Source organism: Eurosta solidaginis, chromosome 2, assembly GCF_040869045.1.
Source record: "Eurosta solidaginis isolate ZX-2024a chromosome 2, ASM4086904v1, whole genome shotgun sequence".
Taxonomy (NCBI): Eukaryota; Metazoa; Arthropoda; class Insecta; order Diptera; family Tephritidae; genus Eurosta; species Eurosta solidaginis.
The window spans coordinates 85,951,814-86,023,902 of record NC_090320.1 but is presented as its reverse complement, the minus strand read 5'-3'; the positions used below and the strand labels follow the sequence as shown (position 1 = coordinate 86,023,902).

The window sequence follows — 72,089 nt, the reverse complement described above, 5'->3', positions numbered from 1 at the left end:
GATCATTTACAACGAGATACTCGTAATTAGCCAAAGGCTCTGAGTCCGGCAATTTCATTGCACTTATGAGATCCTTTCTGTAAGTGAAAGAGAAAGCAAATTCAAATTTTAAACTTATATGTATCGCTAAACCATATTAAACTTAATTAAACCATATTAAACTTAATTTAATTAAACACCTTTGTAAAAGAAAAACATTTATTCAGTTACAATCTATTTATTTAGCCGACCTCCGCAGATACGAATTAATGATTTTCATATGGTATGACCTTTCTAACGATGTTTCTCAGCTACATCCTTGTTAACAAGGCATCTTAGTTCCGATCTTTCTATTAGGATATGTCGATATGTAAGTTTTTGTGCAAAGCATCGGATCTACTCGGCCGAATGTCAAAGATATGTCGTCCGCTTATATTAACACGCTCTATTAGCACAAACCCAGTTTTTCAGGAGGGCAAGAAAACGATTTGACAGCTATATTTTAAATTCCTTATGTGAAGTACCCCATTGGGTAATTAGGAGCCCCGTTGGTTATTCAGAACAGTTTTTTGTTCTAAGCTCAGTTTAATTAAGTTAATAAGTCAGATAGAGCTTTTTGCTATTCAAATGAAAATTATTTTTATTAAAAATATTGCTGATAGATGTTTTTGTAGAGCAAAGCAAATATTCGTTTTTATGATTTAGGGTTCATGTTGAGTAATATTTTGATCATGACGCCTTAAGCTACTTAAGCTTTCTTACGGCGGTACGCGAAGGACTTTAAACAACTATCCACTGGGAAAAATGTGTATGTTTCTTGAGTGCAAACTAAGTTAGAGTATGCATATCTATCATTTGGAATCCAATTTATTCCACACGATCGGCAAGAATTGAAAGGGTCTCCCTATACCGCTAGGTGCATGATCATGATCCACAAAAAAGATCGCGACAGCGGAAATAGAGGCGGCCTCGCGTTTATCATACACCACTCTCTGCAATGCCATCTGTTTGATCCCGACATCGGCCGCAGGGACAGTGTCTTAGGACGTCATGGCCTATCTGTCCGGTCAGGCGATGCAAACTTAGAAATCATCAACATCTACGTCCCCCATTTTGAACATCCACGTCGACTGCACTGCGCTACCGACTGTCCTACACCACAAAATCCTGGGTGTGACGTTTGATCAGGATCTACATTTTACTGAGCATGCAGCCGCAATTGTACCGAAAATCCAGAAAAAAAAATAAATGTAAGGCGCGATAACCTCCGAAGAGATCTAAGGCCGAGCTTCTCTTCCAGTTAGCGTCGTGCTCCTCTTGATTTTCCCTACAAATTGGCCGGCTTTGTGTGGCTTTCCACCAAACAAGAACTCCATAGTAAAGAATAGGGCTTACAATCGCTGTAAAAACCCAAACAGAAAGAGAGGGCAATAAGCCCCACGTACACCCCAGCATTCTTTTACTTGCATGAAGTGCCGTTGAGGCCTTCTTCACCCTCTCCTCCACGTTGAGCTTCCATGACAGCTTACTGTCTAGGATTATTCCTAGATACTGTGTGCAAGGTTTCTCCTGTAAGGTCGCCCCTCCTAACTTAGGCCTGGTCCAATTTGGGACCTTGTACCTCTTTGTAAACAAGACCATATCCTTCTTCTCCGCATTGACTTTCAACCCGACGTTAGATGCCCATCTATGAATATCCCGAAGCGCCCGATCCATCAAGGAACTAATCGTTGGAAGGCACTTTCCACTTATGACGATTGCAACGTCATCTGCGTAAGCCGTAAGTTTTCCTGAGCAGTTGGTTGATGACCAGCGTCCGCAGCAGAGGTGATAGCACCCCTCCCTGCGGCGTGCCCCTGTCCACAGATTTCGTGGCCTCATACAATCCCCATTGTGATGTAATCTTTCTGCAATTTAACATGCAGCCGATCCATCTGATTAAGGCTGGATTTTCTTTAATGTAATTGAGACCATCCATAATCGCCCATTTTGCAACATTATTGAAAGCCCCGGCAATGTCCAAGAAGACTCCTAGAGCATACTCTTTATATTCCAGGGATTTCTCTATGCTTATTACCACCCTATGCAATGCGGTGTCTACCGACTTGCCTTTGGTGTACGCATGCTGTGTTGCGGAGAGCAGCTTTTCATCCACGTTGGACTTTATGTACACATCTATCAGCCTCTAAAGGTTTTGAGCAGAAAAGATGTTAAGCTAATGGGTCTATAGTCTTTGGAATACATGTGACCGATCTTCCCCGCCTTTGGTAGAAAAGCTACACGAGCAGTTCTCCAAGAGTGCGGTACATGATTCAGTCGTATGCACCCATCGAATAGTATTTGAAGCCATTCCACGACCGCCCTACTTGTAGCATGGCCGGGAATATACCATCTGGGCCCGGCGATTTAAACTTAGAAAACGTCTTCACTGCCCACTCGATCTTGGTATCGGTTACCAAGCCCGGCACCACTAGCTCCGTGATCGAAGTGTGAGTGATGTATGCTGGCTCCTCTACACCGTCTCCCGATGGGAAATGTGTATCGAGAAGCACCTCAAAGGATTCCTCGCTATTACGTGACCATTCCCCGTTCTTTTTCTTTATTAGTCCCTGGACTATGTTTCCCTTTGCTAAGACTTTTTTCTACCGTGCTGTTTCGCTGGAGCACTCTATGTCCGTACAGAAACTTTTCCATGAGTTTCTCTTCGCCCTGGTAATTTCACGCTTGTAGATCCTCAGTAGATCCCTGTACTCGTCCCGACACGCTTCGCTTTCCGCGGTCTTTGCGAGCTTAAACATTTCTTTAACCTGTCTTCTTAGAAGACTCAGCTCATTGCTCCACCATGGCGGCTTTGCTTTTCCTCTGAATCTTCTTAGAGGGCAAGCTTTGTTATACGCAGTCATAAGCGTTCTTGTTAGGAATTCCTTCGACTCCTCCAGTTCCTCTACATTAGCAACCTCTTTGGGTTTTCCCAGTTTTGTTTCTACATGTTTCTGGAATTTAGTCCAGTTCGTTGACCTAGGGTTTCTAAAGGTTCCTCCCTTCTCTACCCTCTTTAGGCGGATGTTGAAGCTGATATACGCATGGTCGGAGAAGGATGGTCTATCAAGAACCAGTTGAGCACGATTGAAAGCTTTTCCATTTGTTTGCTCGATCAGAAATTTCTATAAGCGATATGCTGTTTCATTAGGAATGGATGAATGTTTCGCAGGAAAACTGCCAAATGATCGTAACTATCCCTAAACGGAACCACTGTTGCAACATGATGCTTCGGAACACAATCATTTGGCTCAAATGATCCACTTGTCTTTAAAAACGGAGCCAATACAGCTTCTACAATATCCAAGGACTCTAAAGTTGTATTTGGACTTATAGGACCTTCATCTAAAAAAATGAAAGTAGAATATCAGGAATATATTTTAACGAATATAGATATTTTCGTAAATTCGAAATAAAGTAGCTAATGCACTAATACGTTAAAGTTAATGTTGTTGTTATAACATCGGTGTGACAATTCTTGGCCGGAAATATCAGACCGATCCGTTGTGATACTTAGACCTGACTGTCATGTGTACTACATATATAACGTTTGCTCCTGAATAAAATAGTTAGCTTACTCTCATCGATCTTCGGTGCTTTACACTTCCTATTTATAGAAGCAGCATAATGTGTCTTGTGTCTTTATAGGCCACCAAGTATTAGGTATTGAATCCATATTTTGTTGGCATTTTTTCTACATTGCTCCCAGATTTTGTATTATTCTCCGTCTCAGTGGTTGCGCTGTTGTTGTTATTGGGTTTGTTTGCACTCGAACGGTATAATCCTCTTCTGGTCCATCGGTCTCCATATTTATTGTATTGCCGTTGTTTGAAGAACTAGGACCTGATTCTATTTTAGATGACGAAGTGCTTGATATGGCTTTACGCCACGAACTCGGTCCAGGTCCATAATCGGCATCTAATATACGTGCTGTTGATGTAGAAGAGCCCTGCGGCTTGGGATCTGGATCAGATCTAAAACACCTTCATTAATGGCATCAGCTATTACTGCTGCATTGCGTCTGTCAAGTTAATATGGGGATTGTGGTTTTGAGAAATTGTGATAATTTACCCGCGAAATACGTTGTCACTTCGGCTCCCCCATGACCTTCATACACAGCGAAAGATGAGGTATTTACATCATTTAAAAACGATTTGTGGGCGTCCTACAATTGTTTGCAAGACTCCATTTTTTTCTTTTCGTTTTTATTCTGACATTCCGAGCAAAATAAAGGAATGGGTTCCACTTTCATTCCCTTTTATTAAGATATTTACTCTTACTCCCGTATGCACATGCAAATAATGATGTTCGTTAATGGTACGATAGATATGCTTCTATTCTACACAATACCTGGCATGTACGATTACCGATGATATTTTTCCAGCTTTAGGTATGTACTAGAAGTTTATTTAATAACCAAAATGAATAGCCTTATAAGACCCAGAACCTATGTATCACTCCTAATAGCTGAATCCTGGTAAGCGCAGGGCAGGAGTACGATCGTTTCCTCCTCCAACCCGTACTTCCAACATCTGCTATCACTGACCAAGCCTAAGTTAAAAGAATGTGATGCCAGATGACAGTGTCCAGTCAAAATACCCGTCATGAGTCTACATCCCTCTCTTTTTAATGATAGAAGCAACTTTGTTAGCCTAAGGTTGTAAGACCTACACATTATCTTCGACACTTTAGAGCCAACAACCTATGTGACAGTTCTCAAATCAACTTAAGTTTGTCAAGTATTCTACGAAATAAGTGTGATTACGGGGCGCTGAGCCCTGGGGGGCAACCCAGGTAAAAGTTCGAGAGAGGTGTCAAAAGACGGATATTTACCTCGACAATAATAATCCGAAGGTGGAAAAGAAAAATCTTAACTCGTTCAAAAGATATTAACGAAAAGCCGAAAAACGACCCGCGGGTCACTCCGAAACCGGGGAGGGTCCACAGTATTTTTGCGCAGAACACCTTTCTGCGTTGGCGGCCACGATTTTAAAAAAATACGGTGGGCGGTCCACCAATGGGGTGGAATCAAAATTAAATACGTGCAATATCCCTTTGTACACAATTTTCTTCAGTGCACAACAACATTATAATAACCACATCAAAATTGCCAAGTTCAACTGCAAATATCTGCGGACCCAGATAAAAAATTGTCTTTTTCGCCTTCGGATTGTTGTTATCGAGGTCAATACGCGTCTTTTGGCACCTCTCTCAATATTTGGACGCGTTTTAGCAGTCCACCCCTCAAATAGAGTTTTACCGTTTGATATTTCATTATTACCTAGGTTAAACCCCAGGGTCAAGTGCCCCGTAGTCATACTTAACTCGTAGCATTTAAATGCGTATAGAATATTTATGATGATATTATTAGAAAGTTTTTGTTTTTAATTGCATACTTGTTTCATTAGATTTTAATACCAAGATACAAACAAGTTTTAAGTGTAGACTCTATGTCAGGAAAACCAAGGTACTAAAAAACGCCGGTCCGGTGGCAACGCTGGCAATTTCACATAAAAATTTTTTCGGTCACAAGAAAAGTCCCTACAAGAAACGCTGATAGTTTTACTAATCCACTCACACTTGTAATTGACAATGCTGATCCTGCGATGACGTAAACATTGATACTCAAATTTATGTATGTTCCTTTGTTCGCTCACGCATGTCCGCATGTACCCAACGACAGCCTATAATCATGAAAAAGGACTCAAACTGGGAAAGCTTCGGACACCTGGTACAGAACAAAAGAACATACAGCAGATACCATTATGCATGTGAGACAGATACATAATTCTCAACGGAATTTTATGTATGCGTGAACATTTTATCCGATTTAATCATGTTGTCACTACTGACTGTCATATGACAATCAAATGATTATCACGGTTGTTTTGTTATTTTTTAAATTCCGCCATTTTCAGCCGACGAAAACCATATAAAAAATAAGTTTAAAAAATGAAAAAGAGCATTTCAAAGCTCCATGCTAAAAGAAAAAAAATCGAAAATTATATTAAAAAATACAAAAAGCTGTCGGAATGTGTGGGGCGCACTCAAAAAATTGATACGCGAAAAATAATAGTGGTTAGTGGTGATTCATTTTGAAATGTGTTTCCGCATGAGGAAAGCGCTCTTCTGTTGTTTTGTTATTTTCTTAATTTAAATTGAACGTTCTGAACTCGAATTCTTATAAAACTATTTATTTAAAGAAATAAGAAACACGCATGTATGTTTTTATCACGTACAAAATTAAAAACGTAATGAAATAAAGTAAATAAAAAGCAAAAAGCATTGTTTAATTTTTGGCGGAATATAACAATGGTCATTTATGATAGTATAACAGTCAAACCTGATATCTACAGTAAACTATCATTTATGACACTTTTTGATAGTTTGAGTGTCAGCACTGATCCAGGAAAATGAATGAGAGTGAGCAGTACGGCTATATACTTAATCAGTAGGTGTATAAGAAGGAGACAAAAACTCACACGTACACAGTTGTTTACATCACATTTGCGCAAGTCCCCTTAAGTTTGTGATAGAAAGTTGGTATGAGGCGCTGATCGTTAGGTTGACATTGCTGACAATCACCCTACAAGACACCTGACTATCATATGACTATCATCTGATTGGCGAGAAGTATCAGAGATAGAGGATTTCCGCCACCGGATTCGAGAACCTGGGGCCGAAACGCGTCTCTGGGTACCGTTCTCGAATTTTTGCGTCGCGTATTAGCAGTCGACCCCTCAACTAGACTTTACCCTACTTCCCTCCCATAACCGGTTTCAGCTTTTTCGAACATTGTTCAGAATAGGAATAGGAGAAGTGGAAAAAACGGGAAAATTTTAGAATAGCACCCCCCGAGTTCGCAAAGCGACGCGAAGAGTCACTTTCACCCAAGTGAAACCAAATTCGTGTCATATACCCAGCAAAAATTTAGTGACCAAAAATGGCGACCAACAACAAAATACCCACATTGTTCCACAAATGCTAGTATGGCAGAATGAGATGGCCTAATTGAAATGCCCGATACATATATGCTTGCCTTTTCTTACATGCTATGTTCCCTCAAATACGTAACAAAAATTAGTCATTTTACTGGTCAATTTACGGGTACATTTTTGCTGGGCACATTCCGTGTGACATTAGCCGTGTTTTTTAACACGCGTATATCCGTTTACGCTTAAACTTTATATTGACTGCTAAGAGACAAACTATAAATACACCTCTGAAATTGCTGCGCATAAATTTTGTCCTACTAAATTTCAATACGCATTATACTCAGATGTAACTGAAATATGTGTCTTTGTTTCACCCTGTACACTAATTCTATGTATTATATGTGTGTCCACAATTCATCGCAACTGATTCAGCTATATGTTATACCCTATGGCCATCAGAGCGTTGCGTCTCCGCTTTTCGCTACACCCTGTTGCTGTAGCTAGTTGTTTTACCACAGCCGCTAGATGGGTCTCCTAAGCATTATATAAGCGAAGATAGGCGTTTTTTAACACGCGCAAACGAAACGTATACGCGCGTGTTAAAAAACACGGCTATTATAAAAATAATATGCGAATCTTCTTTACGATTTACCAATTAACTCATCGATTCTGAATATTTCGAATATTCTCCGATTTCACAAAAAAAAAAAAAAATTTTTTAAATTGCATACCACAATTACTGAGTGAATGAATAGTTTCAAATTCATTTTTGTATAAACAGTGCCTACAGCGTTAATCTTAAAATTTTTCCGATTTTTTTTTTTCATAACACAACTTTTACTGCTACGGAGATAAACATTTTCAATAAATGTAATAAAGTTTTCAGATGTCAGTTGTCAAATGTCAGATTTTGATTCCAATCTCAAAAATTTACGCTCTAATTTCACTAAAGTTACTAAACGAGTTTTGAATAACCGATCAATCTCAGCAAAAAAGTCAATAGAATATGAAGATACTTTAATTAAAAGCTATAACGAAATTATAAAACAAGTAAACTCATATTTTGAAAATCGAGATAAGCCTAGTTCAATAATCGAAAGTTTGTCAAAGTGCAGAGAACAACTAACTAAATGTTTTTTCTAAAATTAACTGCAATATAAAAATACCCAAAGATTTTTCTGAATTAATACAAGAAAGCGAATCAAGTTCTGATTTTGATACTGAGGAAGAAATCTCTGACGCATCGACAACTTCAGCATACAAAGCTAGTATTATTAAAAAAAAAAAGTACCGTATCTTTTCTCGAGGATTTCGCTGGATTTTCCAATTCACTTCACAATAGTAATTTAGATACAATTAGCGAAGAACAACCAACAATGGCGACTCCAGAGCAAAAGGAAACTTTTATTACTATGTGTGCATCCATAATTAGAGAAACCTACAGCGCCGATCCGCTTTCACTTGCATCCTTTATAGATAAAATAGTTTTGATAGAAGATTTGATGGAAGAAAATTTGACAAATACTTTCATTTCGTTTATAAAATCTAAGTTAGAAGGGAAAGCGCGTGAGGTGATTCCAAATGAAGTAACGTCAATTCAACAAATAAAAGATGCGTTAAAAGGTAGAATAAAATCATACGAAAGTTGTTGCAGGAAAAATTGCATCATTAAAAGTTTTCAATAATAATCACTCGGAATTCGCCAACGTGTAGAGGAACTTTCCGATGCTTTAGAACGATCTTTAGTTATAGAAGGAATAACTCAGGAAAAAGCGCATGAGATGGCAGTCGAACAAACTATTAACGTTTGTCGGCTTAATACTCGCTCAGACCTAGTAAAATCAATTTTAGCGTCAACTACGTTTACTGATTCTAAGGATGTAGTTGCGGAAATGATCGTAGAACAAAATAACCAAGCGAGTGAAAGGCAGGTATTAGCGTTTAGATCGCGTTATAACAGGCAAAATAGTAGTTTTCGAGGTAACTTCAGGTCAAATCAATATAATAGGAACAACTTTTCGAGGTACAACAACAATTTCAGCAGAAACAACAATAACAATTATAGGCATAATAACAACAATAATTATGGCTCGCGAAGTAATGGTAATTTTCGTAATAACAATAGCAGGCCCGTAAACAGAAACAATAGCAATGACGACAGTAACAACAACAATCGACGTTCAAATAAAACAAATAACGCTAGTGTTCGCACTTTAAATGCCAACGGCCCTCAGGAGCGAACACTGGGGGACCAGAATATGAATTAAATAACGTTTTTCAAAATAAATCAATTTATTGTCTAAACCTGAACTACTCAGATTTTATCGAATTGAATTGCAATGACTCTTTTAAAACATGCACTTTCTTAGTAGATACACAGGCTGATATATCAATTATAAAACTTTCAAGTTTAAAACAAAATATTTCTATGAATAACAACAATATTATAAATATAACGGGTGTTACGACAGATACAGTTTCAACATTGGGTACCATTAAAACAGAACTTTTTTATTCACATTTTTCAATTCCACATACTCTAAATGTAGTAGATGACAAATTCAACATACCGTCAGATGGTATTTTGGGCAAGGAATTTTCGAAAAAATACAATTGCATAATAGACTATGCAAACGAGAGCATAACAATTAGCATTGGCAAAAATATTCATAAAATTTCAATTTTACATAATACAACCGATAATACATTGGTAATTCCTCCTAGATGCGAAGTTTATCGCTTATTTAAGCTGAAAAAATCTAAACATCCAGTTTTTATAGACGCACAGGAAATTTGTAGTGGTGTGTTCACCACAAAGTGTATTGTTGACACTAACAATCCGATAATAAAAGTTTTAAACGTCACCGACGAGGTAAAATACGTAAGAAATTGTAACATAGTTACGGATGAAATCACCAACTATAACGTGTATAAAATCAATAATATTTCAAAAGATTCGAAAAGGTCAGAGGAATTAAAATCAATTTTAGAAAAACAAATGCCAAATTATGCCAAACCAAAACTTCTCGATTTAAGTCTAAAATATGATGATATTTTTGCACTAAAGACCGATCGTATGACGCTTAACAACTTTTATGAACAGAAATTACGATTGACAGATACAAATCCTGTTTACATAAAAAATTACCGCTTACCATATTGTCAGAGAGAGGAAATTAATAGACAAGTTGATAACTTATTACAAAACGATCTTATAGAACACAGTTATTCCAATTATAATAGCCCATTGATACTTGTGCCAAAGAAAAATCCAAATGGACAGAAATCCTACAGGATGTGTGTCGACCTTAGAGCCGTAAACAAAAAATTGATAGCAGACAAATTCCCACTTGCACGAATAGACGATATTCTTGATAATCTAGGCAGAGCCAAATATTTTTCTACATTGGATTTGTATTCAGGTTTCCACCAAATCCCATTAAATAAAGATTCTAGATACATCACTTCATTCAGCACTGATCGTGGTGCTTTTCGATGGACAGTTTTACCATTCGGTTTAAACGTAGCTCCGAATACATTCTCAAGAATGATGTCAATTGCCTTTTTAGGAATTTCTCCAAACCAAGCCTTTTTATATGTCGATGATCTTATAGTCATTGGGTGTAGCGAAGCTCACCATCTTAAAAATTTAGAACAAGTCTTTCAAACATGCAAACAATTTAATTTGCGTCTAAATCCCGAAAAATGCAACTTCATGCGTTCAGAAGTCACTTTCCTAGGACACAAATGTTCGTCAAAAGGTCTACTTCCAGACGATTCCAAAATAATTGCAATAAAGAAATATCCGAAACCTTGCGATAAAGATGCAGTAAGACGATTCGTGGCATTCGCCAATTACTACCGAAGGTTTATACCAAATTTTGCTTCAATAGCAGCACCTTTAAATAAACTTAGCAGGAAAAGAGTAGAATTTAAATGGAATGAGTCATGTGATAGAGCATTTGAAAAACTTCGAAAATCTTTAATTTCTCCTCAAATTCTCCAATACCCAGACTTCAAAAAGGAATTTATAATTACTGTCGAAGCTTCAAAAATTGGTTGTGGTGCCATTTTAAGTCAAAATAAAGATGGCATTGACTTACCAATTTGTTTCGTGTCCAAATCATTTAATAATTCAGAACAAAGGAAATCAATAATTGAGTTAGAGCTTTTAGCTATATTTTTTGCAATAAAACAGTTCAGACCATACGTATATGGCACACACTTTACCGTCAAGTCCGATCATCGTCCATTAGTTTATTTGTTTAATATGAAAGACCCCTCTTCAAAACTTTCACGTATCAGACTTGAACTGGCAGAATACAACTTCACTATCGAATACATAAAAGGTACAACGAACGTAGGAGCAGATGCACTCTCTCGCATCACAACAGAAGAAATAAAAAATTCAGGCAAATCAATTTTAGCAATACAGACAAGATCACAGACAAAACAAAAACAATTAACGCAACAACAAATAGTCAAAGAAGAAAAAGTTAAACGAAACACAAAATTACAAGTTTGTGATAATTTTTCAAACAAATTTTCAAAGAAAATACCCAGAGTAAAATCCCAAATGAATTATGATAAAAGTGGTAAAATTACGAATTTTGAGAAAAATTAATTAAGGTTGCGTGTGCTAACAAAATAATACATTTAGATGAATTACTTTTGAAGCTCCAAAAAGAAGCTGGCAAGCGCAATATTAATATAATTGAATTGCTGTAGATAGGCGTGTCTTGACCGGTGATGAGAATCTTGAATATGTTTGCTGTAGTGATGGCTCTGTAGTTTTTACGGTGTATAAGTTCGCTTCATACATTATGTTACTGATTCGAGTGGTTCGGAAGGCTCCTAAGGCTAAGCGGGCTGCAGAGTTGAGGATTAATTGGATTTTTTTCATATTCTTTTCCTATGTATATCCGTAAAGGAATATGCCATAATTAATTTTAGATACGATAAGTGCTTTTACGGCTGAAACAAGGGAACTGATAGACACTTTATGATTTTTAAACTATTTCCTAATGATAGAGCTAGAGTATCTATATGTGAGTTCCACCTATATTTGGAGTTTAATGTAACTCCCAGGATTTTGAGCTCATTTACTTCAGTAAGAGATATGTTGCTGGTTTGTATAACGCAATTACAGTTACGTTTCCTACATATGTGTAAATGCTTGCATTTCCCTAGGGATAATTCTGCGTCAGAATAGTTACACCATTGTGAAATTTAATTTATGATTGAGTTTATGTTGATAATTTGGTTCTTTGCTTTGTCGAGTTGAGCTATGATGTGGAAGTCGTCTGCATATGCACAGAACGATAGTTCCCTATATGTCGATATGATATTAGCTAGCTTGTCATAGGCAGAGTGGAGATCCCTTGGGGATTCCATTGTAAAGGTTTGCAGTATTGGAATAACTATTACCCACTCTGACTTTAATTTTCCTGTTTTTCATAAAATTTGCTACATAGTTCATTACTTTTTTCCCAACCTTCCATTCTTGCAACTGCTCTATAACGGAGTGTGAACCAACTCTGTCGAATGTCTTCGCAAAGTCTGGTGATACGATTGAAATATGTTTTTTAGACGATAGAGAGTTTGTTATCATGTAGTCTAAGTAAATTAGACTGTCAGTAACTGATCTCCCCCTTCTAAACCCCATTTGATGGCTATTGAACAGTTTCTTTTTAGTAAGAAACCACCATAGCCTGTTTGCTATGATTTTGTCTAAGGTTTTTGCGAGTACTGGGTTAAGTGATATTGGTCTATATGAGCAAACGGATGTTTGGTTACCCTCGGGTTTTAAAATGGGGATTATTGTGCTTGTTTTGTACATTTGCGGTATGTGATTGTGAAGAATTTTGTTATATAACGAGGTTAAACGTATCTTTGCTGTGGGGGATAGTTGCTTTACCATGTCGTATGTGATTCTATCGAAACCTGGGGTCTTTCCTTTAAGTTTGTTTAGCGCCATACATAGTTCCGTGTGGGAAATATCTTTTTCGATTTCTTCAGCATCAACGTCGCTTGTGTAGTTTTGTGGGTTTGTAAAGAAAGATTCCTTCGTAGGTCTAATTATTTCGGGAAAGTTAGAGTCGTCTGACTCTTCTGACCAATGGGTACAAAAGGTATTGGCTATTTCATATCTATTTAGTTTAGTTGAGTTGTCGTGTGTTAGGCAGTGAATTCCTGTTCGAGGTTTAAGTCCACAAAATCGTCTAATATTCGACCACACCTTTCCCGAGGGAGTAGTGGGTTTAATGTCAGAGGTGAATGTGGATAACGAATCTTTTTTTGGCTATTTTAATTTCTCGTTTTAGTTTGGAGGCGGATTTTTTATAGTTTATTATGTTCTCGTTTGTGATAGAACGTTTAAGTTGTCGCCATAGATGATTCTTGTGTTGCTTAAGGTCTTCTAGCTTTTTATTCCGCCACGGAACACTTTTTTTGGGGTAGTTGTTGGATGACTGCGGTATGGAGAAGTGGGCACTTGATAATACAATTTTTGTATGTTTGCGGTTTCCTTATTAATATTTTCACTTGTTGGTATCTCCTTGGCGAGTTTTTCTGTGAGGTTATAGTACTTGTCCCAGTCCGCGTGTGCTGTAAGGGTTTTGTGATAACTTGTGGTTCGTGAGGAGAATGGAAAAGAGTTGTTACTATAGGGTAGTGGTCACTTCCCAGTAAGTATTCTTCAGTCTTCCACTTTGCATCGATAGCTAGTTGTGGGGAACAGAAAGTGGGGTCCAGTTGGCAGAAATTATTGTGTGTATTGAGGTGGATGGCGGAGCCATCGTTAAGAATGATATAATCGGAGCCATCTAAAAAGTTTGCGATTATATTTCCCCTAGAGTTATTACGTGTAGAGCCCCATTTTTGATGCCAACTATTGAAGTCACCGGTAATTATGCTGGGTATCTGGTTTGAGTTAAAAGTGTTTGTAAGGTCTGAATGTGATATGTACACTGAAAATATCTGGAATTAAATTTTAGAATTAATTATTGCCGATATGGATTCAAGGTGCGAGTTTCCGTTAACTTCTTCGTGTTGGATTTTATTGTGGATAAGAAGTGCAACTCCTCCGTACGTAGTGATAGACTGATTTTTGTGTAAAAAGGAGAAATTGATGGGGATTGGAATATTATTTGTGGAGTGTAGGTGGGTTTCTTGCATGGATATTATGTGTGGATTGTATTTTTTAATTAGTATAAGGAGTTCAATATAGTGGTTAACATAACCGTTTATGTTCCATTGCATTACTTTAAGAGACATTGGTACTATGTTTGTATGTATGTCACCCTGCCGCCACGCTGTTATTTTGTTATTTTTGTTTATCTGCACACTCTTATGTTCATTTCATTCGCTCGTTCACAATAGTGCCCTATTTTTGAATATGAAACACTATACAACACTATCAATCAGGTCGACAATTACCCAGCAAAAATCTAGTGACTGAAAATAGCGACCAACAACAAAATCTCCCACATTGTTTCACAATTGTTAGTATGACAGAATGAGATGGCCTAATTGAAATGCCCGATACATATATGCTTGCCTTTTCTTACATGCTATGTACCCTCAAATACGTCACAAAAATTTACTGCGAATCCGCCATTCCGTTTACCATTTCATTCGTGTAAATTTTTTTGCTGAATATTTTGGGCTGGTCGTCGTTGTTGCTAGTTCTTAAAACGTTCAGAAAGTGTTAAATTTGTATGGAAAAGATTAAATAATAAGGAAAAACAAAATGTTGCCCAAGTGCGTTTACATATAACATATTTAAATAATCGAAACCATTAATGGTTTGTGTAGAGATTAACCAAAAATATTTAATATTACGAAGGTTAAGGTGGTGATTGCAATATTTCTAAGAATTCGAGTGTATACACATAATCAACGCATGATTAGCATTTATATGCCAAAATAGGAATTAAGTTTAAAGGAGCTTTACCACCAAAAAGTCCCATCGTGATTTCGTCGACCACATTTCACATGTTGATCCTATCGACGGAGTAGTTTTCATCGATCCCGAAAAAAGATCGCAAGGTGTTTGGACAAGTACTTGCCGCTTTCAGATATGGACGTGAGGATTTGGACGTGCTTGGTCTGACATTTCGTAAAGACTTGTATTTAACGCATGAGCAAATATATCCGCCACAACCAACTGAACGTTTGAAGTTCCTCCTTATTGTCCAGTTTCTGTGTCACTACAACCCGCGCCTGGCGATACGGGTAAATCTTGTGGCGTTGACTATGAGTTAAAAGTCTTTGTTGGTAAGTATAATTAACAGTAACCAATAGCTACATTGTAAAAAAAATAATGCACAAGTATATTAAAAAAAATACTATTTGGAGCCTGAGAATCAGATTCACTTGGGCAAATCATAAGAGTGGTATTCGTGTAAAATTTTCAGTTGTTTCCATTGTTTCAAATATATAATTTGATTAAATCATAGGGTAATTCTTTACTTTAGCTCACAAATGCTAAAACTCGTGCAAAATTATTGGGGGGGGGTTGTCAAAAGACGTGCTTTGGGCCCAGGATCACAAATTAGAAAATTGCATGTGGTTGTTGTAATTTTGATGATTTTGTTGAACCCACAAGAAAAGCTGGGTAAAAGTGTTTTGCGCAGATATAGTTTTGGTCTCCAAACCGGTGTTGGACCCACCCAGGAAAGGTGTTCTGCGCAAAATTACTTTGGATCCCACCCCCGGTTTCGGAACTCCCCAGGACCATTTTTCGGTTTTGGAAATATCTTTTGACAGAAACTAATTATTTAATTTCCGATTTCGGATTCGTGGTCCTGGGTTCATAACGCGTCTTTGACACCTCGCAATATTTTTGGACGAGTTTTAGCAGTTGTGAGCTAAAGTAAAGAATTAACATAGCTTCTCCACACCCAAGTGTCAACCTCACCTATCCGTGGCGAGTCCTGTTTCATTAATAGCCGAGGCTCTGCGACCCCGAACTCCTCATGGATCTAGGGGGTGGGATGGCCTAGAAGGTCGCATGTGGCCATAACAAATCGTTCCCGAGATGGCCAGAATTGGTAAAGGACCATCAACATCGATAACACTCCTCAAGGCCTTCCAGGAGTGTACTTATCGCTACAACAACATTAGTTCTGCGCGGAAACGATTTGATCCCAAAATTATGTTGAACCTAATGGTTATTATTTCAAAACGCCACCGAAGCCCACTAAACAGCAAATGGTGTTATGTGCAAAGATCTGTTATTTTGAATTCAAAATTTTTAGTTAACGCTTTTGTACTACGGAGGTCAAAACGCATCGTTTGATACCCCTCGATAAGTTTTGATAAAAATTAGGTAATGCACGGTCTTGTATAACTTAAGAAGTAGATTTGCATATCCATATCAACCAAATACTAGCCCCTTGTCAAAAACATGGGTTGTCAGGTCGTGGGTCGTCCCCGCGTTGGGCGTCACTCACACCTTGGCCCGCTTTGATGTAGGGAGCCTCACATGTTGAGGTCGAGTACGCTGTTAAAACAGCGATATTGAAATAAATATTTTGCTCGTTCAAAATATGTGAACAAAACAAAAAAACCGAAAAGTTACCAGCGGGTTCCTCCTAAACCGGGGGTGGTATCCACAAGATATTTGCGCAGAACGCTTTTCTACGTTAGCAGCCTTCGACCCCGCTTATAAAACAACACCCTGGGTGGGTCCAACACCGGTTTGGAGACCAAAACTATATCCACGCAAAGCACTTATGTTCACAGTTTTTTTGTTGGGTATTGCACAACAGAACAACAATCACCTGAAAATCACCAACTTCCACTGCAAGTATCTCCGGACAGAGATACAATTTTTATTTTCCGCCTTCGGAATATTGTTCTCGAGATTAATACGCGTCGTGGGACACCTCTTTCGACCTTTTTGTAGGTAACAATCGACCTCGCACCTAAACTTGACACCATAATAAAAATTTATAAAATTGTGTTTACCAAAAAGGTAAACACGAGAAACGTCAAATGAAAATGTCCCAAAAAAAACACCATGGTGAACTCACATAAGTTCACAATGATGAAAAAAGCATTAGGTTGAAGATTGCCAGATGGACGGGCATGATATGGTGAGAATAAGGACAGGGATAGATATAGGGTGGTCATGATTGCAATAGACAAAAGAAAGACCGTGGGAAACGGCATAAGGAAACGGTTCTTTTCAGCGGGTTGGATAGTATAAAAGGGGTAACTGGAGGAGAACAGAAATAAAGTAAAATATAGCAGCATATCAGGCTAAAGTGTGCGCGCCGCTTTCCAAATAAAAGAAAATATATTTTAAATTTCGTTTGTTTTAAGTTTTCTTAAAGAAAAATTCCCTGTGCGCGAAGATCCAGAAAGGATCAGTTTAGTGCCGATAGCAATAATTCTTAAGTTTTGATATAAGGCAAATTGCCTTCAATTAAAAAAAGCGGTTTCGGTCGATAATTTTAAAGAAAAAGGACGACGCTGCATCCAACCATCAGGACAGGATTTCCTTGCTGCATAAGGATGTGGAATATTTGTTTACCTGGTGAGTGTTTAAATTATGAAGATTTTTTTTTTATCATATAGACTTTCGCGCCGTTTGGGGTTCACGCGACCTCAATTTCGACTTCGGTCACCAGCCTCTTCAATAAATCCGCAGGCACGGATTTTCTTGGGTGAAGATTCCCACTTAATCATTGGTTTTTTTGCGTAATCCCAAATTCTAAAATTTACTATCTTTTTGATTTTTTTTTTGATTAAAATACTAAATTTTTGTGGATACACTCATTTTATATTGCATGTAGGTATGTGGGCAAATAATATCAAAGTATGTGTGACATAAGGCGCGTGAACGCCAAATCGGCTTGGGGAGCCTTAATTAAAAAAAAATGTAATTGGCGCTAATTGAGATTTTCTTCTCGTAGTGAGAACCACGGCCTGCCAAATGTACTGAGCTAGCTAGGGCCACCATCGGGAACCAAAGCAACGTGTACGTGACATATATTTATAAATGGCGCCCAAACTAAAAGCACATGAAGGGATCGCTATATTTCTTATAGCACCCGAGAAATAATTTTTTTTTTATAATTCAACAGAGCGCAGGAAAAGAAGCTTGAATTGGCGCCCTCGCAAGAAATTAAATATTCTTCTGTAACATCTAGTAGAAATACAAAGATATAATTGTCTTTTTTTTTTACTCGATTGATCTTGCACTTACAAATGTATTCCAGCTTTCAAAAAAAAAAAAAAAAAACGTTCATTTGAAAAAAAAGGTATGGTGTAAGCGGGTATCTAAGCTAGTTAGGTGACTTGCTTGTCTATTTGTTACAAAGTTTAATTGCACCAGTAGTTAGGAGCAAGCCCACCATATCTGATACAATAACCAAACGGTGGCATAGACACAAAACATGAGGGTGATCCATTAGCATCGACATTTTTACAACACAAAAGTTTATTTTAGATTTCAATTTTTTTTGGTTTGTTTCTTTTATAGAGAGTTTTAGTTTCAGAAATATGGATACCAATGTGGAAGCCAAAACAGAGATTTGTGAGTTTTGTGTTCCATGAGTAGTAGATTTTGTGACCACAACTACATCGCGAATGGTAGGTGTTGTGAAGCATAATATGGTTTTTTTTAGAAATTGTTTCGTTTATTTAGCTTATCAGTGAGGATTAACATACCAACCCACACAGGAACGAACAACTATGCTCCAGAACCCTAAGCCTCCTCAAGTAGTCAGGCCATCCGAACACCCGCCAACTCATAATAGTCTAACTTATTTAATTTATACATTTTTTATGTTGGAGAGCTTTTTATCTTAAATTTGGTATTGTTTTTTTTGGAGGCAGTTTTTACAAAGATTTGATTTTTTTGGTGTATTCGTTGAGCATAGGGGTTTAACCTACAGATATACGATATTCATATCTCTTCATCAATACACATATTTTTTTTATCTATATAGATATATCTTTTTTATTACATATTAGATTCAGTACCTATAGGATTGAACATATACATGTACAGATATCCTATTTTATAGTTCCTTTTTACATATAAATACTTTTTCTTAATGACACATGTTTTATTTTTTTTTTTTTTTTAATACATGTTCAATTTTTTTTATATTACACGGTTTGCTAACATACGCGAGCGAAGTTGCGAATAGTCAATCCAGAGGATTTAACGTCCATATACTATCCTTAATTCGTATATTTTTCCTTTATTTTTGATTACATCAAGATTTTTTGTTTACTTTAGTACCGATATAAAGGAATTTTTTTTTTTACGAGCGGTGCTGATACAGTGGTGTGTGCTAGCCGAGATAAAATTTTTATAGGATCTAATATACATACATACATACGCAGCCATTTCGACTTATATACATGGTTTTTAAATTGGTTCATTACCAAAAATTTTTGTTGGTTTAATACGTGATATATATAATTTCGCATAGGGTTTAACCCGCATATACATATATCTTATATTGATTTAAATTTTCTTTTATATAAATTGTCTTTTGATCTTTTTAAAGCGCTAGTACGTGAAGGCGTGTCTCTAGACATTTAAGGCTCATAGGAGTTAGCATATATTTTGTGTTCCCATATTATAGTTTTCCCTTTTAGGGTTACATAAAAAGTTCATATATATACATATATACATTTACAGTGTGTCTTTTTTGGTGCCTCGTTACATAAAGTTTTTTTTTGTCCTAAAAAATTGTTTTTTTTTTGCATTACTCGTATGAATCACTCTCCACCAGCCCATAATACACGAGCAAGAACAAAGTCAGCCAACATGGCAGCAGAAGACGCAAATAAGCAAATGAATGAGGGTGATCCCGCATTCATCGATCTTTCAGATAGATTCGTAGGTACGAAAAACAAAGGGATGAAAATGTAGGCGGTAGTGGGCAAGGCGCACCACAAGGTGGTGTGCAAGCATTAACAACTAGCACGGGGACAATATGGTCAAGCCCAAGTTACCCAATCGGTACTCATACGGCCACCGTCGTTACCCTTTCCGCGCTCCCCTCCGGTTCACAATTTCGCAACTAATGTTACGGCCAGTAGGCCTATAACACCAAACATACGTGAGAAAGTGACGCCCATAATAAAAAGTATGATGGTGGAAACTCAACAAACCCTTTTAAGTGAAATGCGCGCAGGCATGCAGGCGATGTTTGAAACCGTACGCAGTTCCAGTGTCGAAGTGGGAGCTGGCCGTCAGACAAATAGGCCACGAATACAGTATAAAAAAAGGAGGCATAACATTAGCAGCGAGTCAGCAGAGTCGAGGCGTTCGATACCTGAAAACGAAATAGTTAATGAAAACGCCAACAACAACCTTAATGCACATAATAATATTCCTGTTAGGTCGGCGGTAGGTCCGTTACCGGCGTTCAATAATCAAGCGAATCAGCGTCCAATCCTAGGCCCTGCAGCACCAGACCATCGTTCTTCCTCACAAAGATCACTACCGGAGCCTCAATACAGAGCTGGTACCTACCGAACTGAAATGAATATAGAAAAGTGGGGGATCAGTTATCAGGGTTACCGCGATTCCATGACCATAGAAGACTTTTTATTCAGGGTGGAGTATTTGAAAGAGCAGTATGGGTGTTCGTGGACTGAGATCATTAGAGACTGCTGAGTGGAGAGGCGCGCGAATGGTACAGGTTGTACATCCGAACGAATCGCAACCTAGACTGGCCAAGTTTACAATTCGCGTTACAACGGCAGTTCGGATCTTAGCTAACGGACTTCGATCTAATGAGAGAGATCACTGAACGCAACCAAAACCCGGAGAGACGATTGATGACTTTTTTCACACTGTCGGCATACTGCGTTCGCGTCTAAGGAACCCCATACCCGAATACGAAATGGTTCGGCTCGTCAAAGGGAACTTGCGGGAATCGTTGGCCAAATTAGTATACCCCATTGCAGTCTACTCTATAGAGCAACTCCGTATGGAGTGTAAGGAAATCGAAAGGTGTTTTCCTCGTAGGGATCGAGTTCCTCAAGGTGGATTCGTGCCTCGTTCATACCAAGTGAACGAAATAATTGATACGTCGCCGGAAGAGCAGGAGTACCCCGTAGATGAGGGTCAAGTCTCCGTGGAGGAGCTCCGTTATCAGCGCGTTACCAAACACCCGTCATCTCGTGACCAAGCAAGTCGTAAAAACCTGGTGTGTTGGAATTGCGGTGCCGAAGGACATGCATTCACCGACTGCATGTCGCTTCAGAGGCGTATATTTTGTTTTAAGTGTGGGAATGCGGACGTCATCACGCCGAAGTGTCCAATATGTAACCTATCGGGAAACGCGAAACGGAACGCGATGACAGCGGGGGTATCGCGCTCCACACAATTCCCGCTAGAGTAGACGCGTCGACTAACACAGTAGATGAAGACCTCGTGAGAGGGGGCGATCAGCAGATATCACGGATAAAACCAAAACTAACAAATTATACTATGAATAACAAAACAAATAACCCGGCTAGACTGTCCCTTGAAGAACGTATGAGGAGGTACAAAGAAGCCCGCGAAAGAATCTTTGCAGACGGCGTGGTACTAGGTCGTCGCAGGGTGTCACGCATGATACTGAAGGCAAGGGATCGATTTCGAAACCGGAAGATGCTACGTTGAGCAGTTGTTGCCACTGTTAAAAGGGCAGACCGAGATGACCCACGGGTGTACGCGGACATCGAAATAAACGGTGTCCAAAAACGAGGGCTATTGGACACAGGTGCATCTGTTAGTCTATTAGGTAGAGGATGCCGTGAGTTAGTCGAGGAGGTAGGGGTACCTATCGAACGTTTCATTTGGCAGGTTACAACTGCAGGTGGTGGCGCACATACGGTATTAGGAAAGATGACTATACCTGTCAAATACAAAGATTTAGAGAATAAAATAACGTTTTACTTATGTCCATACCTTGAACAAAACATTTATCTCGGGATAGATTTCTGTCGCGTTTTCCAATTGGCCCCGAATGTCATAAATGTAAATGAAATCGATGTGTCCAAGTTAGAGCAGTGACGGCGGAAGACAGGAATGAACGGCGTGTGCTTCATGACCTCACGGCTGAACAACAACAGCGCATAAATCAGGTCGTCGAAAGTTTCAAAACGTTTGAAAAGGATAGTTTAGGTCGTACACCGCTGGAAAAACACTCCATTAAACTCGTGGAAGATGCAGTCCCTGTGAAAGATCGCCATTACCCACTATCACCTGCAATGCAATCTATAGTTTACACAGAAATAGACAAAATGTTAGAATTGGGGGCAATTGAAGAAAGTGAGAGCCCATGGAGTAATCGGACCACTATAGTACGTAAACCCGGTAAAAATAGGTTTTGTTTAGATGCCCGAAAATTAAATGATTTGACCATTAAAGACGCTTATCCGCTGCAGAATATAGAAGGCATAATTAGTCGCATAGATGATACCCATTTTATTAGTAGCGTGGATCTTAATTTCGCTTTTTGGCAGATAGAACTGGAAGACAAGTGTAAACCATACACCGCTTTCACAGTCCCGGGGCGTCCCTTATATCAGTTCGTGGTCATGCCTTTCGGACTATGCAATGCGGCGCAACGGTTATGCCGATTGATGGACAGAGTCATACCACAGAGATTGAAGGAAAATGTCTTTATATACTTGGACGATTTACTTATAATCGCTCCCGATTTCGACTCGCATCTGCAGACGTTGCAAGAAGTTTCCATGTGTCTTAGAGAAGCAGGATTAACAATAGGATTAAAAAAGTCAAAGTTTTGTTTCAAGGAGTTGCCGTATCTAGGATATATTGTGGGCGGAGGCATGTTAAAGACCGATCCCGAAAAGGTAAAAGCGATCGTGAACATCCCGGTACCGAAAACCATGAAGCAAGTTCGGAGCTTCCTAGGAACAGCCGGTTCGTACATACGGTTCATTAAAGATTTTGCGGCGATAGCGGCCCCGTTGACCGATGCCCTTAAGAAGACGAACAAATTCGAGATGACACCTCAAGCAGTCGAGGCGTTCAATAAATTGAAGAGGGCGCTTACCTGTGCGCCTGTCCTAAGACACCCGGATTTTACTAAACGTTTTTGGGTTCAATGTGACGCTTCTGATTATGGTATAGGAGCGGTGTTATTTCAAAAAAATCACGATGATTCCGAAAACCCTATTGCTTATTTCTCTCAGAAACTAAACGATTGCCAGCGCAAATATATCACTACCGAGAAGGAATGCCTCGCGGCTGTGATGGCGGTGCAAAAGTTTCGCCCATATATTGAGCTGATGCCGTTCACGGTGGTGACAGATCACGCCAGTCTTAAGTGGCTCATGTCGCTAAAAGATCTGAGTGGTAGGTTAGCGAGATGGTCTTTGCACCTTCAAGCATTTAATTTTGAAATAGAGCACCGGAAGGGCTCTGAAAATGTGGTTGCAGATACACTGTCACGGTGAATCGAGGAGCTAGCTCAATCACCGATAGCGGGGATGGATACGGTAGAGTTTGAGTCGGAGGAATATTTAGATTTGATAGGCACGATACAAAAAAAATCTGAGCGGCTGCCGGACCTGAAAGTCGAAGACGGGTTTGTTTTCAAAAAAATGATTGCAAAAGATGTAGAACTGGAGGAAAACGAATGGAAGTTGTGGGTGCCGGCAGCATTGACATCGACCTTAATAGAGAATGCGCACTGTTGCGAAACTGCTGCGCACGGGGGTATGGCAAAAACTGTGCATCGCTTGCGACGTTTATATTACTGGCCAAACATGGTAGTACAAGTCCGAAACTACGTCCGAGACTGTCAGGTTTGTAAGGAAAGCAAGCCCAGTAACGCTATTTTGAAACCTGGTATAGGATCGGAGGTAGTTACCGAACGCCCCTTTCAGAAAATTTATATAGACTTTTTAGGCAAATACCCTAGGTCCAAACGAGGCAACGCCTATATCTTTGTAGTCGTAGATCATTTTTCCAAGTTTACATTTTTAAAGTCAGGCTACGGCCACCAATGTCGTGAAGTTCCTCACCGAGGAAATCTTTCCTAAGTTTGGTGTGCCGGAAATAATACACTCAGATAATGGGCAACAGTTTACCTCTAAACATTTTGCCAAAATGATAGAAACGTACTGCGTTAAACACTTGAGAACCGCGTTTTACTCGCCACAATCAAATGCCGCTGAGCGGGTCAACCAATCGGTCTTGGCTGCTATCCGCTCATATTTAAAAAGAGACCAGAGGGATTGGGATCTATATTTTCCAGAGATTGAGTGTGCGTTGCGCAGCGCCATAAACTCCGCAACGGGGGTGTCGCCATATTTCACCTTATTCGGCATTAACATGTTCACCAGCGGTGCAGACTATAAGCTGGCTCGGAAACTAAGTTCCCTTAACGACAACGAATTACTGTTGCTGAACGACAGCGACAGAATAAGATTAATGAGAGAGAAAATTAAAGAAAATTTACACGAAACCTATGAAACAAACGCGGCTCGGTACAACAAAAGAACCCGTGAAGTGCGCTTTGTACCCGGACAAGAAATATATAAGCGCAACTTCGTATTAAGCGATTTTAATAAAAATATAAACGCGAAGTTTTGCAAAAAGTTTATCAAGTGCAGAGTAACGCGAGCGTTAGGTAAAAACATGTACCTGTTGGAAACGTTGTCGGGAAGAAGCTTAGGTGCGTGGCATGCCAAGGACCTCAAGCAATAGTCCGTCACGACGAGGGTCAAGTCGTCCAGAGAGCAACAACCGATCGATGATGTCTGCCAACCTGAAAGAAAGATAAACAAAAAAATCCACAAAGTAACTCGCTTATATGTGAATTTTAGACATAATAATACTTCCCGTAAATCTATCTCCGGCGATGAGGGTCAAGTCGTCCGGAGAGGTCCAATATGCAGTACATACATAAATGCCCGGCATAGCTCGCGAAGCAGGAGACAGTGTCAGGTCGTGGGTCGTCCCCGCGTTGGGCGTCACTCACACCTTGGCCCGCTTTGATGTAGGGAGCCTCACATGTTGAGGTGGAGTACGCTGTTAAAACAGCGATATTGAAATAAATATTTTGCTCGTTCAAAATATGTGAACAAAAAAAAAAAAACCGAAAAGTTACCAGCGGGTTCCTCCTAAACCGGGGGTGGTATCCACAAGATATTTGCGCAGAACGCTTTTCTACGTTAGCAGCCTTCGACCGCGCTTATAAAACAACACCCTGGGTGGGTCCAACACCGGTTTGGAGACCAAAACTATATCCACGCAAAGCACTTGTGTTCACAGTTTTTTTGTTGGGTATTGCACAACAGAACAACAATCACCTGAACATCACCAACTTCCAATGCAAGTATCTCCGGACAGAGATACAATTTTTATTTTCCGCCTTCGGAATATTGTTCTCGAGATTAATACGCGTCGTGGGACACCTCTTTCGACCTTTTTGTAGGTAACAATCGACCTCGCACCTAAACTTGACACCATAATAAAAATTTATAAAATTGTGTTTACCAAAAAGGTAAACACGAGAAACGTCAAATGAAAATGTCCCAAAAAAACACCATGGTGAACTCACATAAGTTCACAATGATGAAAAAAGCTTTAGGTTGAAGATTGCCAGATGGACGGGCATGATATGGTGAGAATAAGGACAGGGATAGATATAGGGTGGTCATGATTGCAATAGACAAAAGAAAGACCGTGGGAAACGGCATAAGGAAACGGTTCTTTTCAGCGGGTTGGATAGTATAAAAGGGGTAACTGGAGGAGAACAGAAATAAAGTAAAATATAGCAGCATATCAGGCTAAAGTGCGCGCGCCGCTTTCCAAATAAAAGAAAATATATTTTAAATTTCGTTTGTGTTTAAGTTTTCTTAAAGAAAAATTCCCTGTGCGCGAAGATCCAGAAAGGATCAGTTTAGTGCCGATAGCAATAATTCTTAAGTTTTGATATAAGGCAAATTGCCTTCAGTTAAAAAAAGCGGTTTCGGTCGATAATTTTAAAGAAAAAGGACGACGCTGCATCCAACCATCAGGACAGGATTTCCTTGCTGCATAAGGATGTGGAATATTTGTTTACCTGGTGAGTGTTTAAATTATGAAGATTTTTTTTTTTTATCATATAGACTTTCGCGCCGTTTGGGGTTCACGCGACCTCAATTTCGACTTCGGTCACCAGCCTCTTCAATAAATCCGCAGGCACGGATTTTCTTGGGTGAAGATTCCCACTTAATCATTGGTTTTTTTGCGTAATCCCAAATTCTAAAAATTACTATCTTTTTGATTTTTTTTTTTGATTAAAATACTAAATTTTTGTGGATACACTCATTTTATATTGCATGTAGGTATGTGGGCAAATAATATCAACGTATGTGTGACATAAGGCGCGTGAACGCCAAATCGGCTTGGGGAGCCTTAATTTAAAAAAAATGTAATTGGCGCTAATTTAGAGTTTCTTCTCGTAGTGAGAACCACGGCCTGCCAAATGTACTGAGCTAGCTAGGGCCACCATCGGGATCCAAAGCATCGTGTACGTGACAGGGTATGACAAATTTTAGTGATGTGGTGTGTCACGCGTTTACAGCTTACTGTTTCCGAAAAAAACGTCGTTTTGATTCAGACATCGACATAGTGACAAGTTAAATCTTTGGCTAGCTAAATTGACACTGAAATGAAAAACTTCGTTTGTCAACATTCCTGTTTCTGGCAAGAGACCGTGTAGAATTTTCTTAATTATTACTTATTTTAGGCGAACCTACCAAGATATCCTGGAACTGTCAGAAGTGTGTCTAGACTTTACATTGTACAAAAATAATGTACGTTACACATTTTCAGACACTCCCGTACTAAATGTTTCCATAACTGAACAAGATCGACATGTAACAATTTTGGTAACAACAGTTTGTAGTCTACATCACATACACTTTCCGCATCCAGATACATTGGCCGATAGTGGGGCAAATAATACTAACTTGCAGAATGGAGAAAGCAATGTGCAAGCAACACATTGAGGGATTTCTATAGATTTTAATGAGTCTCAAACATTTTCTATTTTTCACGATGCCAATAACTCATTTGTACGCGATCCAAGCAGTTTTTATGTTATTGATACACAAAATGCTGCTACGTGCGCTGTACCACACGCTGCAATTAGCATTCTATCGCCCAGTGGTGTCGAAGCTTATTTCGCTTTAGCCTGTCAATCTGAATTAGTTTTATATATAATGAATTGTGAAACTGGTCATGCAACATCTCAACCATTGAAGGAGAATAATATCATGCCCCGTTTATTTTCAAACCTTAAGAACGCATTTACGTAAGTTATTTAAACCAAAGAACAATAAGTCTTAATTTAATTTTGGCTACTTATTATTCAACAGTGGCAAAAGTGACTTCTCTGATGCAAATCATGCCAATAAATAAATGATACATCTGTTTGCGCATTCTTGTCGTACGCTACCAAATCTGAATTTGTATGCATAGACATACACACAGACGCTGGAATTTCGCCTGGATTGAGTTTAATTTATCGTAAGAATATACCTGCACCACTATTAGATTTAGCAGATTTTGCTGTTGCGGAAAGTAGAATTTGGGCATTATGGACAAATGCCGAAGGAGAATTTAGTATATCCAATTACCCATTAATGCGTGGTTTGTGCATTGGTTGGACAACAGTTGCACTGGAAGCACCACCCGATCGATATTGTATTAGCAATGAGCATAGCATGGATCCACGAGAAGCATATTGCAATTACATTTTTCAACGTGGCAAATTTGGGCGTGAAGTTATTGCAAAAGCATTATTTGTAAGTATTTATTATTAAAACAAAAAATAGTTATGTTATATTTCTTCCATATTAGATGGTACGTCGAACAAATTTGCGTTTAGAATCGAAACACTGTACACTGCCTTTATTGAAAGACCAAGTCTGTCAAGCAGTTGAAGATGAAATTCAAAATGGAGTCAAAGAGTTTGATGTTACTGATGACGATTATTTGGAAGTCGCCACACGGCAATGGGAACGTTTCTATTCGTGTTGTGAGCAATACCATTTGAAGTCTTGTCAGCCAAGTGGCCTATTTATACTCGAGCCAATTGATGGTTTATGTTTGGTTAAAAAAAAAACACATTTTCTTTACTACGTCCATGTGAAACTTTAGAGCATATCATGCTTGTTGGTGAGGAGGTCGATATGAACACTGTAGTTTTAACATATTTTGCAGGAAATGAAAAAGTCGGGGAAGATCTTGTTATTTTAGTTTCTATTGTGGCACAGTTCGAACGTTGCTGCCAGATGAACTAAAGCTAGACATTGATAAACGTCTTTATAGACTGGAAATGCCCAATGTCTTCATTGCTAAATTAGCTGATGACATATTAGCGGGCGATCCGGATCGTGAATTACTACCGAGCACCTTTCTTGTATGGATTAGACAAAAATTACAGGCAATCAATGATATGCGTATGGCAATGACACTTCTGCTTGATTGTTTGCGCATGGATAATGGTAATCCAGCTGGAATGCAAACCAATTTAGGTAACCATTTTCTGGCAATTTTATAAAACACAAAAAAATATAGGGGACAGGCAATTTTTACAATTTTATGTCTCTCATCTAGTAATATATGTTATGGTAGTTTTTGAATATGAGAGGAAATTTTATTTCATTTATTTATTGAGAAGATACTAGCGCAATAACATCTAAATCACCATAAAACAAAAGCTTTTTTATGGGGACTTAGCGCATTGCAAAGCTTTATAGCTTCAAATCTTTCGCCACCCCTTTGTCAACCTCGCCTATTACAAAGGCAAGGCTCTGGCGACCCCCAGTTCCTCATGGAACTAGAGGGTGGGTGGCAGGATGGCAAGCACACTACCCAAATCTCTTATTTATTTATGATTTCGTCTTCTTTAGGGCAATTCATACTGGCGGTATCTTTACTGGATTGCGGTGAATCATATAAAGCATATGAGCTCTTTCTGCAATCAGCGAAAGGTGTTTTACGTGAACTATTTCTAACCGATAAAATTCTGAAGGGTGCACCACTAGCCAAACGCACCGAACATTTATCCATGCTTGGTGCAGATGGTGGTGGTTGTGGTGGTGATGCCTTAGATAGTAATATAAATAAGCAAGTCATAACGCATTATTACCTAAAAGTCATACAATTATTTGAACAACATAATGCATTGGATCATATTATTTCAATGGCTTACCACTCGCTAATCTATAATGCAGAATTATCGCGACGTAAAGATTGTCCACGTCAATTGGTTATAACATTATTCAACCGCAAAAAACTTGATTTGTTAATGTATTTTCCCTATGTTGGATTGCATGAGGAATTCGAAAATATTATAGAATCACGTGCACGCTCTTTAGTGATCGATCAAAATGAAGTCTTTGATTTTGTATATGCCTTTCATGTTAAAAATGGTAATATGAGAAAAGGTATGCATAAAAATTTTTATAAACTAATTTTAATATAAGGCTTTTTGATTTAAAGGTCTTATCGATGATATAGGATGATTCGATCTAATTTCAGTTCTACACCTTTTCCAGTTTAAGTTCAGAAAAATACAATTCAAGTTCAGAATTTCCAATTTAAATTTAGAAATTTACAATTCAAGTTCAGAAATTTACAATTCAAGTTCAGAGTTTCTAATTTAAATTCAGAAATTTACAACTCAAGTTCAGAAATTTACAATTCATGTTCAGAATTTTCCATTCAAGTTCAGAAATTCCAATTTAAATTCAGAAATTTACAATTCAAATTCAGAAAATTACAATTCAAGTTCAGAAATTCCAATTTAAATTCAGAAATTTCCAATTCAATTTCAGAAAATTACAATTTAAATTCAGAAAATTGCAATTCAAGTTCAGAAAATTACAATTCAAGTTCAAGAAAATTTGTCGGATATTTTTTTTTTTCATCCGATGGAAATAAATGTATCTAAGATGGTATCTATAAGTTAAGGAAGCTTTGGACATCTTAACTCGTTTAAATCAATTTTGCGAGATAGCGAAGAAAAAAACTCTCGCTCATAAGGAGCAATTGCAATGCCATCCAGCTATATTCTTAGCGTCACAACCATTGATCTGCACTGAGTGTGACAGCAGTGATGACGAAGATATGACCACTTAAACAGTCAACGGAGCGTCCACACTCCCGGAAGTAACGTATAGGTACAGTCTGCATAGATCTTGGCGCCATATGTCAAAATATCTCAACTTATACGCCATCATCATCATTCATCATGAATTGGCACTTAATCGCGATTTTGGCAGTTCCGTAACAAATCATGCCAGCTTTCCGTTTCGCGGTGATTGAGATCACCATGAGAGGTCAAGTCTTCCTCCACCTTCGCTACTCTACTGCTATTTCGACTGAAATACTTTCTTGGCCGTAGCGTCATCTTGCACTTGTTGGAAAGAATCATCCTCCATTTGATTTCAAGGTTCAGAATGTACACAACTTTAAGAAAACTTGGGGTACACTAGCCACACTTGGGGTACCGAAGCCACCATTTTGGTAACATAGTCAACGAAGCATCAACACTTCCGCAAGTAACATATAAGTATAAAATTAATTAATTAAAATAACTTTTGAAAATTAACACCCTACTTATAAATTTCTGAATTCGAACTGTAATTTTCTGAACTTGAAATGAAAATTCTGAGCTTGAGTTGTAATTTTCTGACCTGAATTGTAGTTTTCTGAATTTAAATTGGAATTTCTGAACTGGAATTTTAATTTTCTGAACTTGAATTGCAAATTTCTGAACTTGAATTGTAAATTTCTGAATTTAAATTGGAAATTCTGAAATGTAATTGTAATTTTCTGAACTTGAATTGCAATTTTCTGAACTTGAGTTGTAAATTTCTGAACTTAAACTGGAAAAGGTGTAGTGGACAGTTGAAAACAGTGATTTTTAATCGTTTTTCTTGCAGCTTCTGCTATTATGTATGAACAAGCGATGCGTTTCCAGCTTGAAATCGATACCGTTGTTTCTATGGAAAAGCGTTGTGCATCTCTTTTGGTTTGTATCAATTCATTACACCTTATTGATCGTCGTTATCGTTGGATTGCTAAACCTGTTAATGGTTTAGATGATGCACCACCTCAACCAACGCCAACATCAACGCATGCTGTCAAAGATTCGTCTACATTAAATTGTGGACCAGATATTGATGTTTTGCGTGAACAAGTTGTTGTTTTAGAAATAAAAGATATCAAACGAGAGCTGTTGCAAACTGAAGCGCTAGTACGTTTAGCTGATCATCGAAAAGATGTGCAAACCTTTATAAATGCCGGACCCCAAGAATTGGCTGCATTGAAGTTGGCTAATGGTTGCGAGACATCATCACTGCCAATATTTAATAGTTTAACTGGTGCTTGTGTGCGCATTACAGAGGAGGGTCCTAATGAGGCGTGGGCATGGTTCCAGGAAAACGATTCGGCTGGTAATCGGATTTCTTATTTCTAACCTGATAATAAATATAAAACATTGTTTTTTTTTTTGTAAAACATCTAAGATTTACCGCATCGAAATAAAGCTGCTGATATGGCTTGGTCTCTGCTGCAGAAACTCATTTATGACAATGAATTGGAAAACTCAAGACGCATTCGTAAATCTGTGGTGAATAAGATGCTTGTTCTCAATGCTTTTGTGCCGCAGTGGCTTTATAATGATTATAAGGTATGTGGGCTCGTATGCCTCTCTGCATACAAATCTTTATTTTATGGCAAATATAAATTAGGAAAAGTTAAGATATACGTGATGTGATCAATTCAAAAAGACGTTCAAAAATATTTCCATTGCTAATAGGAGAATTTAAAATGTTTCTTTGCAGAAAGCAAACTGCATGGAGCTTTTGCATTTGTTTGTCAAACATAGCCGCTTACTTGAAGCCGCCGAATTGACACGGGGAATGATTAGCGCTATGTTGGGTGCTGGAAGTGAATATTTCAGTTTTAAACATGCCATTGCCGTCACAAATCAGGACATGTGGCTGCCAGTAAATAACTCGGACCTTTTGTTGTATGGTCTAAGATTAATTGCCGATGCAGATATTGAATATAAGCAGGTATTTAAATAAATTAATACACATAGAAAACATACATGTCTGATTTGCAATTCTCAGGTGCTTGCCGAGTTACAAAATATTATTCAAACTTATATTGAAACAGCGCACAGCGGGTGACAAAATTCAAATGGCATACCAAAAAGAACAATCAAGTCAAAGACAACAACTATCCTTGGCTTAAGTAATTACTAATTTATGTAAATTATATTTTAGCTTTTGTAAGTTAAACTATCTGAAAACACACTGAGAAAATCTTGATTATAAATTATATAAGAACCTAATAATTCTAAGTTTTTTCCTACGTTCCTATTCTCAGCTTTTTATGCCTAATTAAAATTATGCTCTAATTAAAATAATATTCAACAATAAAGTTTGCAAAGATTTTTAAAGCAATATAATTGCAATGTATAACAAAAAAGTATTTTGAATATAAATATTTGTGATGAACTTAACTAAAATAATTCTAAGTTTTTTCCTACGTTACTAATCTAAGCTTTTTATGCTCTAATTAAAATAATATTCAACAATCTCGTAAAGTTTGCAAAGATTTTTAAAGCAATTTAATTGCAACGAATTTGTCAATAATTTTTATCCAAAATTTATAAAATAGATGTATAACAAAAAATATTTCGAATATAAATAATTGCTGATGAATTTAACTGATAGTACCAATACCATCAAATAAATGGTCCTTATAAATATTGTAATCACATAATTCAAAACAAAAAATGACTATGAGTACCGATGTACGTTTATTATTGCAAAATCTCGAAGGAAGAAAATTGCATGAAGTACCCTCAATGTAAAATTATTCCAGTGAATGTATATATCGCATTTTAAACTAAAAAATGTGAAAACTTAAAAAAAAATTCAATCGGTATTTAAGTGTAAATCGATCCATGAAAGCATCGTAAAATAACTTATGTTTTTTTGGTAGTTAACGTTATCGTTTAGCCTGGTTTTGTTAAGAATTTTGTTATTTTTGTGGTATAAATCAACATTTAACACAAAGTTACTCTGATTATGAGTTGAAATACTTTATAGTTTAGGTTGCGATATGTAAAATTACATATTTTTGTACACAGTTCTAAAATGTAAAGGAAAAAAATTTATATTTGTATTAATTAAATTATTAAAAAGATATTGTTATATTAATGATATAGAGAAGCGCCAACACGAATGCAAGTAGTTTCAAACTTCTGGTATGCAATTCACCACTTTAACTGTCAGAAAAAATGTTAAATTGTTCATTTTATGTAAAAAAAAATTTTGAGAGTTGCAATGAAGTTCTGAAAGCTCAGGAATTTCAATTTAAGTTCAAAAAATTACAATTGAAGTTCACAATTTTCAATAGAAGTTCAGTGAATTATAACTGAAGCTCAGGAATTTCAACTGCAGTTCAGCAAATTACAACTGAAGTACGGAAAATTACAATTTAAGTTCAAATATAATTTTCTGAACTACAAACAGAAATTCTGAACTTCAATTTTCATTTTCTGAACTACAAATAGAAATTCTGAGCTTGAATTGAAATTTTTGAACTTAAATTGTAACTTTCGAACCCCAATTGCAGCTTTCTGAACTAAAATAAAAAAGGTACAGCATTAAAATTGGCGAATTACAAGTCAACTTACTCAAATTGTGAATTGCATACTCGCGATTTGATGGTTTACTGCAACCAATAGTTCTGTTAGTTCTTCTCTTTCGTTTTCTATATCATTAATTAATTTATTTAAGTTTCCCTTAACTTTGTATGCATACAATCGCATACAATAAAATTTGTATTTATGAGTCACCAACAAGACTGAAAAACTATTCCTTCCTTAAGACTTATAGTTAATAATTTACAACTATTATAAATAATGTAATATATTATAAAAATGTTGAATAAAAGAAATGTTAATAGATTTGAATTAAAGAAATATTTTATTTATATAGCAGTATAATCCAAGTAAAAAAACAGCCATAATACTAGTGAAAAGGTGGTCATATTAACGTAAAAATACTGTAAAAATACTCGTAAAGTTACAGGTATATAACTTAAAAAATGCTTGCCATAACGTGAATGTAAGAACAGCACAGAACTATAGTTTGTTTACATTTCGATAACCTAAAACCGTATATGTGTGAGCAGTATGGACAATCACATAAATAGGTACGACGGAATGGACTGGTCACAAAAGTTACCGCTGCCCTGTACAAATGCTACTTAACGATTTACGTGTTTCATCGACACAGCTTTTATTCATTTTCCTAATCAATTTACGGGCACATTTTTGCTGGGTAAGAGCATTCGTTCACTTCGGTGACTCTCAGTGACTGTAGGTGATTGTCTTACGTTTTTTCGTATTATATAGCGACGCAAAGTGTCACGAACACTCATTTTTGCTGTCAAAATATTCACTTGCTTCTGGGTCGCGTTTGCTTCATTCACTTCGTTTTTCATTGTCGTTTTTTTTTATAATTTTTGAGTAAAAAAAAGATTGAAATTTTCCATAGACAAAAATGTTGGTATGGCCTAGAAGGTTCAATGTGGTCATATTAAATCGTTCCCGACATGGTCGAGCTTGTACCTTAATGGTGCTTGTTATTTAGAGCTTCGTTCAATGCACACATATTTCGTCAAAAAATTTTACAAGAATAAAAAAGCATAAGCGAAGCCTATACAACTTATAGCCAGGGACCAGAACAGTCATTCCTTTTGTAATAAAAGTCCTTCAGAAAAAATGTTGGTATAGCCTAGAAGGTTCAATGTGGTCATATTAAATCGTTCCCAACTGGTCGAGCTTGTATCTTAATGGTGCTTGTTACCGCAACATACCGGATATTTATCCTGCAAAGGACCATCAACATCGAAAACACTCCCTGAAACCTTCGGGGAGTTTCTTTATCGCTACAGCAACAACAACAGTTGGTTATGGTTTTTCGATAACAAGTTTCTAGGGCTAGAAGCAAAAATTTTTAAGTGTCCCTACAGATTTCAAATCCAGATATTTACGAGAATGGATTGGTAAACAATTCTTTTAATTTCGATGAACCAAATCTTAGTTATAGGGTGGTACTTTTATTCTATTAATAAAAAATATAAGTCTGGATTTAACTTTTATTTTCGGACTTATAAAATAAATGATTCGTCCTGAAAATGCTATGGCTATCCCCGGAATCCCATACACTTTCACCAAGGAATAATTTTTAACCGGACTTTTTCGAGTCAAGAAAAAAATTATTAAAATGAGTCACTGATTATAACTAATAGTTATACTATAGTTTTGTCACTATCTTTCGTTACGATCCTTATTTTCGTAGTTTTATGTCAAAAACTAATTCTGAGTAATAGGAAAATAAAAATAATAACCTTATTGTGGATTTTTTAATAACTATAATAATTATACCTCTGTGCTACTTTTTTCAAAATGTTCTTATAAATCGCTGATTCTCGAACAATATAGTGGTGTCCTATCCTCGCTTCTGTTTTACTTCTATATATCGAAGCCCTGACTGCACGATAATGGCTACAGGTACCGAACCACCCGTCGATGAGATAGGTAATAAAATAAACAACTATCTCCTGATCTCTCCAGTTTTTTCGCTTCGCGAACCCTGTCATTGTCACCGACCAAATCGGCGACTTTATTTATAACATAGATGCGCCAAATGTCGACCATATTGAACATCCACGTCGATGGAGTCACGCTACCTTCTGTCTTACACACAAAAATCCTGGGTGTGACGTTCGATCAGCATCTAAATTTTGGAGAGCATGCAACCGAATTATTCCTAAAATCCATATCCGTAATAAAATCTTCAAATGTCTTGCGGGCATCACTTGGGGTAAAGACAAAGAAACACTCGTTATCACTTACAAAGCAATTGGACACCCGATTGTATGCTACGCGTCTCCGATATGGTCGCCAAGCCTAAAGGTTACTCACTGGAAGAAAATACAGGGCTTGCCAAAATACTGCCCTCAGAACCGCCATAGCTGTCGTCTTATGTCCCCAGAACACCATCTACACAATAAGGCGGGAGTAGTCCACATTAGGGAGATAAATTAAATGCTGAATAGACAGTTTCTGTTGGATACCCAGAAAGCTGGGCATCCCAGCAGACATCTGATTTATGAGGATCAGTGATATAAACAAACAGGCGACGGACCTCCATACCGGGAATTGCCCGGCGAATCTGGTACTTAAAGAAAAATACTCAGCTAGCAGAAGAGGAACGCACTCTCCCTACGGAAAGAGGCGGTCACTCTAGCTCAACTTCGATCTGGGTACTGTAACAGGTTAAACTCTTACCTATCCAGAATCAACCCCGACTTACAAAATGTATATCCTATTTGGAATGTGTCCCCACATGTCACCAACCATCTTGTTAATTATAATTTGAAATCAACGCTTCTAATACCCCTCTCACTTTGTCCAGCCCGGTTGAAAAAACAATTTTCGTTGGACTCCCGTTAGAGGACATTGATGATCGGTCGCACCTATTGAATGGGGCGAAGCACTGCTACAACAACGACAATAACAGTGTCTTTATCGTTAGTACAACGATAAGAAAGGTGCCGCAGACTTGTAGGTATGCAGGGTAAAAAAACTTCAACGGAGTTCATACTATAACCAAAATGCTAGTTCGGGTGGAAACTGGATTTGCCATAACAATAAAAGCCGCTTGGACTTGGAGGCTGCTTCTGCAATTACAATAACAACTCTTGAGTAATCCCGCCTTTTGGATGAAGCGAAGCACTATTATTTTAACAACAACAACTAAAACAAAACAATATAATAAATATGAAAATTAACTTTTTCATGAAAGAGCTTAGCCATGCCTCTTATAAGCGCTGCATATGATTTGGCTGTTTTGGTTGTAATTGTCCAAATAGCTGCTCAGCTATCTCACCATATTGATATTTTTTCTGCCTATGTATATAGGTTGTGTACACTAATAATTTTACAACAATTCAGGATGATAGCAATAATCATACGTAAAATAATAATTTTTTTTTATATAAATTAAAATGGTGAAAATTGCATAGATTTATAAGTGCACTATATAGACTATGTTGTTATAAAAAAAATATTATTTTTAGTCTTTAAGTTTAAATTCTTTAGTTTATTAAAGCGACGATAGCGTCGAAAGCATCATTTGCTATCTGGATGCGAAAGAAGCAGGCAGAATTAACTGGAAAGGCAGGTAACGTAACTGGTGTGACACCACGATATAAAGCCCTAGGACCACCGGTACGCATTAGATCCACGAAGCCGATGCGCACGCCACGCGGATACTTGCCTGCGGGAGCTGGTTGCAATCTGCTCTTGAGTACATCAGCTGGCATACCCACCATCCAATATGCTATACCCGCTGCACCACCAGCAACAATTTTTGAACCGATGCTTATCTTTTCGCTCCCAGTTTGCTCTTTGACCTTATCTTGAATATACTCGTAAGTGAGAAAATAGAAAGCATTTGCGGGTAAATCACAACAGCATCGCACAGCTCCCTTTATATAAGCTACGTATACCGTCTTCCTTGTACAATTTCGAGACTGTATCTTACATACTCTTGTATTTACGTTCGCCACCTGACGATTGCTGCACTTTTAATAAGCAATTAATATGTTCACCAGGCGCTGTAATAACGGTTGACATCAACCCGGAAAAAGAGCAAGAAATTCCAATTTGGGTGTATTTTAGCTTTGCATTTTCACCTGTTTGTTGCACGCGTTTACCCAATGCATAACCAGCAAAGCATAACGCAAATATGGGCGCTACACTGTGAGTGGTGCAGTCATACCTTTGTATAGGCCTGTGACGCCTTCATTCTTTATAGTTTTGGCAGCACAATCGAAAGCGCCCTTGTACCAGGGGGTTGACCAGGAGCGGGGTTGGACCTTGTTTGGAGGCGAACCTTAATGGTGTCCAATGGATGTCTCGAGAGTACATTGTATACGCAACCAAATCCGCCGAAAAAATTGCACTGCAAAGCTTTCCGAAATAAAAAAGTAACAAGTGGCTATACTGGCTACGTATTGGGTTTGACAGTTTCAGTGAATACGTAGTGACTACCTAAGAGCACAAACGCGAATACGTAAGAAGTTATAAAATGCGAATTCTGGGTGAATGTGAATGTGAGTGAATGCGACGCAAACATTCACGGTGACATACATAATATGGGCCTTAATAAAGAAAAAGGAAAATGTATATTTTTACTACTCATTTTGAAAAGTTGAAAAGAAGTTATAAAATAACAAATTATAGTTATGTCTCACAAAAAGCACAAAAAGTATGAATCACAAAAGCACAAGAAACAAACTAAATGGAATAAAATGACGCTACTATGCAAAAGCAATCAGTGGTGCCGACAAAAAAATTCTAAGACACCTTTCCGCGTAGGTAGCCTTGTGCCGCGCTTATAAAAAATAATCCTTAGCCGGTCCAACACCGGCTTCGCGAACTACAGTATTCAATAGAACACCTTTCCGTAGAGGCGGCCTTCGGCCGCGCTTATAAAAAATAATCCTTAGCCGGTCGAACACCGGTTCGCGAACCACAGTAGTTCTGAGTAGAACACCTTTCTGCGTAGGCGGCCTTCGGCCGCGCTTATAAAAAATAACGCTTGTGGACGTGGCCTCCTTGAGTGCCACTCGAGAAGCTCCATTTCTTCCCGCTGCGAATAAAAATTGTTCTTGTGCGCTTTGCACGCACACTCCACTCAATGACTGAACACAGTATTTTAATTAAGTTTACTTTGTTCTATTTATTTAAATTAGTTTTAGTTTTCGTAATATATTAAATAGCTTGTAGTACTTTAGCACTCAGTTATACTTTGGTTTTTCACACGAACTGAGTGTTTTTCTTCTCCAGTCCAATATTATAATAATGGCCGCCTTTTCTTTTTTCCCGACCTCCCCGTTTCCAACTTGTCTCAACACCTGTTGTCCATTCACAATAGACAACAGGGTTGCACCATCCCCCTTTTCGAAAAAAAAAGGTTGAAGTCGACAAGTTGATTAGGTTTGTCGGCTTCAACTTTTCTTTGGGTTTATTTTCATTCATCCCGAATGGAAGAAAAATGAGAAAACTTTTGAACTTTTGCGGCAGATATACCTAGGGTAACTTGGCTAATTTAACTAATTAAGTTTGTTTGTATTTTAACCTACATATTTACTTATCTGAATATTAGTAGTTTATATATTTTTGTAAGTTATCTAGTCAATTTAGTTATTTACATTTATTTGTTCCTGAGGCCTACTTATGTACATATATTAATATTAGTAGTTTATATGTATTTTTGTTGTTTTTTTCTTGTTGTTTCTTTTTTTTTTTTTTTTGTAATTCAAAATTGAATTTTTGTGGGTTTCTTTTTGTGTATTAGCTTATACGTACGTTTTCTTTTTGTTTATTTTACTTAAATTAAAGTATGATACATTTTTTTCCATTTGCTTAAATTTAGTGTAACAAAATGATTAAAAAAATTTATTTTGACTATCTCAAAATGAAATTGGGTACATCCGATTTTATTTATATAGGTGCTCCCCTTATGCGGTTTTTATGTACCGTTTTGTATTTTTTATTTTCATTATCAAAAATGGTTACATTTACACCGTCTATATTTGTTACTAAATATGGGCCCTGATATATGTTTTTTTGTTTTTCAAGTGGTTTTCTACTAACCCTTTAGCCAAGGCGTGGCATTTTTGCGTTCGGTACTTTACTTCTTTTGAATAATTTTCGATATTATAAATGGGTTCGATTGTTTCGTTCTTCAACTCAGATGGCCATTTTACCGAAAACTAGTTCAAAAGGAGTAAGTTTAGATATTATCGAATACCGTATTTGGCGTTGTGTTATGCCAAAACGTAAAATATATGTATCCCAATCATCAAAGGAATCATTTAAGTACGCACGTAGGTATTCATTGAAAACTCTATGGTTTCTTTCGACAGTTCCTACGGTTTCATGATGATATGGTGTAGAAAAGTTGTGAACAAAATTTAATAAACTGGTTAAATTTGCAAAAATTTCATTTTTGAATTCAGTGCCTAAATTTTATTTAATGGATTTCATAGCACCGTATATTAAAATGAAGCCTTCGAATAGTACTGATGCGATGGTTTTTGCACTTTTATCTGGTATTGATATTGTAACTAAGTATTTTGTCAGATCGCAAATTATGGTAAGCGCGAACTTATTACCATATCTCGATTCTGGCAATCGGCCTGTTGTGTCAATTACAACAATATCGAAAGGTTTATTAGGGGTAGGTGTTAGAACGAGTTCTTCTTTATTTCCTATTTTGACTTTGTTCAAAAGACATTTTTCGCATTTACCCAAAACAAACTCATTGTATCATTAATACCCCAAACCATATTTGCTTTGTTTTAAATATGTTAACTTAACCTCACGCTCTAAAGATAGATTGTAACAAGCAAGAAAGTCTAAGTAAACCGAACATTTGTTAAGATTAGACCTGTAGGAAAAGTGGGCGTGGTCTTTAACCGATTTTGATTATCTTCACTCAGTCTATATAAATTGGTGAGGATAATCTCTCTGCCCAATTTTAATGTAATATCTTTGACGGCTTTTGATTTACGGCTTGTTAAACTTACTAATTTTCTTCTCCTAAATGTGGGTGATGCCAGACTCGTATTCTAAAATTTTTTTGAATAAATTTTTTGCCTCATAAAAGCAATCCACCTTTCATTAGATAAGCAGTATTCGTTTTTGAATCATCAAATTTTTTTCAAATTTTTCTAAATTTTCAATATCGAAAGAGAGGGCGTGGCTTTCGTACGATTTCGCTCATTTTCAATACCAATCTATTATGCGTCCTATGTAATGTTTTTCCAGTAAAATTTGTTTCGTAATTTGGCGTATAATTTTTTCGTTCCACAGTGACCTCCAGTGATGGGATCATTGTGATAAATTGCTAATAATTTTGATTTTTGTTCCTGATCAGTGATTGTTTCAATTGGATCCATTAAAATAATTTTTAAAAATTGTAAAAGCTTATTTCCTCTTTCTTTAAAATTTGTAATTGTAATGTATTTGAAAATTAAATCGTTTTTTGGTCATTCTATTTCCTTAATATTAAGTTTTCCGGCTTCTTTTTCTAGCCTCGAAAGTAAAGTATCGAAATTCTTTATTTCGTTAGAAAATTCAAAATCAAATGAAATTATTCTTTTATGCTTTATATACGCGCATATTCTTAAAAATTGTTTATTGTTTTAAATCGTTTTTTGGTCATTCTATTTCCTTAATATTAAGTTTTCCGGCTTCTTTTTCTAGCCTCGAAAGTAAAGTATCGAAATTCTTTATTTCGTTAGAAAATTCAAAATCAAATGAAATTATTCTTTTATGCTTTATATACGCGCATATTCTTAAAAATTGTTTATTGTTTTTATCATGAAATATTTCTGATCTAATACGAGGAATTTTTTTTGAAAAGTTATGAGTGAATTTATCATACACGTTTAATGTTTGTATATTTTCACAGAAGTTTATATTTTCAATAGAACTACATTTGTCCCTTTTCTTACTCTTAGCCCTAGTCTGAACTGCAAATATATTTTTGGTTGATTCTTTTATTTCGCCAATGGTTATACGAGAAGGTGCATCAGCTCCTACATTTGATTTTCCCTTTATGTACTCTATTGTGAAATTTTATTCTGCCAACTCAAGTCTAATTCTAGAAAGTTTTGAAGATGTGTATTTCACAGTGAATAGATATACTAATGATTCTACAATAAAGTGATTTCCATAAACGTATGGTCTAAATTGTTTAATGGCATAATAAATGGCTAATAATTCCAACTCAATGATGGCTTTTTTTTGTTCTGCCTCATTAAAAGATTTTGACGCATAACTGTTTGGAAAAATCTGGGTATTGTCATATCGTTGGTGACATTAGGGATGCTCTTAGTGCATCAAAAGCTTTATCGCATGCCTCGTCCCAGTTAAATTCTACTCTTTTTCTATTCAGTCTATTCAGAGGTGCTGCCAGAGATGCAAAGTTTGGAATAAAGCGTCTGTAGTAGTTGGCAAAAGCTACAAACCTTCTAAAGCGTCCTTGCGTCCTTGTCTGTTGGCTTAGTATAGTTACGAATTGCGTCTGTTTTAGATTCGTCTGGTGACAGACCTTCAGCTGAGCATTTGTGTCCTAGGAATGTTACTTCTGGTCTTAGAAAATTACATTTATGTGGATTGAGTTTAAGGTTGAATGATCTACAAGTATTGAATACTTTAGACAAATTTTTAATGTGATAGGATTCGCTACAGCCGATGACTATAATGTCATCTACATAAAGAAAAGCTTCATTAGGTGGTATTCCTGAAAATGCGATGGTCATCATTCTTGAAAACGAGTTTGGTACAATGTTCAAACCAAATGGCAATACCTTCCATCGATACGCTCCACGATCAGTAGAAAATGAGGTTATATCGCGTGAATTTGCGTGTAATGGTATTTGGTGAAATCCAGAAAAAAGGTTGAGAAAATTTGGCTCTGCCAAGATTGTCTAACATAGCATCGATTCGTGCTAATGGAAATTTGTCTGCTATTAGCTTCTTGTTAACTGCGCGAAAGTCAACGCACATTCTGTATGCTTTTTTCCTATTTATTTTCTTTTCAGGAACTAGGATAAGGGGACTGTTGTAGTTAGAATAGCTTTCTTCGATTAAATCATTTTCTAGTAATTTTGTAACTTGTCTGTTAATTTCTTGCCGCTGCGAATAGGGTAGACGATAATTCTTTATATACACTGGTTCGTTGTCAGTTGACCGCAATTTCTGCTCATAAAAATTATTTAACGTCCTTTTATCGTTGTCAAGCGCGAATATGTCAGCATATTGTATGCATAGATCTAAAAGTTCAGATGGTGCATCTATTGGAATTAGATCTTTTAAAAACGAAATTATTTCGTTAATTCGCTTCTCATCTGACTTAGTTTTGTCGACTACATAGACGTGATAATTTGATAAGTTTTCTGCTTTAACAGCATTTTTATGTTCGAATTGTACATCACTTGTGGTATTGATTAATTTTATGATTGGGTTATTGGAATTTGTAATGCATCTTGTGGTAAATACGCCTTTGTGTATTTCTTGAGATTCAACGAAAAGTTGTTGAGTGACCTAAGTCGAAAATTCGAAAAACTTCGCATCTTGGTGGTATAATACACATATCTCTTTCCGTTCCGTGTATGATTGGCATAATGACTTTTTCTTTATTTGCCCAGAATGAGATGCTACTATTTGAATAATTTATTACACATTTGTTATGATGAAGAAAGTCTTTACCCAGTATACCTTCAGATGGAATATTGAAGCCATCGTTTACCACATGTAAGCTATGTTCGACTAGATTACTAGAAAAAATTAGGTCTATGTTTATTTTACCCAAAGTAGGAACTGAGTTTGGTCTTACACCAGTGATATTAACTATATCGTCAGAATTAATTGGAATTTGCTTATTGAAGCTTGAAATTTTAATCAGCGAAATATCAGCTTGTGTATCTAGTAAAAATGTACATAATTTGCTAGATCCGGTTATATAAATTTCGATAAAATCTGAGTAATTTAGGTTTAGACAAAAAATATGTTTAGTATTTATTAGCTTATCTCCTCGTCTCTCAGTGTTCTCTGCTGAGGGGCGTTCAAGTTTTAAGAGCGGACGTTTGCATTACTTCGCGTATTTGAACTTCCGGCGTTAGTATTGGTTCTGTTTTCTAACCTATTTTGACTGTTGCTGGTGTTAGGGGAATTACCATTGCCTCGATTGTCGTTATTTTGTCTATAATTGTTGTTTTGCCTATTTTGATTGTTATTGTTGTATCTACCGTTATTATTGTTGTTGTACCTATTGAAATTGTTATTGTTATTGGACCTATTGAAATTGCTATTGTTGTTGTATCTATTATTGTTGTTGTAGTAGTTATTGCCTCTATTGTTATTGCGAAAGTTGGTTTGATTGTTAAACCTTGATCGAAAAGCTAATACCTGTCTTTCTGTAGCCTGATTGTTTTGTTCGACTATCATTTTTGCTACGACGTCTTTTGCGTCACTTAAAGAGGTTGATGCCAGAATTACTTTACTTACTTAATTGGCGCTTAACCGTCTAAACGCCAGAATTGCTTTAACTAAATCTGAGCGCGTATTTAGCCTACAAACGTTTACTGACTGTTCGACTGCCATCTCGTGCGCTTTGGTTTTTGATATGCCCTCGATAATTAGATACCTCTCTAAAGCATCAGATAATTCCTCTACGCGTTTAGCAAACTCGGTTAAATTATTGTTTGTAACTTTTAGTGAAGCTATTTTCCCTGCAACGACTTTTGAATTGTCTGGCTTTATTTGACTTTTAAACGCATCTTTAATTTCTTAGATAGATGTTATATATGTCGGAATTGCTTCTCTTGCTTTCCCTTCGAGCTTCAATTTAACAAGTGAAATGAAAGTTGACATAAGATCTAGATCTATACAGCCTTCTACTAGTTAAATTTTATCTATGAAGGAGTCTAGCGCTAAGGGGTCACCGTTATAGTTTTTCCTAAATAAGGGCGCCCACGACCCAATAAACTGTCTCTTTTGCTCTGGTGTAGCCATTATTGTTGGTTCTAGAAAATTTCGTACGGGATTGGTTGGAATTTGAGAAAGTTGTTAAAAGCCCTAAAGAATTGTTTGATGTAACGACTGGGTTATCGAAACCACAGAAGTTTTCTTGTAATGAAATATTTTCAGTATAAGGTAAAGAGAAACTTTGTTCACCGATACGACTGTCGAGTGTTTCCGGCTTTGATGAGTCAGAGAATTCTTCTTCTTCCTCAGATTCGATTTTGTATGCGTCGAAGGATTCTTTTTCTTCTCGATTAGTATCTGATATAAAAGTGTTATCTTGGACGAAGTCGCTGTAGTTGGTTGGTACTTTAACTGTGCAGTTGATTTTTGTAAAACATTTAATTAATTCTTCCCTACAACGTGATAAACTTTTATTCACAGCAATTGGCCTAGGTCGGTTTCCAAAATGACCATTTACCTCTACCAAAATGTTATTGTATGCCTCAATTAAAGAATTTTTATATTCATCAAACTTCTCTTGCCTTGTCGATAAATAACGACCTGTATGCAAAACGCGTTTTTTAATTTTAAAGAAATTTTCTCTCAATTCTTTGAATTTTGTTTCGAAATTTGACATTAGCAGAAGAAAGATTTTTACAGTTGCAGCTTTATATGCTTAGATATTAAGAAATTTGATTGAAAAGGAAGGTTGAAATGAATTTATAATCTAAATCGAATTGTGAAAAAGTTGCAAGTTTGAGGTATGAATATGAACGAATTTGAATGAAAAAGAAATTTGGAATGGTTTTAGAACCTAAATAGTTTGAGTTACGAATATGAACAAATTTGAATGGAAGAGAGATATCAAATGGTTTTGTAACCTGAATTGTATTACCCTAAATTGAATTGTTGCTGCAGATTTGAGACATGAATTTGAACAAGTTTGAATTGAAAGGAAATTTGAAATGATTTTATCACCGAAGTTGAATGAGAGAAAGTGGCGAGTTTGTTATGAATGTGAAAAAAAAAATTTATTGAAAAGAAATTTAAAATGATTTTATAATCTAATTTGAAACCGCTCTACTTGAACTGTGTATTGAATTTTGGAATAAATTTGTTAGGGTTATTTGAAGTAAGAATTGCTTGAAAGTGGATTGAATTGTATTCCAGATGAACCGTCAATTAAGTTTTGGCTTTGAAAAATTTTGTTTCGTACCGACTGTGCTGCCATATACGACCTACAATGAAAGACTGATTTATTTTTTCCAATTTCCGCAAGGCGATATTAATTTTAAATGGGATATGTTTATTGCAATTTAGTATTTATTTCAATATTGTTTAACGTGACGGCCGCACCGTTGCACAAAAAAATGTTTCACAGCAAAATGTATCTTTTTTTTTTTTTGTGTGTTAAAATTTGTATTAAATTTTATTTTATTTTATCATTTTTTTGTTTTGATTTTTTTCCGAAGTATAGAACGTATTACGAATTTTATAAATTATAAATTTTTTAAAAATATTGAATGTGTTCAAGAGTAATTAAATTTTCACAAAGTGTGTCAATGTATATGTATATACCTACCCACTTTATAAAAATTTATAATGTTGCAAATATAGACGTTGTATGTAATGTTGTATTTTGTTATGAATCAATGAATATTTTTTTTGGAAAATATAAATTTTATGTATGACCAATTTCATTTTCTGTTTTGAATTTTTTTTGTATTTTTTTGTATTTTTTGTATTTTTTTTTTTTTTTTTTGAATTTCTTGTATATTTTTGAATTTAATGTTTTTGTAAATTTTAGTAGAAAAATTTTTTATTGATGCAAAGAAATTCAAAATTCAATTTAAGTTTAATTTGTTTGCACCGTTGTAATTGAAAGAAAAAAAATCTGTAAGTATATGGTATGCAAAGCGAAAGCACCGCATTTAATGGAATTATTATTATATTTGGTATACATACATACGTATATGTGTTTGACAAAAAAAATGTATTTCATACATATATGTGTATACTTATTTTTCTGCTGCAACTTCTGCCTCGCTGCAGGGGTTAATCCTGCTGCCGCTTTTGCTACCTTGGTGTTGATGCATGCCGCTTATGTTCGCTGGTGCTGGCATTGCTGCTGCCGTTGATGTTCGCTGGTGGTGGTGGTGGATGCAAAATGGCGAATTGGTACTCTGCCGTTATTTAGTGGCGTGGGTTTATATGCCGTTACGATTTCCGAAAACTTTTCTTTTTTTTTCCTGAGTTAATATTTCCTCCTTTTATTTTTATTTGTGAGTTTTAGTATATTTTTATTATTTAAAAGTTCTTTCTATTACTTCTGTTTCTTATTATTTGTAGGTTTTAGAATTTTTAATCATTTTAAAAGATTTTGCATTATTTCCGTTTATTTTAGTCGTAGTTTTAGGTTTAATTTATTATAATTTTGATTTTTTCTTTCATTTCACCCACTGCCACTTTTTACCACGATTTAAGTGAAAAATTCCGCAACACCACCTACCTTGGTCACGGTCGCCATGTGGACGTGGCCTCCTTGAGTGCCACTCGAGAAGCTCCATTTCTTCCCGCTGCGAATAAAAATTGTTCTTGTGCGCTTTGCACGCACACTCCACTCAGTGAATGAACACAGTATTTTAGTTAAGTTTACTTTGTTCAATTTATTTAATTTAGTTTAAGTTTTCGTAATATATTAAATAGCTGTATTTTAGTTTTTCACACGAATTGAGTGTTTTTCTTCTCCAGTCCAATATTATAATAATGGCCGCCTTTTCTTTTTTTGCCGACCTCCCCGTTTCCAACTTGTTTCAACACCTGTTGTCCATTCATAATAGACAACAGGGTTGCACCAAGTGTGAAACAGGGTAAGATCATAAGGATGCTGGTACACCCTTAGCCGGTCCAACACCGGCTTTGCGGACCACACTACTTCTGATTACAACACTTTTCCTCTAAAGCGTGTAAATCAGACGAATTTTTGCAATGAAGACGAACCAAATGCACCATAAAATAATAATAGGGGGCAGGACCCCAGAATCCTATTACTACTACTACTGTTAATTTGTGGAAATGGATATGGTAAGACCGCACTTATTCTACTTAGTGTTTTTTAGATGTGGCAGCACAGACTTGTAATGTCATAAAATATATATACGTACACACATATCAAGTTGTATAGAAATTTGAAAACGTTAACAACAAATAACTTTTAAATTACAAGTTTGCGTACTTTAAAATGGTAATTGTGCAGTTTAGGGGCCCCACCCTAAAATTGGGCCTTTTTTTTGAGTGAGGCATCAAAAGACGCGCATTCACGTCTAGATCAAGAATCCGAAATGCAAGGAAGTTAACTTTTTTCACCCGTTTAAAAGTTATGCGCGAAAAACTGGTTCGTCTTGTACATATTGTTCCCGCACATTTACAATCTTTTAAGCGCACAAATAACATCCTGTTTTGTTTTTCGATAGATTAATACAATTTGATATTCACGAATTAGTGAAAAAAATTTGTCTAATTTCTCTAATTAATATGCAATTAGGTAATAAAAATACAGAAAATACACTCTAATCACTTGATTCGTTGTTGAAGAAAAGCACCTGATGATGAATAGTGCTGCCAGATGAGCAATAATAGAAATTAACTGAACAAGAAATTACTCTTGCTGTTGGCCCCGCAGAACGCTCGGTGCGCGGAGGTCCAATATAATTGAAAAGAAAAGAAAACAAATAATTTCAATATTAGTATTTTATAATAATTGATTTATTATTTGTTAAGTTGGTACAATTAATTTACCTTGTTTGTGATGCGGCGGGACCGCAGCAGTTGACCTTCTACCTTCGTGGTTGAAATTGAACAGAAAATGGAGAGTGATCTCCGTGTTGTCGAACCGGAGATCGTGCGGGGATTTTCCAATGGATATTTGTTATCCGATGGAAAACTCAGTTACCCGTGTTAGTGTTGCATATATGTGAACATACATGAATGTGTATGCATGTGGGTGTGCAGTACATGAAAGTATGTATGAATGCATTTGCACTAAATAAATTATGTATTAGAGTGGCCGTGTTTGCAGTATAAAAATATTTAGGTCCCGACCTAAACATGCCTGCCCCTTGCGGTAAGCAACATCTTAAAATGAAGGAAAGTCATGCTGAAGCGGTCACGCGCACATATTACTTAAAACTAGATACAATATGTTTGTATTATTGAATGAAAATTTGTTGGCTGATCACGTCCGGACTTGTTTGCATATAGTAGCCGCTGTAGAAAAAAGAAGCAACATATTAAAGCTGAAAACAAGAACGGGTTATAATTCAACGCACATTATACATTATACATATTTGGACTGTATTTATCTCTTTTGTGTTCCGAGATTTTTCGTAGTCTGGACGTCTCCGTTCCATATTTCCACGAATGTAAATTAATTTTCCAAGTCTCTGTTCCAGATTTTAACTTTATGAGGTTAAATGTTATATCCAGACGAAGAGGACGCGTCTCCGTGCCAGATTGGATTTATTTCGTTAGATTATGTGACAACTAATTTTCCATCTGGACAAAGAGGCCAAGTCTCTGTGTGAGATTTTAACTTTATGAAGTTAAATGTTATATCCAGACGAAAATGACGTGTCTCCGTGCCAGACTGGATTTATTTTGTTATATTATGTTTGAATTTTAATTTTTGGTTTTATTTGAAAAAAATTAATTTTGGTTGGGTGGCGAACGCTGAATGGCATATGTATATGAATTTTTTTTTTTTTATTCGTATTGACGACAGGCGCTTGTAGCAGATTCACCATGTGCAGGGAACTGCATATTGGTTGTCCAAAGTTTGTGCAGTGATGCATTTGCAATAGCGAAAAAGAATGACCGCGTGAGCGCACAACTGTTTATCAACGGGTTATTGATCACTTTCTAAATGCTCCCTGAGTACATCCTATGTCTTCTTTATACTAAATTTCGTGTTTCTGCATTGGAATCATACGTAGAAAATGACTAAATTACACTTGCGAGTGATTAATTCATAACTTCTACTGAATACAATAAATAAAAATGAGTATATTCCAATCTGATCGGAAATTTATAATTTGGTTTTTATTTTTGTGATTTAATTTGTCACAAAGTGTCCTGCCACCCAAGAAAGTTTCGCATTTTCCAACTAGATTTGTGGATTTCGGTAAAAATATGGTAGTTGAAATGTTTGTTGCGAAAAAAATTCAAACATTTCGAGTTTTGAACAATTTTCTTGCAATTCGTACTTATTTTGCAATATTTTTCAATAAAGTATTCGTGAAATCAGTAATTACAAACAGTGAACAAAATTGGAACGGATCATGTTCCACTAAAACACACATATTGGTGTACAAAAAAAACAAAATGTTCGCTATGGCAATACCATACCGCGTAGATGAAATGTCATGTAAATGACAAAAGCGAAATGTAATTACATAGTAAACATGCCGGTAAGTAAACATAGAGGAATCTGGTAATTTATTAATTGTATGATTTTACTAACTTGTATTTACTTTTCTTTCAGATTATGCCAATTAAATGATGTCCCTGTGTGTACATATGTATGTATATACACTATGCTGCAATTAACACCCAAGAAGGGATTTATGTTGCAGTATTACCGGTTGCTGCACAGGCAGCAACAACAAAGAGTAGGGAAGAAAAAACCTTAAGGACTAATTAATGGAGTGCGTCCATCAGGTTTGGATATTTTAATGGATTAGGAAATCTGGAAATAAATGCTTTGTGCACAATTGTGTTATTTTGCGTGAAAAATAAGCACGTTATTTGTATTGTTTTTGGTTCATTTGCTGTGTCTCACAATACCCTACAAAAAATGTTGTAAGTTATTATGAGAAATAAGAAACAGAAATTAAACTCTAAAAATATTATTTTCGATTCTGGTTTAAAATAAATATGTAAATTTGTTTGCAATTTAAATGCTACGCATTATTAATACTCTGAACGAGTGCTGGGTTTATACCCGATTGCATGTGAGGTTCGTACCTACTTGCGAATTTGGTTTTTAATGAAAAATAGTGGAATTTAATTAGAAAAAAATGCTTATGTATTGTAGTTGTCCAATTACACCAACTTGACGTGAAATTTTGTCAAGTTGTTGTAGTTGTACCTTGTAATTGAAACATTAAAACATTTTTTTATTTAGGTACATTTTGATGAAGAAAATAATGATGGTAGATTTTTGAAATAAAAGTGGCGAATTGAATTTATTTTCCTGCAGCTTATTGGACGTAAACGTGGTAAACTGTTTGTAGATTGGTCATCGGTGGATACCTCTCCACTTGTTTCATTGGCTGGTGGAAGTAGAACCAGTTTGGCCAATGGCCTTGTAATTTGACCTTTTTCAGTCGTGATGTCGACAACTCGTACAAGGTCGTCTGGTCCCGGGTGGAGTTTGACCACTCTTCGAAATCTCCACTCGTTCGGAGCTACATTGTCGTCTTTCACGACGACGAAATCCCCTATTTTGATGTTTGCTTTTGGGTGTTTCCATTTTACCCGCTTTTGCATTTCTAAGAGATACTCTCTTTTCCATCTTTTGCAAAAGGTTTGATGCAAAGCTTTTAATTTATGCCACCTATTGACTATGGAGGCAGGATTCTCATTGGAATCTATTTCTAGATGAGCGAGAAGATGCCCGCCTACCAGGAAATGACCAGGGGTTAAGGATTCTAAGTCGGTGGATTCGTTCGACACTGGACTTAATGGTCGCGAGTTGAGGCAAGCCTCTATTCGACAAAGTAGGGTTTTGAATTCCTCAAAGGTATATTTATTCCTACCTGCCACTTTTCGAAAGTGGCTTTTGAAACTTTTTACTCCTGCTTCCCACAGACCACCCATATGAGGAGAGGCAGTGGGGATGAAATGCCATTGCAGAAGTTGATGAGCATATTTAGACAATGCGTTTTCACGCGAATCAGCTATAAATGTCCTATACTCAGATCTAAGTGATCGTGAGGCTCCGACAAAGTTAGTCCCATTGTCGGAATAGATATTTTTCGGACATCCTCGCCTGGCGATAAATCTGGAAAATGCCGCGAGAAAGGATTGGGTGCTAAGATCGGTTGTGGCTTCCAAATGTATAGCTTTCGTAGTAAAGCAGACAAACAGACAGACATAACCTTTCGAAATTCGACACCCTCTACCTCTGTAACTTTTTGTGTCGAATGGTCCTGCAAAATCTACCCCTGAATTAGTAAATGGTCGGGAAAATGTGGTACGTTCCTTGGGAAGGTTACCCATAAGTTGGGTTTGTACACGTTTTTTATAGATTGTGCAGACCTTACAATTGTGAATGATGGATTTTATCATATTTTTAACCCTAGGAATCCAGTATTGGGTCCTAATAAGCCTAAACATTAGTTGATTTTCTCCATATAAAGAGATTTAATGGATAAACTGAACTAAAAGGCGAGAAAATTTGCATGTGTAAGGTAGGATTATTGGATGGCGTTCATTGTATGGTAGGTCTAGAGCCGCGCGGATGCGACCACCAGTCCTTATAATGCCATACTTGTCTAAGAAAGGGTCAAGAGGAAGCACTCTGCTTTTACAATCTACTAGCTTGCCTGACTTCAGATTTTTGTATTCTGTACGATAAAACTGTTGTTGCGACATCTTAACTAAGCGTTGCGTAGCGATTTCGATTTCATATGATGAAACCAGATACGACGTTTTATTAAAATAATCTTTTGTCTTTGGATGAGTTCTTTCGAGAAGTCTCAAGACATAAGATATCACCCTTAAGGCTATGGGTAGGTTCGAAAATCTATACATAATATTAAAATCCGTTTTGGTAGTTTCTGCATGTGTTTGCACTCGTTTCTCCCCAATGGTTTTGTTGTAAGTTATATCTTGTATAGGCCATTTTGAGATGTCTTCTTGTAACCAAGAAGGTCCCTGCCACCACAAGGAATTGTTGACCAGTTCATGTGCTGGGAGTCCTCTGCTAGCCATATCGGCTGGATTTGATACCGAATCCACATGACGTCAATTATCCTTTCCGACCTTTTCCACGATTTTCGTGATACGGTGTGCTACGAAAGTTGACCACGAACAAGGGGGCTTTCGTATCCAAGCCAGTAAAATCGTGGAATCGGTCCATAAATAGGTTGTTGGGTTCCCTAAATTGAGATTTGCTGTTAATGTTTCCATCATTTCGGCGAGTAGCACTGCTCCACATAATTCCAATCGGGGAAGGGAGATAATTTTTACAGGAGCTACTTTAGTTTTCGCCAATAGCAAATTGATTTGAACTTGGTCATTTGATTCGACGCGGAGGTATATTGACGCAGCATACGCTTTCTCCGATTCGTCGCAGAAACCGCGTATTTCCACATTGTTGGTTGGAGAAAAGTGTGTCCAGCGCGGTATCCGAAGGTTATCAATTTCGGGATAATTTTCCATAAAAATTTTCCAACGTTCGGTAGTAGTTGGTCATACTTCTTCATCCCACTTTGTGCCTTCAAGCCAAATGTTTTGCATAATGATTTTAGCTACGATGACTATTGGAGCAAGCCATCCTAATGGGTCGAAAAGCTTTGCAATTGCTGATAAAATCGTTTTTTGGTCAAAATCTCATAATTTTCCATGGGCTTTGCGATGAAGTAAAATTCATCCTTATGTGCATTCCACCTGATTCCTAGTGCCTTCACTGAACTTGCGTCTTCGAATTCCAGGAAATCGTTGTTAAGGAGATGTTGTTTAGGGATATCCTTTAGTATTTGGTCGGAATTGGCTATCCATTTTCTTAGTGGAAAGCCGGCTGACTGCAATGCTTGAGATATTTGATCTCTGGCAGTAATTGCTGATTGATTGCAGTGTCCCACCAGCAAGAATATCATCCACATACATATATTCTCTTAGTATTGTGGATGCAATTGGAAAGGTGTCTTCGACGTCCTTTGCCAATTGTAAAAGTGTCCTTATTGCTAGATAAGGAGCGCAGTTAACCCCGAATGTCACAGTCTTCAGTTCGTAAAGGCTGACAGGGCTTTCAGAGCTAGTACGGAATACTATGCGGTGGTATTTGGTTTGGTTAGGTTGTACCATAATTTGTCGGTACATTTTCTCGATATCGCTGTTGAAGACATATTTGTAAAGTCTCCAGCGAAGTATAAGGATAGTTAGGTCAGCTTGTAGCGTAGGACCGGTATACAAAACGTCGTTCAGACTTACTCCGTTTGCGGTCGGACTAGATGCGTTAAAAACAACGCGAACTTTCGTGGAGGTACTCTCTTCCTTGATGACGGCGTGATGGGGTAGAAAATAATGGTCAGAGGAGTCTGGTGGCACACAGCTGTTGATCCTTGACATATGTCCTAATTCCTCGTATTCGGCCACAACTCGATTATACTCCGTTTGTAAAGTAGGATTTTTCGCGAGGCGTGTCTCGTTCCGGAAGAACTGAGAGCATGCTATTTTGAGAGAAAGCCCTAGGGATATATTGGAAGGAAACTCTTGTTTAAAAGGTAATGATACTGTGTATTTCCCGGTATTATCCCTAGTGGTGGTACTTCTGTATAATTCCTCGCAGTATTGTTCGTCCGCATTAAATCGTTTGTTTTTAGGGATTTCTTCCAGTTCCCAAAAGGCGGATAATTGCTTATCCAATGATACGTCACTGTAATAGGAGACGATTTCTTTGGGTTGCTCTTGCACATCTGTGCGGCCTGTAAGCATCCAGCCGAAAACAGTTTCTTGTGCTAAGAGCGTACCAAGTACATTCTTCTGCAATCCGTTCAAGATGATTTGAGGGTAAATGTCTCCTCCAAGAATGAGATCCACTGGTTCGTTGACAAAGAATCTTTTATCTGCCAACTCGAGATCAGGGAATGATTGTCTGGTCATCGCACTGATCTGGCATGTTGGAAGATCCCCTGTAAGTTTTGGCAGGACAAGGACTTTGGTGTTCAAAGAAAATAATGGGTCAATTAGTGACCGCAACTCTATTGAACAATACTCTTTGACCTGTGCAGAGAATGAGTTAGTTATACCGGAAACTTGAGCGCGAATTTTCTTGGATGGCAGGTTGATTCGACGTTTGAGACGTTCGGTAATAAATGAACATTCAGAACCAGAATCAATTAGGGCTCTGGCTTAAAAAGTGGTATTTTTATAATGTATGTTGACACGAGCGGTGCCTAACACTACACCAGCGGTATAATGCGCATGGCAAGATTGCACATTGGAGGTTTGCTTGTCATTGGACTTTGAATTTTGCCTCTCTCGTGCTTGTCGCGATGTTGAAGGGGTATCAGGGGTGTTGTGTCGAGAATGGCATGTCCTACAGTTATAAGAACTAGTACATTTCGACACAGTATGTCCAGAAGACAAACAATTCAGGCAGCTATTATTGGTTTTAATAAATTCAATTCTACGAGCCGGTGTAAGTTTGAGGAATTTAACGCAGGTTCGTAATTTGTGGTCATTCGTGTGACACATTTTGCAATTAAAATTCTTTATGCTCGTTTGGAAGCTGCCAACCTTTTTATTATGAAGTTCAGGGGTTTTGGTATTTTGGGGCTTAAAACTTTTCGAAATTTTATTACCTCTGTGACCAGACACGTTTTCTAACGCAAGAAATCTATCGGATAGGAATTCATGTCCTCCCATTTTGCTATATCCGTTTTGTTCCCTAAAGACTGTTCCCAAATTGAAAGGCTGGTTTCGGGCAATTTTTCGGCGCACAGGTATACAAAAAGTGCATCCCATAAATCTATCTTATGCCCTTTTAATGCGTTCATGCAATTATTTAATTTTAATTGTAAATCTTTAATAGATTTACCGCAATCCGTTTCAATAGGTTTGATTCCGAAGACAGTGTCGAGCTGAGCCTTCACTAAACTACGCTTGTTTTCATACCTTTCAGTGAGGTTCTTCCACGCTATTTCAAACCTTTCATTTGTGATAGGTGCATTGCTAACAATTTCGTTGGCCTCCCCCTTTGTTGTCTGACTGAGGTAATATAGTTTCTCAATCGGGTAAATATCGTCGTTCGAAATGTAAATGGCCGTAAACATATCTCGGAATGTTGGCCAAGACAAATAGTCACCCTTGAAGACTTCGGTATCACACGGAGGGGGGCGAAGATGGTGTTTGCGACCAGTCTGTTTTTGGGCAGGCTGGTAAATTTTCTCTGTTTCTGCTTTATTAAGGGTCTCTGTCTGAGCCGACATAACAGACATACATTTAGAATAACTAGCCATAGAAAGCTTATGCTTCCTTTTATGGCTTTAATTTCTTCTTTGGACAAACCCTCGGAGATTAACGTGTCATAAGCGTTTTTTGTTTTTACACACATATTTTTTAACTCTTCTTGTTGAAAGGAAAGAGTGTGTTTATCGAGATCAGTCACGTTATCGATATCTGATTCGAATTCTGCAATTGCCTCAGCAAAAAGTATGTATGCATCCATTTTTACTTATGATATGTATACAGATAGAAATCCGGAAGATTTAATGTATACTTTTGAGGTAAAAACCTTTTGTTGCCCTCTCTGCTCAGCTAGTGTTATGTAATTAAGTACCGCCAGTACCCTCAGTTGCGTTTTGACCGGTGGTAGAAACCAACCGACTCGTATACCTAGCTAAGTGCTACCGCAAGTAAGGTAGAAACCCTCAGTTGCGTTTTGATCGGTGGTAGAAACCCACCGACTCGTATACCTAACTAAGTGCTGCCGCAAGTAAGGTAGAAACCCTCAGTTGCGTTTTGATCGGTGGTAGAAACCCACCGACTCGCATATCTAGCAAAGTGTTAACGCAATTAAGGTGAAAACCCTCAATTGCGTAATAATTGGAGTTAAAATTCCACCGACTCGTATAACTAGCTAAGCTACTGAAAAGAGAGCTAGAGAAAAGGGGGCAACAAAGGCAAAAGCAGACTCAAATGTAATGCACTTTTTTTAAATTTTCACTATATATTTCTTTTAGTGTAATTTTTTATGCGCGGGTGTATATAAAAACGCCGATTCGCCACCCACACAGATATAATGGTTATTTTTTTTCAACAAAAAACCTGGACTTCGTTGTGTTAATTCAATATATGTAAGCCGCAAAAAATAAGGCAAAGTGAAAAAATAATAAGCAACAAATAAGCAGTTAAAATTACTAGTGAATTTTTTGTTGGGTAATGAACCAAAGTGAAGGCTCCATTACTGATACTTAGCATAGACTTGACTTGGCTTGCGAACTGTCACTTACAGTTCTGTTAAATGAACATTGCATGTTACTGATTACTCAAAACTTAACTTGACTTAGAAGTCTGTTGAATTTTGATTTTCTATGTAAGTTCTAAGTGACGTTTACATTTTGAGATGCCATTTGTTTGATACCATTTCATTTTGACATTTTGTCATACAAATTGACATTTATTTAAAAATAAATTTCAACGCTGATTATGATGCCAGATTTTATGCGCGAAGTGGAGTATAATCGTGGCTAAGTTGCCAAGTTTACGCCAAGTCAAGTCAAGTCTATGCTAAGTATCAGTAATGGGGGCTTGAGGTGCTGTTGTTGTTGTTGAAACTTAACAAACAACGAAACTAAAAAGAATGTATGGTTATGTGAAACCGAAAATAGTGTAGTTTAAGTTAAAATTAAAATTGTTTCTACCAAAAATTCTGCACTATGTTACCTTAAGCTGTGTCAGCGAAACCTTACCGCGTGTGGGGGGATAATGCTGATAGACAAAAGGCATTTTTAACACTTAATTCACTTTAAACGAAGTTCACTTAAAAAAAATTGTGCGCTGTAAATTATAACCACGTACCTTGATTGTTGTTGAGGCTATATGTGCTTGGTGGTAGTTTTTGTTGAAATTTGTTTAAAATCTCGAAGTTCTTGTTGTGGTGTGCCCAAAAAAATCTTGAAGGTCTTGTTTGTTGCTATTAAGGAATCTCGAAGGTCTTGTTTGTTGTGCCAAATTTAATAATGATAATCTTGATTTGCCTTTTCGGTGCTGTGGACTGTATATGTAGATCAAAGTCTGGTCGCTCGTAAAAAATCTCACGGTGAGAAAGGACCAAATGTTGGCCTCGCAGAACGCTCGGTGCGCGGAGGTCCAATATAATTAAAAGGAAAAGAAAATAAATAATTTCAATATTAGTATTTTATAATAATTGATTTATTATTTGTTAAGTTGGTACAATTAATTTACCTTGTTTGTGATGTGGCGGGACCGCAGCAGTTGACCTTCTTCCTTCGTGGTTGAAATTGAACAGAAAATGGATAGTGATATCCGTGTTGTCGAACCGGAGATCGTGCGGGGATTTTCCAATGGATATTTGTTATCTGATGGAAAACTCAGTTACCCGTGTTAAGCCGTGGTTATGCGGTAGTTACTCACAAACGTACGTACCAAAAACGTGTCAGCTGACACGACCTATCTTATGAGTGTGCAATGTAAACGAAAACTCACCGACGTGCAACGCCCGTACGTACGTAGCCCGGAACGTAGAAATCAAAACAATTTTGATTTTTTCCGTGTGAACGTATCAGCTGATCTCTCTCTCACTAGACAGAGTTGCCTAGTAAACTTTTGTGCGCTAATTTTTGACCGTTTGCAATTTTATGCAAAAACACCTATTTAAAGTTTGAAAAATTGTGAAAATAATTCGAAATAATTATGGAAAAGTGCAGATTATATATATGTAATCTATTTATTTTTATTTAATATTAATTCCAGCCTTTTGCAACATCAAAAATTAAATTGGAAAAAGTTGATGTTTCCATAAGCATGCATACAAAATGGTCAATGGCAACAGTGCTTACTTGTAAACAATACACACACAAATATCTTATGTACATGTACACAGACGCACACATTGATTCCTACGGGCTTGAGGGTTCGGTCAAACGTGTTTCGTACGACCAACGTCCGTACGTACGGCACACGTCGGTGGGTAATTGCCGCATTAGTGTTGCATATATGTGAATATACATGAATGTGTAAGTATGTGGGTGTGCAGTACATAAATAAATTATGTATTAGAGTGGCCGTGTTTGAAGTATAAAAATATTTAGGTCCTGACCTAAACACTTGCTTTTCTCAAGTCATCTGCGTAGAACACCCTTAGCCGATCCAACACCGGCTGCGCCATGCACAGTAATTCTGCGTAGAACACCTTTCTGCATAGGCGGCCTTCGGCCGCGCTTATAAAAAATAACCCTGGACTACGCCATGCCAAAATACCTTTAAAATATATATAATTGTGATCAGGAGAACTCGTTCTTTCATTTAATACCAAGTTAAACCCCGAGGGGAATCATTTGTTTTCGTTTGTTTAATTGCAACAACGAAAAAAGCGACAATAGTACCGACGTGTTTTCCGCGAATAACTTTGAAACGAGATCAAAAATATAGTTTCTGCTTTCGGATTCTCATTCTTGACGCAAATACGCGTCTTTTGATACCGCTATCGACATGTGCGACCCGAATTTTAAGTGCAGAACTTAAGTAAAAATTTTACTAAATTTGGAAATTAAAAAGCTTATATTTCATAAACTAGGAGTTTCCTAGAGTTGCGGATGATAATTTTGTGATTTTTAGGACCCCTCTACCCTACAAATCAACAAAAGTTTGAAAATCGTTGCACCTTATATAAAATCCAACCCGTGGATCACGCTTCATTGGAACGTAACAAGTGGTTTCATTCCTTCCCTGCAAAAATTATTGGATTACGTGTTCCATTTTCTTCATGTTGGAGTACTCTAACAATACTCCTTTGCATTGCGTTTGCGGACCACCATCAGCCGATCATAGCTCGTTTTTTAAAGACAGTGATCACGACACGATGACGATCGAACAGAGTTGCCAAAAGTAAAATATTGCATGCAAATAACTAATAATAAAATTTTACTTTGGCAACTCTGATAAAATGCAACAGCGCACGGTTTTATGTATACATACTATAGTATATATAGAGAAATATTAGTTTCTTTATTCACGAAAATCTAAATAACATAAGAATATTCGTGGTATAAAATATAAAAGTTGTATTGCCCCTCTTCATTTACTTTCATTTTAAATTAAATTCACTTCGATAATTCTTTCCGGCACAATTCCTCTTTAGTACTTTGGCATATGATCCTCTTTGGGTGCTCCATGGAGTACAAGAGTGAAAGTACTTTGGAAAGCGCTCTCACGTATGTACTCTATGGCATACTCACAAACAAAGCGAGAGTGGTATCACCTACTCCTCCCTAGGACATCGCAATGTTAATTGGAGCACATTTTTTGTATGAATACAGATTAGATTTGGATCAGTCCTATTCTCCCAAAGGAGTATTCCTTCCATTATTTATAGAGTACTCGCCTTTTAGAAGGGTTAAACAAAAGTCGATTGAATCGGTTTAAAATCGAGTGAAAATCCATCTCTACTCTAGGTGCATGGTTTGTTATGTTATACCATGCTTAAAAGGGAATAAGAACATTTGAAAGTGTTTTAGTTAAAAATACTGCACCATGAAAATAAACGAGAAGAACTTGTGTGTTTTTGCTACTACGCCGCCTTATGATTGTGAAGGTTTTTTAAATAAAAGAGGTGAGGTCAATAAGGCTTTCCTTCGAAGATATTTTGTGTTGAAAGGGAATTTGCTATTTTATTTTGAAAAAAGAGGGGAGAAGGAACCATTAGGTCTTATAATTGTAGAAGGATGTACAATAGGTAAGATGCGTAAAATGGTTATTGTTAATCGGAAGTTGTTCATTAATAAATATTATTACAGAATTGTCAGAAGAAAGTGAACAGTATTGTTTTGAGATAGCTTTCAATGGTAATCGTACCTATGTATTAAGTGCAGATACGCAAGAAAGTATGGAGACCTGGATGAAGGCGCTAACCTGTGCCGGTTATGAATATAAAAAGTTCGTTGTTGCGGAACTTCAGAGGCAATTAGTAGAGATTGAGTGCTCTCGCAACAGTAAGTTCTTGCAGTGCTTATGTTTTTAGGGAAATATAAGGTATACTGTTAAGACGCGTCCAAAAATATCCAGAGAAATGTCGGTAACGTTTTACAAAACTGTGCGTCTCGACCTCCGTTTTTCACACACACACCCATTTAATTTGTTTCGTCCCTCCCACAAATTGTCATCCTCCCAGCAGCTCCTTGCAGCAGGACTGCTACATATTCTCCTACTCCGGGAAGGTATCGAACCCAATCCGGGTCCGTCTCCTGACCCCGGTCATGAGAAATGGTTTGCTGCATTTTCCAGAAAAGAGTCTTTTTAGGACAGTCATACTCTGTTCAGTGTGTCTCGTGCAAGGGATGGTTCCATCGGACAGGTTGTTCTGGGCTTGATCGCAAAACCCGACGTCCACGTAACTTTAATAAATCTTTTGTGGCTCCTTGCTGCTCACGCCCAAGGGCGTCCCGTAGTCTACGCCTAAGCGTATCCCCACTACCTTCCAGCAGCTTCGCTGCTCAGCAAGCCACAACAAGTACCCGCTGCTGCTCGCGCCCCACGGCGCCAACAACTCAAACAGCTGATACCACTCATAACTACTACCTTCGTAGTAGAGCTGGTAGCAATGCTGAGCATCAGCCCCTGCCCCCGTCTTCTTCTCCCCCCTCTTTTCTGGCAGCAATCGTGCAGGTCAGGGAAACAGACTCTTAGTCCCTGCCTCCGTTTGCACCGTCTGCCAGCACAGAATATATAGGTTTGCGACATCCGCTCAATGCAGCTCCTGCCTTGGGTGGTGCCACTTTCCTAGATGTTCTGGTCTCCGCGACGGCAACCCCCCGACGGGTTTCATCGCGCCATGTTGCCAGGTCGCAAACCCAAATCATCCGGGTACCCCAATGCTTGCTCAAGGCCGCCCAGTCCCAAGGCCACAACAGCAATTGCGTCCTGGCCTTCCACAACCTAGGCGTAGTCACCCCTCACTTACCCCTAGAGTGGCGGCGTCACCCCTCATGCACTTCAGAATTCTGCAGTTCAACTGTAATGGACTAACTGGGAAGATTACGGAGATAGTCGATTTCATGAAGCGGCACAACATCCGCATTGCTGCGATTCAAGAGACTAAACTCACAGCAAGATCTGCATTGCAGACCTGCTCTGGTTATAATGTCCACAGGAAAGACCGCGAGAGCGGAAATGGAGGCGGCCTCGCGTTTATTATACACCACTCTGTGGAATATCATATATTTGATCCGGGCATCGACCGCAGTGACAATGTCTTAGAACGTCAAGGCCTATCTGTCCGGTCAGGCGATGCAAATCTAGAAATCATCAACATCTACATCCCTCCTGTCACCTGTTGCCCCAGTGGATACCGCCCTAATATCGAGGCCTTACTCACTGGCAACAATCGCATTATCTTAGGCGATTTCAATGCCCATCACGACCTATGGCATTCAAACTTGCGGGCGGACAGTAGGGGTGAGATGTTGGCGGATCAAATAGACGAAACGACGTTCTGCACAATAAACGGAGACGCCCCCACACGTATGGTAGGAAGCTGTCATAGCTCGCCAGATATCTCAATCGTGAGCGCAGAACTCGTAAACTGCGTCAACTGGCAGCCGATGGTAACATTGGCATCCGACCACCTGCCCATACTTATTTCGTTCGAGCGTACTGCCGACTTCATCGTCACCGAAAAACGCACTTTCATAAACTTCAAAAAAGGAAAGTGGGAAGAATATAAATCTGCAACAGACAGCAGCTTTGCTGCCCTCCCTATCCCGACTGATGCCCGCCAAGGGGAGCGTGCCTTCCGTAAGGTCATTGAATCCGCCTCGGCTCACTTCATTCCCGCCGGGAGAATTCCCGAAATACGGCCCCACTTCCCGGCGGAGGCCGCGAGCTTAGCGAGGGAACGCGACCTTATAAGACAGCTTGATCCAGGCGACCCCCAAATAAGGGATATAAACCAACGCATCAGATTGCTTGTGGACGAACACAAGCGGGCGAAATGGGAAGAGCACCTAAGAGGTTGTAACCTCTCTACCGGTGTAGGTAAACTTTGGTCCACCGTAAAGTCCGCCTTTGGCGATAAGGTGCTGTCGGATGCGAAAAAATGCGCGAGCGCTTTCTGCCGACAATATATAATGCATCCTACGGTCGACAAAGATAGACGGAGAGCCAATAGACACGCACATAAACACAAACTCAGCGCGTCACCAATTACCATCACCGCTAGAGAGGTTGAGGACGCCATTGGTCGCGCTAAACCATCCAAAGCAGTGGGCCCAGACGGCATAGCCATGCCGATGCTTAAAAACCTAGGGAAAGAGTGTTTCAAATACTTAGCGCATGTCTTCAACCTGTCTCTTTCCACCTTTGTCATACCCGAGAAATGGAAAATGGCCAAGGTGGTCCCGCTACTAAAGCCTGGGAAACCAGCTAACGTAGGTGTCATATCGTCCGATATATCTCCTATCGCCAGTGGCAAAGACGCTTGAAGCCATTTTGCTCCCTTATTTCCAAGCACATTTGCAGCTAGCCCCTCATCAGCATGGCTTCAGAAAACTCCATAGCACTACCTCCGCGCTAAATGTCATTAGCACCCAGATAAATTGCGGTTTGAATCAATATCCCCACCATAGAACAGTACTCGTAGCGTTAGACCTATCAAAAGCTTTTGATACGGTCAACCATGGCTCGTTACTGCAAGACCTGGAAGGGTCCACCCTTCCCCCATGTCTTAAAAGGTGGACCGCAAATTATCTGGGTGGTCGGCAGGCATCGGTGCAATTCAGAAACGAAACATCAAAACAAAGGAGAATTAAACAAGGGGTGCCACAGGGTGGTGTCCTATCCCCGCTTTTGTTTAATTTCTACATATCTAAGCTACCTTCACCACCGGAAGGAGTCACAATCGTTTCCTACGCCGATGACTGCACAATAATGGCCACAGGCCCAGGCCCAAAGATCGATGAGCTATGCAATAAAATAAACGGCTATCTCCCTAATCTCTCCAGTTTTTTCGCCTCGCGAAACCTGGCATTGTCACCGTCTAAAACTTCCGCGACCTTATTTACAACATGGACGCCCCAAATGTCGACCATATTGAACATCCGCGTCGATGGCACTACGCTACCGACTGTCCTACACCCCAAAATCTTGGGTGTGACGTTTGATCAGGATCTACATTTTGGTGCGCACGCAACTGCAATTGTTCCAAGAATTCAGAGCCGTAATAAAATCCTCAAATCCCTTGCTGGCAGTACCTGGGGAAAAGATAAAGAAACGCTCTTGACCACATACAAAGCAATTAGCCAGCCGATTACGTGCTACGCGTCACCCATATGGTCGCCAAGCCTAAAAACCACCCACTGGAAGAAACTACAGGCCTGCCAAAATACTGCTCTCAGAATCGCCACAGGCTGTCTTCTTATGTCCCCAGAACACCATCTGCATAATGAGGCGAGAATACTCCCCATCAGGGAGAGAAATGAGATGCTGACCAAACAGTTTCTGTTGAATACCCAGAAACCTGGGCATCCCAACAGACATCTGATTGACGAACCAGCACCGCCTAGGGGCCTAAGGAGTCATCTCCGTAAGCATTTTGAGGAAATACGGCACCTGAGAACCCAGCCGTATGAAGCGGAAAAACACAAGCAGGTCCTTGGTGAACTCCATAGACAGGCGTCGGACCTTTATGTCGGGAATTGCCAGGTGAATCCAGTACTTGAAGAAAAATATCCAGAACTCGCAGAAGAGGAACGCATACTCCCCAGGGAAACGCGTGTCACTCTTGCTCAACTTCGTTCTGGATACTGTAACAGGTTAAACTCTTACCTATCCAGAATCAACCCCGACATACAAAATGTATGCCCTGCTTGCAATGTGTCCCCACATGACACCAACCATCTCTTTAATTGTAATGTGGAACCAACGCCTCTAACACCCCTTTCCTTATGGTCCACCCCTGTTGAAACGGCAAGTTTCCTTGGACTCCCGTTAGAGGATATTGATGACAATTTGTGATCGGTCGTGCCTATTGGGTGGGGCGAGCATTGCTACAACAACAACAACAACAACCTCCGTTTTTAGAATCCGCAAGCGAAAATTTAAATTATTATTTCTGTCAAAAGATATAAGCAAAAAAAAAACGGTTCAAATTTTCATGTGGTTGTTTTTTTTGCCAGATTTGTTGTACACACACACACATACTAACGCAGAAAGGTGTTCGGCGCGCTTTTAGTTTTGATCCCCAGACCGGTGTCGGACCCACCCAGGGTTATTTTTAAAAATCGCGACCGAAGGCCGCCAACGCAGACGGGTGTTCTGTGTAAAAAAACTATGGATCGGGCCCACTATTTCGGACCATCACGGGGTCATTTTACGGTTTTTTGTAAATAAATTTCGACACATAAAGTTTGTGATTTCCCCTTTCGGGTTCTTAAAACGCAGGCCGAGACGCGTCTTTTGATACCACATTTCATAATTTTTGATAAAAATTAGGTGGTGCACCGTCTTGTAAAACGTTACCGAAATGCCAAAATATGGGTTTTGACATCGGCAACAATAATCCAGACACAATTAATATCGTCTTTTCCTGTAATTCTATACGACGGGAATTCAAGGGATTGTGAAGCGCAATATATAGCTTCACCAAACCAATTGTTAACATCACCTTCGGCGGCGAATCCCGCTTCACTAACAGACGAGGATCTGGCGACCCCAAGCCCCTCATGGAACTTGGGGTGGGGAGGGAGAGATGGCCTGAAGGTTTAATGTGGCCATATAAGTCGTTCCCGAGATGGTCGGGCTAGCACCTTAATGGTCCTGTTGTTGTTGTAATGGTCCTGTGTTACTGGAGTGTACCGGATCTGTATCCGGCAAAGGACCATCACATTGATAACGCTCCCCAAAGGCTTCGGGGATTAACCTTATCGCTACAACAACAACGGCATGACACTCTTAATACATGCCAAAAATATCGGGGCGGGTGCCAAAGTCCCAGAATCGTGAATCCAAAAACGGTTAGCAATTTTTGCGTCTATCAAAAGATATTAACGAAAATGACCCGGAGTGCACCGAGTGCTGGTGTGATCCATAGTATTTTTGCGCAGAACACTTTTCTACATTGGCGGCCTTCGGGGTACAACAAAATCATCAAAATTACAACAACCACATGAAAAATTTCAATTTCTTTTGCAAATATCTCTTGACACCCAACATTTTTGGTAAAAGTCTAGAACAGGGGTCGACTGCTAATACGCTACGTATTAATAATCCGAAGGCGGTAAATAAAAGTTTTAACTTGTTCAAAAGATATTAACGAAAAACTGCAAAATGACCCGTGGGATTCATAGTATTTTTGCGCATAAGACCTTCCTGCATTTGCGGCACAACATTACAACAATCACATGAAAATCGCCAACTTCAACTGCAAATATCGCCGGACAGAGATAAAAATTTTTTTCCGCCTTCTGTAGGATGACCATCGTTGTCATTTATATGTCCATTGTGTGGACACGAATTTTCGCCTGAAACGCTTTTTTCCCGGCGTTGTTGTTGTTCTTGTTGTAGCGATTAGGTTACTCCCCTAAGGCTTTGGGGAGTGTTATCGATGTGATGGTCTTTTGCCGGATACAGATCCTGTACCCCCGGTAATACAGCACCATTAAGGTACTAGCCCGAAACCACAATAAACCTTCAGGCCATCCCTCCCTCCCCACCCCAAATTTCCATGAGGAGCTTGGGGTCGCCAGAGCCTCGTCTTTTAGTGAGGCGGTATACTAATTGCTGTGCATCGTAGCTTGAGATCGTTTGAATTTAATCTAAATAATCCTGATACTATCCTGGATCAAATGTGTATATGCATCAACGGTTCGTCAACCTACGGATCGTTATATATTATTGAATCTTATATACCTCCTGGCAGTACATCTGATATTTATAAGGCACATACTGATAACATTGTAAATATTTTGCATAATAAGTTAGCGGGAAATGCGTTCTTGGCGACTTCAATCTTCCCAATGTAGCATGGTGTGGAAGCTACCCTAAATTTTATTTGATACCAACTAATATTACTTCGGCGACTGAATCTTATTGTATCGACAATATCGAAAGTCTTGATCTTATTCAAATTAATAGTTTAACTAACAACTTAATAGAATTATCGATCTCGCCTTCGTTAGTACAAATATCAATACAACAATATCCGAATGTTTTTTTCCTATTTCACCTGCTGGTCGACATCATGTTCCGTTGTGTGAAGGTCGAATTTTACGAGTTTGTTGCGTTTAAATTAGACAACAGAATATCCTTTAAGTTTCAGTCCTGCGACTTCCAAAAATTTAATGCATGTTTCCTAAACGCTTGTTGGGACGCTCTTTTTTCTGGGCGGGATATAATGATTGTTACACTATTTTTACGCCACATGTCTTGGGTATTTGCTCAAAGAATATTCCACTATTGTATAGAGTTGACGTGAGCAGACGTGAAAACCTTTTGCACATTTTTCGAGCAGGAAAATTATGGTAAAACATTTTAAAAAATTAATAAAAAGTTGTGCAAAATAAAGTGTTTTGTTCGCGCTTCACAAAATATAACAAATAATGTAATAATACGGTATTGAATTCCTAATATAATAGGAGTTAACTTTGAGAAAAAAGACTCAAATAAATTTATTTAATAAACAAATTTAAACACATACATATACTAATAAACGGTGAAGTAAATCGAAATAAGGCAAAAGCAAAATGGGTATGTGCGCGAAATGCAATCACTCTATAAGAGGAGAGACAGGTATACGATGCGAGGGTGTGTGTAATAAAGTGTACCATTTAAGCCTTGCATGTGCAGGTGTTGATAAATATTGTGTTAAAATGTTTGAGGAAAAACCTATGGCACGATTTATGTGTGATGAATGTGTTACATATATTCAGAATGTAGACTTGGTGCTACAAGAAATGCAAATGAGTGTGAAGAAAAACAATACAAATATTAAATGAGTATAAATATGAGTTTGAAGAGGTGATGAAGAAAAGCCAAAATGAAATAAAGGCATTATTGGAAGCTGTAGAGGGTCGATATACTCAAAGAGTAGCAACTATGGAAAGATCACAAAAGCTGTTTGAGAAAAAAATTGGTGAGATAAAAAGCGTATATGAAATGATAGAAGAAGTGAAAAATAAAACTGAAATAATCGGTAAAGACAATGAAAAGGTATGTAACGAAATAAAGAAAATTAGTAGTAATAATATGGAAAAAGGGCTGTCATATGCAGAAGTAATGAAAAATAATAATAAAAAAAGATGAAAACAAAAGCAAAGTTACTACAGTGCCTGAATTAAAGAAACGTACTCCTATTATTGTTAAACCGAAAGTAAAACAATCGTGTGAAAAAACCAAGAAAGATTTATACAATAAAATTAATACTAAGGAACTAAAGATAACAGATATTAAAGCTGGTAATAATGGTATTATGGTGATCGATAGTGTTGATGAAAATGAAAGAGACAAAATAAAAGAAATAATGGACAAAGAAATTAGCAATGAATATGAGATAAAGATACCTCGTGAATATAAACCAAGACTATTTATAACAGGTATGCAATTTGAAAAGAATGGTGATGAATTAACTGAATGTCTACGAAAACAAAATAAACGCTTTGAACAGGGTGAAGTAAAAATTATTAAGCAATATAATGTTAAAGTTAGTCACAAAAATTATTATAATGCAATAGTTGAGGTGGATGTGGAAATATTCACTGAAGCGTTAAAATTAGATAAACTGAATATAGGATGGGAAAGGTGCAAAGCATACGATGGTGTTGATATAACAATGTGTTTTAAATGTAAAGGATACAACCATAAAGCTATTGAATGCAAAAATGAAGATGTCTGTAGCAAATGCTTGGGTAAACATAAACCCATGGAGTGCAAGGATCAACCAAAAAACATGTGCATAAATTGTATTAGGGCTAATGAGAAATTAAATCTAGGGCTTGATACCAATCACCCTTGCAATAGCAGACATTGCCCTGTCTACTTAAAACACTTAAATGTAAAAAAACAAAGGCTAGGATAATAGCAACTAACAATCAGGCCACTGGCTCACCTGGATGCAACGTAGAGTATCAAAGTACCAAAAACGATCCACAAAGGACATCAACAATGACTTTAAATGCATCTATTTAAACATAAATAGCCTAGTAGCTAACAAATCAGAGTTGGAAGTGTTGGCGGAAGTTCATAGACCAGGCATCATACTGTGCTCTGAAACTTGTACAACCAAAGATATTCTAGACAATGAATTAAAAATAGCAACCTATAAAATGATAAGATGTGATTCCCATAGTAGGCACACAGGAGGTGTGTTAGTTTATGTGCACAGTACAATTGATGTTAAAGTAATCTATAATGATAACATAAATGAAAACGTTTGGTGCATTGTAATAAAACTGAAGAAGGTTGATAAAAAGTGGCAGATTGGAGTTCTGTACCACTCGCCGAGCACTAGTTATGCAGCTTTTGTTGAATACCTAAATGAAATTCTAATTGATAAATATGAAAAAAGTAACCATAATATAGTAGTCGGTGATTTTAATATTAACATGAACTGCATTTCAACATATAGTACTAAATTAAATGAGATATTTGCTGTGATGGGGATGAGCCAAAAAATAGAATTTAATACGCGAATCACAGATACAAGTGAATCGAAAATTGATCTATTATTTTCAAACTCTGATGAAATTCTCTGTAATAATTTGCAGGAATACAAAATATCTGATCATGAAACAATAAAATTTAATATTAAAACGTCCAAAGTATACAAGATGAGACTGACCAAAAAAATCATAGCATGGGACAAATATAATAGTGATATTTTAATAAGCGTCCTTAGATCATTTAACTTCAACTTTACTATAAACTTATCAATTGATGTAAAAGTCGAATTAAAAGTTTAACCTACGAGAAAGAAGTGCATATCAAGTTAATGAATAAATGGTATGATAGAGAATTGGCACAAATGAATAAATATAAATACAATATGTACACGCGTGCGTTACAAACTGGAGAGTGGGATGAATATAAAAATATAAATAGGTCTTACAAAAAATTAGTCAAATTGAAAAAAATAAAGTATATGGAGAATAAAATCATTTTGAATGAATATAATGCTAAAGAAATGTGGAAATATCTCAAACAAACGGTCAACCAAACTAAAGATAACGAAGGGATAAAAAAGGTGATACTGGATGGCATACTGGTTGAAAACGAAACCGATCTGGCGAATGGTCTAAATAGATTTTTTGTAAACAGTGTGATTGAAATTAATAATAACATCGAAACCTTTCAAAATTAAAGTTTGCTGAAATTACCACCGATGATGTTATTAATATCTTAACAGACTTTAAATATAAAATAGGTGGAAGAAAACTGCTATCCGAAGGTGTACTAAAATATTGTATATCGTATACCGGATATTCCTATGCTCAAATAATTAATAACAGCTTAGAAGATGGTGAAGTACGTGATATGTGGAAAACGTCAACAATAATACCTGTGGAAAAAGTTAAAAAGACAATGCAACCTGAAGAACTTAGACCCATAAATACCCTGCCAAGTGATGCTAAAATTCTCGAAGTCGTTGTTAAGAATCAGTTGGTGAATCATCTTGAAGTAAATAATATATTAGTCTACCAACAGTCAGGATTTAGGAAAAAACACTCCTGTGAGACAGCGCTGAACTTGGTGATATCTGATTGGAAAGAAGAGCTAAACAACAAAAAAGTAGTGGTTTCAGTTTTCCTTGACCTCAAAAGAGCTTTTGAAACGGTGGATAGAGAGATATTAATAAAAAAATGCAGCGGATTGGCATAACTGATATTGAACTTAAATGGTTCCGCAACTATTTGAAGCAGAGAAAGCAGAAAACAGTTATAAATGCTGAGACGTCGGATGAATTAGAGGTACCCATAGGGTTACCTCAAGGCTCAGTATTGGCACCTATATTATTTCTTATATACATAAATGACATAGTCAATGCTATCGAAGGTTGTGAAATTAGACTTTTTGCGGATGATGCATTAATTATGATAAGTGAAAATAATATTAATACTGCACTCGCCAAAATGCAACATGAAATAAATAACTTGTATAAATGGTTGTGGGGTAATAGACTGAAACTAAACATAAATAAAACTAAATATATGATAATAACAAGGATGAATATCAATGAGGAGGATATAGCCGAGCTAAGTTTTTCCACTCCATGAAATTCATATTTAATATTAAACATGGAAATGTACCTGAGTATTTAAATAAAAATATAGCATTAGTTGAGCAAACTCACAACATAAATACGAGGAGCAAACATAATTTCAAATTGCCGTTTTTTAGAACTGAAATTGATCAACAGAACATTTTCTACAAGGGTCTGAAAAGTTACAATGAACTGCCTATGGATATAAAAAGTTGCAACCAAATAACAGTATTTAAAACAAAATTATATGAATATTGTAAAACCTTAGCTATAAGATAAAAAACTGTAATATTTTCAAATTTACGAATTAGGCTTCTGGCCGTAATAAATAAATAATCTAATCTAATCTAATCTAATTATTAAAAAGAGGACTTATAAACTTCCCTGGTATAGTCATAGTCTGAAAAGTCTAAAGACTCAGCGAAATAAGTGGCACACAAAATTCCTGAAATCCAAGGATCAAATCTATTTTGGACTTTATACCCAACTATCTAAGAAGTTTAACTGCCTTAACAAATTTCTTTATAATAAATATATACTTGGGGTTGAATCAAATATTAAGTCTAATCCCAAAAATTTCTGGCATTTCATCAAATCCAAAAAGAATGGTGTAGGGGTGCCTGCTGCTGTTTGCCTGGGTGACAAACTTGCTACCTCCCCCGTAGACATTGCAAACTTATTTGCCAAATTTTTTCGATCCAACATGAATCAGCCTTGAATTTCAATGACCGACGGCTTACCACAATCGACCTTATTAACGGTGTCAATAGTCTGAAAAACTCTACTCAGACTGGTCGAGATGATCTTAGTACCGCCCTCCTCAAAAATTCCCCTGCTATTGCAGCCCCACTATTGGCCATGTTTAACTAATCTCTAAGTTCTGGTGCCTTTGCAGATGCCTGGAATCTTGCATACATTTCCCCAATTTTCAAAAATGGCAAAAAGAATGATGCTTCTAACTATAGGTCAATATCTAAGCTATCTATCATTTCTAAACTTTTCGAAGGGATTGTTAAGGATAAAATGTATTTTGCCGCAAAAAATTTGTTACTACCAAACCAGCATGGCTTTGTTGTAGGAAGGTCTACCGTCACAAACTTAGCCTTGTTTAGTGAATATTGCATTGATGCGTTCTCTACAAGTGGAGGTTGGAGCCGTGTGTAGAAGTCTACGAAAGTGGGAAAGCTTCTGACCGCCATTCACCTGGGAATGGCCAGAGCGTTTCTTTTGCATGCGGTTCAAGCAGCTCACTACTGCCGGTCGCTTGCGGCCAAGTATCCTCTGACATCCGTTTAG

General features: G+C 37.5%; 2 protein-coding genes and 1 pseudogene across 5 annotated transcripts in view; 2 read left to right on the top strand and 1 right to left on the bottom strand.

Annotated features, from left to right (window-relative positions):
* The first annotated feature begins 20,073 nt into the window (after positions 1–20,073).
* LOC137241554 (nuclear pore complex protein Nup160 homolog) lies at positions 20,074–32,374 on the top strand. Its single transcript, XM_067769136.1, is given in 14 exon segments — positions 20,074–20,480; positions 21,980–22,456; positions 26,684–27,250; positions 27,315–27,349; positions 27,352–27,743; positions 27,799–28,053; positions 28,056–28,221; positions 28,224–28,475; positions 28,854–29,390; positions 30,891–31,403; positions 31,476–31,639; positions 31,794–32,027; positions 32,085–32,125; positions 32,127–32,374. Coding segments are annotated over 14 exon segments (4,122 nt in total). The 3' UTR covers positions 32,209–32,374.
* A 4,760-nt stretch (positions 32,375–37,134) lies between these two features.
* Positions 37,135–45,218, bottom strand: LOC137241552 (congested-like trachea protein; annotated as a pseudogene).
* Positions 45,219–59,549: 14,331 nt separating this feature from the next.
* The window catches only part of IPIP (Inositol phosphatase interacting protein), a 245,389-nt gene continuing 232,849 nt past the window's right edge, over positions 59,550–72,089 (top strand). Inside the window, exons 1-2 of one of the 4 annotated variants that reach the window (XM_067765977.1) lie at positions 59,550–60,281; positions 60,343–60,537. In XM_067765977.1, the coding sequence (XP_067622078.1) occupies positions 60,080–60,281; positions 60,343–60,537 (397 nt within the window). In that variant the 5' untranslated portion in view covers positions 59,550–60,079. The remainder of the gene's footprint in view (positions 60,282–60,342; positions 60,538–72,089) is intronic. The other 3 variants (XM_067765976.1, XM_067765978.1, XM_067765975.1) reach the window with 3 other exon arrangements.